At 41.4% G+C, this 72,089-nt stretch overlaps 1 protein-coding gene across 1 annotated transcript; it reads left to right on the top strand.

The window, feature by feature from the left end:
- The first annotated feature begins 293 nt into the window (after positions 1–293).
- Positions 294–42,676, top strand: UMODL1 (uromodulin like 1). The gene is made up of 20 exons (XM_088144452.1): positions 294–525; positions 7,720–7,835; positions 8,291–8,483; positions 10,270–10,377; positions 12,511–12,765; positions 12,998–13,110; positions 13,808–14,027; positions 16,294–16,431; positions 23,506–24,138; positions 24,669–24,926; positions 25,807–25,919; positions 27,450–27,663; positions 28,477–28,614; positions 30,782–31,236; positions 35,661–35,803; positions 36,527–36,763; positions 37,846–38,005; positions 38,813–38,897; positions 40,538–40,742; positions 41,371–42,676. The coding sequence occupies exons 1-19, from the start codon at positions 411–413 to the stop codon at positions 40,720–40,722; spliced, it is 3,879 nt and encodes a 1,292-aa protein (XP_088000578.1). The 5' UTR covers positions 294–410; the 3' UTR covers positions 40,723–40,742; positions 41,371–42,676.
- The last annotated feature ends 29,413 nt before the right edge of the window (positions 42,677–72,089 follow it).

Consider the following 72,089-nt stretch of genomic DNA (forward strand, 5'->3'; position numbering starts at 1 on the left):
CATGATGATCTGTACCTAATGTGGCCCTTCAGGTCTTCCAACGGTGTACCCTTTGCCACCGCAACTGCATCCAGCCACCGTGTTGCTGGTCGTTCTCTTCTCCTTCCTTTCACCTTTCAACATTATGAAGGTTAAAATGAATTTACAAGGTTAACAACAAAGCCTCATGTTAACAGTAGTGAACTTGAACAATGTGCAGTTGTTTCCAAGTAGTTTGGTGGATAGGTACCTTCTGCGCCATTAGTTCCTCTCTAATAGATCACCCTGCTTTCTTTATTTTAGAGAAAGGTCTCTCTTTGCTGGGTTACCATTTATGCAATTATTCTGTGATAAAAAATGTGAGCAAAACAGTTGCATATCAAAAATCATATGAGAAACAGATACCATGTGGAGGATGGATTCCATGGAGAATGTGCACCAAAACCTATTACAAAGAAGAGTACCATCCTATTATGATCCGAGAGGCTGTGAATGTGACAGATTGTTGTGATGGGTATGAACAAGTGGGTCTATATTGCTCCTTACGTAAGTATGAAATAAACAATGAAAAAACTATGGGCTATGAGTTGCAAAACCACAATTTTATAGTATATGCAATTATAGTGTCAGCAAGTTAGGTCTATGAGATCTCAGCTGCAAATATCTGGATGACCACTAGATAGCAGCAAATAAACTGACTTTTCTGTATTTATTATGATCTAGTGCTTTTCCTTCCTTCCTTCCTTCCTTCCTTCCTTCCTTCCTTCCTTCCTTCCTTCCTTCCTTCCTTCCTTCCTTCCTTCCTTCCTTCCTTCCTTCCTTCCTTCCTTCCTTCCTTCCTTCCTCTTCATTTTTTTTTTTTTTGCAGAACAGATTTGCAGTTGTATAGTCCATATACAACCATAGCTGTACAGGTGTTTTGAGGGTACCAAGATATAGAAATGTGCTTTTGGCATATGCATTTTCCCCCTTCACTCATGCACCTTTAATACAAATGGTTGTCTATGCATTGAAGGAAATTCCTGATGTTCCTTATAGTTGATGTAGCTTGTGGGGAAACATACTGAGACCCAGGTTGCTCTTATATGGATAATCCTTTCAGGGAATAACAGCATGATTAGGCTGTGTGTGAACTGTTTCAGTGAACCTTCCCCATGGCTTTTATCTCATATTCATAAGCGTATGTTGTTCAAAGGTCAAATGAATTGCAATATTTACCAGAAGGAACTATGGGTGTAAAGTGACCTCCTTCCAATATAAAACAAGAATCTTGACTGTCACAATTATCATATGCTCAGCAATTCTAAGACCCCTCCCCCTCATTTTGAAGATAAATTATTTTGGAAAAGATAGTATATTCCAGGGTAAATCAATCAATAAATAGTGCCTTCAAATCAGTGTTGACTCCTGGAGTCTGCCTGGACTAGTCCCTGCAGTTTTCTTGGCAAGGTTTTTGGAAATGGCTTACCATTGCCTTCTTCCTAGGACTGAGAGAGAGTGACTGGCTTCATGCCTAAGGCTCCTGGTTTCAAGCCTGGTGCCTTAACTACTACACCAAACTGGCTCTCTAAATATAATATTACAGTACATAGTCGTTATTACTTAAATTCCTATATCATCTTGAATGTATCTTATACATTCAATATAAGAGTAGCTATTCCCTGAGGTGCAGTGGGCCTACATAAACCTAAATGCCATTTCTTCAATTTCATGATAAAAATGATAAAATAAAATAAAATAAAATAAAATAAAATAAAGCTGTTTTGAGATCAGGCAGTGACCACTTTGCTATTATTTGCTAGTACTCATTAATTTAAAAACCATTAATCATAGACTAAATATATGTTTCCACAGGTAAATCACAATATATATAATCACAATACACACACACACATACACACACACACACATACATACATACATAAAAGAATGTTCATTTTATATATAACTAAGTCACAGAACAACATTTCTATTAGCCTGGCTATAGACATGCTGTCTGTCCTTTCCTTATCCTTTCAAAAACATTTATTAATAAAAGAAGTGAGTCCTCCAGTGTGAAATGTGCTTGGATGAGTCTTGAAAGATCCATACAACTTAAAAAGTTACTTGCCCCCTCCCCCCTTTTGGTGGGAAATATAAATTCTGTCTTGATTTGTATTTTCACCTATTTCAGATATTTTACTACTGGGAATTTTTACCGCCAAATGTAATATATTATTAGAATAATCTTAGTTGAAGAGGTTCTATCGTATTACATGGAGTCATTTATGATTGGTTAGTTAAAATACAATGGATCAAAAGTACTATCATCAAATTCTACTATTGCACATCCTGCTTTGGTATTTATATTCTGTGATATCTCTTTCTTTCCTTCAGTTTTGGCATTTATTAGTAGGAAATATTATGCTTCCTCTTTTTGTCTCTCTGATTATGGCCCATCTTTGGGCCATAATCTCCCACCGAGTCAGGGAAGACGGTAGAAATTTCTCTCATGGAATTATACTGACAGTAGAGAGTTCTCTCATGGAATTATACTGATCAGTCTTTCCATTATGTTGCTAGGGAGCCAGTCCAAAAGCAGAGAGTAAACACATATAATCAATGCATAATCATGCAAGATTATGAATTTAGTGTGTGGCCCTTTCTCTTCATTTCATACTTGGTGGATCCATAATATTTCAGATTTGAAAAGTTTAATATGTGATTTAGAATTACATTCATATGTTTCAATTATATTGTTAATCAACATGTGCCCATAACAATTTTCTTTAAACACTATAAATATATGTAGATTTGGAACTGGCCAGAAAACATTTCAGTGCTAACAGTAACTCAAGCATTTCAGATGATGCTAATGGTACTGGATCAAACTGTGAAATCAAAATTTGCTTGATTAGGTAACCTATTCACCTCGTTCAGAAGTATTCACCAGAGAGAGAGAGAGTAAGGATTTGCTTGACTTCAAAAAATTCTACCCTATGACAGTGGAGAATTCTGAATAAATGGTTCATGTAGTTTCATAGCAATTAAAGAAAGTTTCAGAGATAAAATGATTATGGCGGCTTTGGTAGAAGTGGTCTCCTGAATGTCTATAATAAATATGCAAAATCATCTCCTTCTGGAGAAAAACCCTTAGGGAAAATGATACTTGACTTATATTACAGCATGTCAAGCTTGCCAAAGATAGGTTTAACAAGGTAAACTGATCTAATACTGGATACAGGGATAGGTTGCCTCAGTCAGATTAGACGCCTTTCCTGTTCAAGAAACTTTCCAAATTATTCCATATGTGCGGATATGCAGATCTGTCTTCTTTACTTCCCCAGTAAAAGTGTATCATGGCCTTCTTTAGATCATTTTCCAGACCTCAAAGTCTTAGTGCTAATATTTATGAATGTCTAGATGTAGTCTTTAATAAACAATGAAAAGAGGAGGTTGATAATCAGTGGACAAAATTAAAAGCATGTTAGTGAATGACTCTTAATGTTTCCCTTGATATTAAAGTACTTATCTCTGAATTCTAAATATCTGGCAGTGAGAGGTTTTCAAGGCACTTCAGATTTTCCCTTGATACTGTCCCTTCAGGGTCTCTTCTTTGGATGCTATAATCTACTTCTGTCTAGATAGCATACCCAAGGGCCAATTTAAATAGCAGATAACTTTGGCCACTCTGTGCCTCTCTATAGTCTATCATAACTGAAATGTATGTGGTTTGTTTTGTTTAAAATAGGAGCATATTAAATACATTATGAATTATTATTAATTTAGATTAGATTAAATTAAATTAAATGGAATTTGGGTTTTGTCCTGGCCTTGCCCCACTTTTAGAAATGCAGCCTCTGTCTTATCATATATAGCAAGCAATGCTTTTTTTTTACTTTTATGGGGTGTTTCTCTTTCTTGGGTTCTTATAGCTACTACTAATCTTTATTAATTAACATATGGAAAAATAATGGATATTCCCTGGCAAACTGATTGGCTATGGTTTCCTGAGATATAACCATTGAACAGGCTTTATGTTTACTGCAAACGGTTTTCTAGCAAGCAACAATGAATCAGCCATATAAAATGTGCACCAGCCCTTTACTGGCTTTCTGCACAGCTGTCATGGGAATATGAATCATACTGAATTGTCTTTGTCTCATCCCAACTTATCAAGCTACTTGAGAATATTTCTCTTCCTTCTGATAGTCAACAGTAGCCATACTCTCTTAGTCTCAAAACTTTTCAGAACATATGACAGACCTAGCAGAGTTTGAAAAATAAATAATAAATAAATACAATAAACACAATAAATAAAACCTTTGAAAAAAGCAGCAGCACCCTAACAACTTTTTGTGTTTCCATTATCATTACATGGTTTTGAGGGGGCTTTTCACTGAAAGAAGTAATTGATTAGTTTACATTTTTCCAGGGATCTCTGAGAATTGGCTTTATTCTGGGAATGACTCAGAGTAAATTAATGAGAACTTGACAGTCTTTTCAGGGGTATGCTGGAAGTATGTGCTATAAGCACAAGACCAGGATTACAAAATTAATTGGGCATTAATATCATTTTCTTATCAAAAACTGATATTAAATGCATTGATTCCCATTTATTTTGTATGATTCATTTATCTTGAAGCCTATTTGTTTTGAATTAATTGAAGTTTCATTGGATTATTTGCATATGGTTGCTTTGTGCTTTCTATCTTTCTCAGTCCTGTTATGTCTTGTTTATTTCTAGCAGTCAAGAGTGGGGAACCTTTGGCTTTCTGGATGTTACTGTACTATAATTCCCAGGAGTCCAATTCAGTATAGCCAGAGGTGAGGGATGCTGGGAGTTGTTGTTCAGGAACAACTGGAGGGTCACATGTTCCCCTTCCCTGTGTGCAATTACCTTTGGTGAGAAAAGCATCACTTTTGGGTGCGGTAGAGCTGATTAAACGTAATGGCCGTAACTATGCTAAGTCTTCTAGCAGAAGCATTAGAACAAAATAGTATCTCTTGGCATTGGTATACTCTAAGGCCAAAGCAATCACTCCTGAAATGGGAAAAAAAGTACTGGCTGTTTATTTACCACAAACCTAAAGGGAGTGGCTGACATTCATATCTCTCTGATTAGAATGCTGTTAGGTCTTGTTATCAGAGACATACAGATGTGAGAGGCTGGATTTCATTTTCATTTCCTTAGCTGGCATATAAAGATTGCTTGAACTGTAGGTGGATTCAGATGTTTTGCATAGCTGGAGATCTTAGTCATCTAATTTTTGCACCATAGCTTTTACAACAAAATATTGTTGGCCTGCAAAGTTTCTGATCAAGCCAGATATTTTTTACAGTTGAAATCTACTTGCCATTATTTATTGCTCCTTTAATTACTGTAACTATGCTGATAAACAGATGTCTGCATTGAGCCAGGGGAACAGCATTAAAACAGTGAGACTGATGTTTGATATAAGCTCTATTTTTCCACCATGCTAGTAGGCACCAGTATAATCCGGGTCCTCCAGTGACACAAGATTGTGTCATCATGCCCTATTTTTTTGTGGGAGTGAAATCATGTGAATCAGCTTTCCGGGTGATAAGGTACTTGTAATTTCACCATAGATGCTTTGCAGAAGCTACTGCAATGGCTATTCCCATAGGCATCCTGGGGGGAGGGCAAGGGAGGCACATAACAAAATGTGCCATGATACTGATGGCAAGTATATAAGAGGTGGAGCATGCACTGCGATATTACAGCTCATGCTGGTCTATTTCATGCCATCGCAGTTTGTAGCAGATGCCACTGTGTACACCTTCAGTGGGCTATTTCAGGGCTATCCCTGATTCTATGAATTGGGTAAAATTATGATAGTTATCATTATGAAAGTATTAATAATACTTTCAACACTATTGAAAACCAACTATACTAATTATTAATCACCAGTAACCGCAATTTTATGTATGCAATCATGTAAATACAATACAATAAAATTTATAAAAATCCAAAATAATTCAATATAATATAAAAAATCAACTGCATAAAATACAGCTTTGAAAAAGCTAGAGCTAAAAGAACCAAACAATAGATACAAGCACTAAAACTAGTAAACTATCAAAAGGATTAAAATAACAATGATCTTAAAACCCACTAGTGGAGCCAATATATAAATAAATTCACTGTCAGAACGAAAACATGTTTGGAGTTTGGCAAGCTTCCCTGGAAAAGACATTCCATTGCCACTGAAAAGGCCTTCCTCAGACAGCCACTCTTCCGACTTCAAAATGAGTTTTGTTAAGAGTTTAGAACAGTGTTGTCCAAACTTGGCCACTTTAAGATGAGTGGACTTCAACTCCCAGAATTCCCTAGCCAGCATGGCTGGCTGGGGAATTCTGGGAGTTGAAGTCCACTCATCTTAAAGTGGTCAAGTTTGGACAACACTGGTTTAGAATGAGTCATAAAGGGTGAAGAACTAGAAAGGTACTGAGTAGGTACTAAGTTTCCAAATAGTGCACAGCTCTGAACCTCTGCAGGTGAAAACCAGTGTTTTGAATTTTGTTCTGAAATCAGCTGGAATCTAGTGTGGAAAAGGGCCAGCATAACTTATGTAAACCGTGCAGTGCCAGTTCAAAACTCTCTTGGCCATCTTGTTCAGCAGCGGAAGATTTGGTGTCATTGTAAAAGGCAGCCTAGTATCTAAATCAGGAGGGCCTGCAGGCATATGATCCACCTTTGGGTACAGTATATTAGCCTAAGCCAGGGAAAAAAGGGTTTACATCATAGAGGCCAAGAAACTGTAGTATAGTTAAGGATCTAAGTCCACCTCTAAGTTACTCAGAGAGGAATATAAATACATTCAGGACAGAAGTATGGAAGCATGGACTTTACTCTTGCTCTTCTTTAAAATATGTAAGGATAGATGTAATTTTTCCCTCATGTTTTCCCTTTATATTAGTCACGGCCCACACAAAGGTAATAATAATAGAGAGGAGAGGGAACGCTGGCAGATGTCTCAAGTGGCTGAAAATTGCCTGTGGGATTAGAATCTGTTGGGTCAAGGATAATTTCTTCTCTGCTTCTTCAAAACTCTATCGAAAGGAACTTTTGAATCTGATGTTCATAGGCATTAGCATGGTTTGGTTCAAAATAAACTTAAAGGAAAATTCCATTGGGGATGCTCAGGCCCTTGGATGTACCTAAAGAAGCTTGTAGAATTTTGGCCAGTAGGTGCACTTTTTCTTGTAATTTTTTTTGTTTTATAGCCATAAACAGATCCAGCGATTTTGCTTCAAGACTTGGTGCCTGTCCCATGAAGATAAAGGAAGCATTAAATAGTTCATGTGTGTCTGACATGGATTGTCCAGAATATAAAAAATGCTGTAAGACATCTACAGGAACCCATTGTTCAGATCCTGTTCCAGAAGGTATAGTAATACAGTAGTGCCATACTGCCCATTTTTTTCTTCTTCAAAGAGGAGTTGAGGCAAAGGGTCTGATTTGTGGGTCTCTCCTTCTTGGTCAGCCCTGACTTAATATTTTGGGTGTGTTCCAAAATTCTGCCAGGATTTTAACACAAAAGAAAAGAGATCAATTATGATGCAGAATATATGAACTTCATAGATAATTCTGACTGATTGATTAAATTGCCACACCTTGTGAGTCTCAGCACTTAATCAAGACCACTGAAAACGAGAAGACCACCATGTTAACTGAGCACCTACGTACTGACATAATGTTCGGGCTACAACTGGATTGTTTTCTCTTTCCAATTCTAGAACAAACAATGACAAAACACTGGTACAATGTGTCAGTCCTTGTGAAAATGGATTTCAGTGAGTTAAGCAAAGTGGATCCAAGGCTTTTGAATCATTCACGTCTTTTGCACTCTATGGTATGAATCAACGGAATAGTAACATATATGCTGTACTGTATATTTCTGCTGATGTTATTTAGTTCCTAGGAGAGCCCTATACAGTATACTCTACAGTACTGTATGTTATGTGACTGCCACCTACTGGACAAGGAAGTTATAGAAAACGCACCTATATAGTTACTCTTACATTTCTGATGAACTCTATCCCTTTTCTCCAGTGTGTTTACTGGCAATACATTGCTTAATGATGAAAATGTTCTTAAGTGGACACCAAAATAAATGTCAGAATGCTTCTTTAATAGGGGTATTCTGTGTCAAGTTAATATTTAAACATGGGGTTTCATAGTGTTGGAAAGAGTCTGATTTTGATTAAGTCATTCTTTTTCATTCTATAAATAGCATTTAAAGAAAAAGCATTTACTTGTCTATAGTGGTTTTCTATGACACTTAAGAAGAGTTTCTCTCTTTTCCAGATTACTGGAGCATTATGGCCCATGAACATCTCAGTGTATCATATCCAGACAACCAAGTCAGAAACTTATGCAGAGACATTAGCTTCCCAAATCCTAATTGGACTGCAACAACTGGTTCCATTGGTCAATATTTCTTCTTTGTTGAAGGACATTGTGATGAGAGTATATGAAGTTATTGACATAGCTGTACAAGGTTATTATTTCAGATATATTTGACTGAAGAGCAGCTCTATGAAAGAGAGAGGGTTTTTTTTTTACTCTTTTCTCATTTGATTTTATGTTCAGGTTTTCGGAATACAGTTATAGAAAACAGGATCTCTAGCCTGACAAGGCATTTGCTAGGGCATTGTGGGGAGGGGGCCTCAGAAAAGAATAAACATTATGTGACTCTCAAGTATAGTTTGCTGTGTGTGATAAACTGAAAGCTGATTCTGGCAATACAAGTCACTGAGAGGCTATCTTTTGTCACAGCCTTTAACTGCATGGAGTAAAGTTAACATTCACATCAAGACCTTATATAATGACTGCTTTCACTTCAGTGCAATCACAGAGTTAATCAGCATCTACACTGTATTTTAGGACCTAACTTTACTTGTTCTTTAATTTGGGAGAAAAATGTAAAAAAAACCCAAAGCTTGTACTCATCTAAAATTTATTTCAGCAAATGCAGTTATTAATCTGTAGACGTGCAATCTGGTATTTATCTAGGCCAAGTGTCTCCTGTCTGTAGGGGACAATGCGAAACCTTGTAATTTTATTATATGTCATGAGTCAAAAAGGCTGGCACTGAGGGTATGACTAGTCACAACACCCCCATTTACTGGAATGCAAGCTAGTGAAGCTGCTTCCTGCCAACCTCTTTAGCCCCTACTCTCAAGATGCTGTCTACCACTTTACTTTCATCTCCTTTTTTTTTCCTGAATAACTGGACACACTACCAAATAAAGCACTGATCCTCATATTTACTTTCTAAGTATGCCTCTGAGGTCTATGTTTTGTAGATATCAGAGGCCACAGCATTTTTTTTTTTTTTGCATGCTACCTTCCCATTTATTTTTCTTAATCAAAATAATTTTTAAAAAAATTGGGGGGCAGGGAACCTGGCAGGTGTAAGTGGTGGTGTCCATGGCATACTAACACCCGTGGATGCCACCCTGGAAATCCAACAGTAAGAGAGTCCTCATAAGTATATACGTTGGAATATAGAATTGGATGCATATATTAACAAAATACAAAGTGCTAGGAAATTCTGGTTTTTTTATTTTTCAATTTTCTGCAAAGTGTCACAATAACATCTCTTTAAAATACGTGCAAAGAAATTTGAAAGAGCAATCCAACCCCCCCCAAAAAAATTAAATAGTAGACCATCTTATTGGACCTCCTCCCTCCCTGCCAACCCCTTCATGTTTATTAATGAGGAAAATCTTTGATAATGTCTCTAAAAATTGTGAAAGAAGAAACTGATCCAGAGAGAGGACAGGTGTTACTGGGACTGGTGGGATCCCATTGGTGGCTTGCTGCCATAAGCAGCATAAAGCTGAAGGGAAGCTTTGTGGAAGATTATTAGAGTTGCTTCCTTTTTGTTAGAAAATATAATAAGCTTTATTTACTAATCACACACACACACCCAAACACACAAAAAATCTCTCCTCTTTTTATTCCTCTTCCTTGCTTTCAAGGATCAGGGCATTCAACTTGAACATCCTCTAGGTTTCTGAGCCTAGGTTTCTCTAGGTTCAAAGGGAGATATTGTCTCAAGTCAAACCACACTTTTGTCATTATTCATTAACAGACCATTGGCAGGATGGTAAGTAAATGTTAAACTAAAGCAGATTTAAATACACTATATGGCACAGCATTGAGATGGGTGGCATGTAGATTTAATAAATAAAGAAAATAAAGAAAAATATTCCACAGCTAGTTAAATAGGTTAGGAATACTTACTGCGATCAAGTTTCATTATTTTTTCTTTGATTCAGATTGTGATTGTGATATACCCCACATTCTGCTTAAAAATTCTTCTAATTTGATGAGAAATTCAACAACTACATCATCAGAAACCCATGTATCAGTAGATTCTGAATGCAGTAAGTTACTTTATCTTTTAAAATTCATTTATTTTTAAAATTTGCTTTCTCTAGGGCCTGACATACTTTATTTAAGAATAGTTGCTCTTTTAATTATATCTATACTATCCTTCCTACAGACATTTCTCTGTATATAAAGGAGCCAATGAATACATATAAATGAAATGAATTAATGGACCTATTGATACATTTCATTTGTAAGTATATCTTATCATTTCAAAACAATGGATTAGCATTCAGCATAGTTTAGCAGAAAGCCTTTTGCTTTGAAGACTTTCTTACAATCTAAATATCATTTGAAAAAGTTAGGTCTCTAGAATGAAGGGCTGAAGCTGAGGTCCTTTATACATTATTGGTTGGCTTAAAGAACATTAATGATTGCTCAATTGCTCATTCTGCTTTATATTTTGATTTAATCGAGGCCTATCCTTTAAATTTGACTCCTATCAAGATATGGCATATGAGATTTACAATTTTGCATACCACAGAATTATTTATGCAATTATAATCCAGTACATTTGTTTATTCATTCAATCGCAAACAATATTTCAGTAGTAAGTCTCAGAATACCTTTCGGGGATAAATAAAAAGTGCTTTTTTTCACTCAGTACAGTTTTTAAACTTTTATATTTCTGACTTTTTAAGGAAATGTAGGCATTTGGTCTTGTGAGAATTAGTATTAGCTCAAGATGCTTTGCTGCCTGAAGTGGGCCTCAGTTTATGTTCCCTCCCTAGACTTCTGGCCAATACTCTAAAACAGCTTTTCCTTATGACCAGGGAAAACAGGAATTTCAGTCTAATACATTTAGAAGGAATCAGGTTAGAAAAAACAGCTTTAAAAAACTTTCTTGCACATTCAGATATATGGTACCACTCTCCAAATAGTTTAAGTCTCAAGGCAAAGACATAATTACTGAAGCCCCTTATTTCCTTTTTCTTCACTGTGCCCCTAACAATCTGAAGGGTCAGCTCTCAACCTGACCATTCAACCCTTGGGGCCAACAGTAAAGAGTCCACAAGTCCCACATATTCAGTAGAAAGAATCCTGAATCACAAGGGACACATGTGATACTTTCATTTTAACAAGGCTCTTTGGTAGCTTTGATGTGAAGGCAAATGTACATTTTTCTGTTGAATGTAGTGGAACATTTCTTATATGCCCCAACTGCACAAAGAAACGCACTGGAAACTCTGAAATGGGGGCAAATAAGCATTTGAACATAGCATTTATAATGGAAGATATGAGTTTCTTGGAAAATCATAGCCCAGGAATTACTGTATTCTAGTTTAATCCTGAAGTATATACAATTTGAATGTAGTGTGCATTTGCTAGACTTGAATAAAATAGGATGAGTTGATTATAACAGACTGGGTAAATTGACACATGTGGGCACCTTTGAGTGATCTTACCTTGGTTCCAAGAGCAAAACTAACTAAAAATTGATCTTTACTTTCCAGAGGATGGGATGTTTGGCTACTCAAGCCTATCAATAACTAGTATTTGATAGATTGGACTCCCAATCATGTCTAATGACTAGTACATTCTCCACCTTCCTCAGCCAGATGGCAGCAAGAAGTAGAGCAGGCCTGAGTGTTTATTAAGATTGTCCATGGTATCTATACTACTTGCCAAGAAGCAAATGAACATAGTGGTCCAGCCAAAATAAGAGTGAAGTCCTTCATTTCTAGATAAGCAAGTGAATCCTAAATAACCTAGTATTTAATTTCACTCTACTGGCAAATATGTACACTCTACAAATTTTCATGCTGAAAAGGAAGAGACCACACAAAAGACAGATTTTTTTTTTTTTTTTTGCATAGCATCCCAATCCGGAATGCCAAGATAGAGCACCTTATAGCTCCACCCTAAAGGTTAAGGAAAGAACCTCTGCCCCTCAACCATGAACCAAATATTGACTTTGTCTATTGCCAAAAGAAAACATTAAACCAAGTATTTTATGCAATTAATGTGTATGTCTATCACTCCTTAGTCAAAGACTCCAATCCTACAAGTTACAAATCTAGAATAAAACAGGATTTATTCTTAAAGTAAGCACACAGTATACAAAATATGATTGCCGAAGGTTTTTATTTCCCTCAACTGTGATAAGTCTCACATGATTGTTGTTGCAGATTCTCCTCCTATTAGAAACCACAAGATCTTCAGTGTAACTAGTAGCAGTTTTGAAGCATCTTGGAGTGTAAATTCCTTGCAGAACCATTCATTCCGAGCAGAAGTGTACAAAGGCAAGGAACTTGTTCAAAGAATGGAAACCACAGATATGAAGCTAAATACATCAAATCTAGAAGCAGGTGTAATGTATACACTGAAAGTCAGCTATGAAGCTTGTGGCAAAAATATTACCTCCTACAGAAATGTGAAGACAGGTATGCAATTACAGTATATCTACTATTTTACTCAATTGAAAATCTTTTTGAATTGGTTAATGTGTAAATCTTTCTCTTAAAAAAGCTTCCTAATTGATACTTTTCATACTATAAATCTGAAGTGCCTTAAATATCTAATTAAGATTTGGGAGCCATTTGGGTTTTATTAACTTGTCTGTTCTCAGATGCCCTACCCCTCACTGTATCACTGTCTTAATACTGTGTCTTTTAGATGCCTTGATATTTGGTTTAACTCTAAGGATCTTGAACTATAACTTCACTGACCAGTTCCTCAATATGAGCAGCAGAGAATATCAGACATTTTCTCGTACGTTGATGGCTGAGGTAATGCTAAAACCCATATACATTTGAAATCTCAGAATAAATTTTATATAAGGCAACTATATCAACTTCAATTATTTTCTTATTTATTAGTGTTGCATAAAATTAAGCAACAGGCATAGAAAATATTTTGGCCTGCTGGAGTAAAACCAATTTTAGGCCCTTGCAGATGAAACAGAATCTGAGGGGAAGAGACACTTTAGAATGGAAGACAAGATAGTGGATCCCAAAAGAGAAGAATATTTTCTGTATTCCAGAGAGGTGATGGCCTCTATTTCATTAGATGTTCTCAAGCATATATTAGAAAACCATTCATCTGGGATGCTTCAATTTGGATCCCTGCACTGCAAAATAGATTGGGCTTAATGGCTTAAATGGCCCCTTCCAGTTCTATGATTCTGTGAAAGGCTTTCATTTAATTGTCATTGCAGTTGATGGAAATTCAGCCTGTGAAATGACAGGGCAGCAGACATTCAGCTTCTTGCCTACACAGGTGGGTTTTGAGCACAAGGGGCAAGACTTGTGATATAAGCTAATTTTGTTCAAATGTATAGATATGCCATGAGAATAAGCTTGATTTTTCTAGAAACAGTATGCAGAAAATATAAAGAAAAATGACATTAAGGAGAAGAAAAGTCAGTGTGTGTGTGTGTGTGTGCGCGCGCATTAAAACAGCAATAGTTCTCTTATCTGTTTTCAGATTATGAAGTCATTTCCTTCAAATATGTCTTCATTACACCAATTTGGGAAGCTAAAAGTACAAATACATTCCATTAAAGCTGGAAGTATTATTGTGAAGCTTAAAATCATAATAGAAGACCTAGAGTTTCCAAAAGACTTGTCTGCATTTGACTCAATGATTACATCACTTCATGAAAATTGTGTGCTTGGAATTGACCCAAAGAGCTCTGCAGTGGAAGGTATATTACCTAATTCAATGTCTGATTTGTATTTTGTTATTTTATGAAGAAGTATTAACTGTGTGAGGTAGTCAGTCTTATGTACCCTACATCTTTTCTTTTTTGGTTCCTAAAGCTTGTTGTGATCACACCGCTAACATTTGTTATCAGATAGCTAAACAGCGGTGATATAATTTCCTGCAGATTTCTGGCAAGAATTAACATGTACTAAGATTGAGGCTTAGCATTCCTAAATTGCAGAGGAAGCAAACAAAAAGTCTCCTAGGAAAACTCTCCCCTCAAAATGCAGGAAAAAAATCAGACTTAACCTATTTGGCCATGTCCAATCATTTGATCCCCAGCTTTCAAAACTAATGCTGGGGAAAATGTAGTCTCTAATCATAGAAATGATTATCTACATTTTAATGCAGGCTTTGGAGCCATTCACAAAGCTTTGGAGCATATGTGGCCTGGGTCTTATTGTATACTCTTGCTCTAATGGTTCAACTATAGTAGCCACATATCTTCTAAAACATCTGGTACAATTGATGAGCACAAAGCTACCTTATCCTATGGCCGGGGTAGAAGCATCCCCAATATTTGGGGGTAGCCCAGGAATCAGAGTAGTAGGATATTCTGCAAAGTGGTAGAACTATTTTTTTTCCTTTGTCTTGGGGAGAACTTTTCATTTCTAAAACTATTGGAGGATTTGCACTACAATATTAATGAGCTTAAAAATGCTGGGAAATTGGGCCACAAGTGTTCAATGTCAATGGAGACTCTGAGGGCCACAAAAATCCCACAATTGCCTACCCTGGTATTATGGCATTGCAGTGGATACCTCCTAAACACAATGGATTTGGGGAATAAACTACCAATCTCATTTTTTTAAATTGCCTATCAAGTTCCCCAGAGTAGCCAGTGCATTGTGAGATATTCATGAATCCATGGTTATGTATAAATAATTTATATAACCTGTTGTGTGATATTAAATGCTTCAAGATTTTTAACCTGTAAAATGAGGATTTATCTTATTGAAAATTTGAGAGCGAATTTGTATGAGTATTTGTGATAGTAATATCTAAGATCCCTGTTACAATATCCAAAAGCATTTAACTCTCAAGAGTGCACCATAGTGAACCATGCAAAGAAAAGCTAATATTGAATTAATATCTGCATCTAAAACAGGAAATTCTGACTCTCAAGTCATAGAGATACAGAAAGATGGCATCCAAATTTCCATACATGTATGTTGCTCTTTGTAATAGCCGGACTATGTGTCTGTCACTGACTTGGCATCACTTTTAAAAAGTGGATGCAAAGTCTGGACCGTGACATTGATTGTGACAGTTTTGGAGACATTGTGAGTACATTGGTACCTCGGGTTACGAATTTAATCCGTTCCGTGACTCTGGTCACAACCTGATTTGTTCGCAACCCGAAGCAAATTTTCCCATAAGGTTCAATGTAATTACCGTTAATCCGTTCTGGCGTCCGCGGACCACGTGTCAAGGGCGGAAAAACGGCCGCGGACCACGCAGCAGGGCGGAAAAACGGCCTCGGACCGCGCGGCAGGGCGTAAAAATGGCCGCGGACCACATGGCACGGGCGGAAAAATGGCCGCGGACCACGTGGCACGGGCGGAAAATGGCCGCGGACCACGTGGCATGGACGGAAAAATGGCCGCGGACTACGTGTCACGGGCGGAAAATGGCCACGGACCACGTGTCACGGCGGAAAATGGCCGCGGATCTGGTTCATACCCTGAGGCGGAGTTCGCAAACCGAGGTAAATTTTTGCAGCCGGAGCTGGTTGCAACCCGAAAAGTTCGTAAGCAGAGGCGTTCGTAACCCGAGGTACCACTGTAATTCCAATCCCAATATTACAGTGGGAGCACCTGCACATACCTGCTGAGGTACAATGTAGATGTGTGCTCCTGTTCTACAGATTCTCAGAGAAGTTAAGAATGGAAGATTCCTTGTCTTCTTTTAGTCTTGGAAAGAAATGGGGAATCCTGTTGATTTCACCCTAATTTCTGAAAGCAGTAGGTATCTTTGCTGTTTCCTAAGATGAGAGTAAGATTTTGGAGATCCTGCACACTTTTTCAAGGTTGAACAAAAAATTAAAAATGTACGTGAAAAATATTTTTGATGACTTGGCAGCTACAGTTGCAACTGCATATATTTTGGATTTCCTGAGGATTATGAAAATGAGAGATTATGCTTTGCTTATTATCAGCCAATTTAACCTAATCTTTGCTTTTTTAATGTTGGTTTTTGAACTGCAGATTGGGATGAGTGTGCATCTAGAGCAGAAAATGATTGCTGTATGCTTGCAGAATGTATCAATACAGTGGGTTCATATATATGTAGATGCAAGACAACCACAGATGCCAATCCAGTCCAACCGGGGAGAAACTGTGAAGGTAAGAATTAGGTTTATACTTCAGTGGAGGGTTTGTTTCTTCCCATGAATTAAGAAAGTGTCTTCTTTAGTGCATTAAATCCCTGTGAAGTTTCTTTGATTTTATTATTTTTAAATCAATTATTAAATTTATTATCTGGTTGTTTTTCTAACATACAAAGTGGTGTACAACAATTTAATAAATGTAACAAAGTTAATATAATTAAAATCAAAACCTGAATTAAAATAAGTATTTAGAATAATGAAAAGCTTGGTGAAAGAGATGTATTTTATTATCATCTTCTTTAATATTCATAGAATGGGAGCCAAACGAATCTCCTTAGGGAGCATGGTCCACAGACTTGAAGCCACGTAGGAAAAGGCCCATTCCTGCATGCCCAAAAATCAAGTATCTTCAAAAAGTCTCTCCTGATGAACTAAGTAGCTGAGCAGGTTCATAGCAGGAAAAGTAGTCCTGGAAATAATCTGATTTGGGGTGATTAGAAGTTTGATGCACTCAGAGATCCTGATCACATGGAGGATGTGTGAGATTTGCCCCGTTCGACAGAGAAACTCTCGTGACACGTGTGGTTCACAAAGAAGGTTTACTCATGCGTAACGTAGTAGTCACAAGCAAAGCCAGGACTGGCTTGGTACAATTGCATCACTTGTTATATTCCCCCCTTCCCGCGCTTTTTCCCGCCTCGTGATCGCGTTGCGGCTGTGGGCTATTAGGCCCCCCAATGTCCCCCCTGATCGTTCATGATGGCAGGGTCGGTCAGAGTCCATTGTCCTTGATTGCCAGTCCCCCTCCGGCTGGGTTGGCCCCTCCCTGCTACGTGCAGACCGCAGGTTCTGTGCTGCGTTGCGATCTTGTTTCGCTGCCCTGCGGCCCCGTTCCTTGCTTGCTCGCGCCGTTATCAGTTCGTAATTAAAAGCTTCCGCTGCGGTTTTCCTGTTTAGCTGGCCGCAGGTGGCTCGTTAATTAGCGGCGCTTTCGGTTCCTCTTTTCCCCGCTAGCTACCGCCAGTGGATTCCGCGTGGTCTGGTTGCGAGCTTCCTGCAGCCCCGTGCTTCCCTGAAACCTCGTGCTGACCGAACCTGACATGCCGCCCCCCTGACGACAACTCCCCCCCTCGGTCCTATTTCGGCTTCCCGGGGTATTTACTGTAAAAGTCCCGCACTAGGTCCGGCGCCCTTATGTGGGTTTTACTCACCCATTCGCTGTGGGACTTGGGGAAATGTTTCCATTGCACTAGGAGCTGGGTCTGCCCCTTGTGCCTCCGGGCGTCCAGTATCCGGTTGATTTCGAAATGCTGCTCCCCCCCGACCATGATGGGTGGTGGTACTCCCTCCGCCTTGTGCCAGGCGTTCCCTGGCTGGTGCAACTTTAGCAGGCTGCAATGGAACACCGGGTGGATCTTCCCGAGGCTTTTCGGGAGCGTCAGCCTGACGGTCACCGGATTGATGATCTCCGAAATGGGAACGGCCCCACAAACCTCGGGCTGAGTTTTTTCGATGCCTGGTGCGTCTTTAGGTTTTTGGTTGACAGATACACCTGGTCCCCCACTTTCCACTTTTCCTCGGGGAGCCTCTTGCGGTCCGCGTGCTTCTTGTAGTCGGCTTTGGCTCTTTGCAATGCCGCGTGCGCCGCTCGCCGGGTCTCGTCGATTTGGGCGAACCAGGCGTCCAGGGAGTTGATCTGGGATTCCGGCTGAGGCAGCTCCGGCATGGGGACGAATTCTCTCCCGGTGGCTACTTTGAACGGAGAGAACCCGGTGCTCTTGTGGACGGCGTTGTTGTATGCCACCTCCGCGAATGGTAGTAGCTCCGCCCAATCGTCCTGTTGGTGCCCCACGTAGCAGCGCAGGTACTGTTCGAGCCCCCGTTCAGGCGTTCCGTGGCTCCGTCCGTCTGCGGGTGCGCCGCGGAGGATAGGGCTTGTTTCGTCCCCACCCGCTTCAGGAACTCCCGCCAGAACCGCGCGATGAAGTTGCCGCCCCGATCGCTGACGATACGTCGAGGTGCGCCGTGGAGTCTGTAGACATGTTGCACGAACAGTTTCGCCAGCCCCTCGGCCGTGGGGACTCGCCGGCACGCTACAAAGTGCGCTTGTTTGGAGAATAAGTCCGTGACCACCCAAATGGCGGTCTTCCCCTTACTCTCCGGGAGCTCCACTATGAAGTCCATGGCGACCTCTTGCCAAGGGCCGTCGGGTTCCGCTACCGGCTGGAGTAGGCCTCTAGGTTTGCCTTTGGCTCCTTTCGCTGTTGCGCACACCGGGCAACCCCCCGAGTACGCCTCCACGTCCTTCCGGAGCGTGGGCCACCAAAACTGCCGCCGGATTAAGTGGAGTGTCTTTACGAAGCCGTAATGCCCCGCGCTCCGGCTGTCGTGGGCTCTCTCCATGACCTCCCGTCGGCAACCCTCGGGCACGTACAGCTTTCCTTCGTGCCACCACAACCCCTCTTGGCCGGTTAGCGCCTCTTGGTTCTGCTTGAGCCAACCGTCCCGCTCCGCTGCCTCCGCGAACCCTTGCCTTACTTCAGACGCCGCGTCCCGTCGCTCCCCCTTGGTCTGGCTTCGGGTCACCGCCTTTGGAGCCAGCCTGCTGGCGGGGATGACGGAGTCCACGACCTCCTCCCGTAGGCTGGCGTGCTGGGGCATGCGAGACAGTCCATCCGCTAAGAAGTTGCGCTTCCCGGGGATGTGTTTCAGTGTGAACCTGAACCTCCCGAAGTATTGGGACCACCGTGCCTGTTTGGGGGATAGCTTACGCGGGGTCTTCAGGGCCTCGAGGTTCTTATGGTCCGTCCACACCTCGAACGGTTCAGTTGCCCCCTCCAGTAGATGCCTCCACGTGGCCAGCGCCCACTTGACCGCGTACGCCTCTTTCTCCCACACCATCCACCTCCTCTCCGTCTCGGTGAATTTGCGGGAGGCGTAGGCGCACGGGTGGATGGCCCCCTCCGGGCTGGGTTGGAGCAGGACTGCTCCCGTTGCCACGTCTGATGCATCCACTTGGATTATAAACCGCCGGTCTGGGTCGGGATGGCGCAGGATCGGCTCCGCGGTGAACCGCTGTTTTAGTTCCTCAAACACCCCCTGGCATTCTGCAGTCCACGCGAGTGCCATGCTGGGCTTGGGGGGTTTCCCAGTGCCCTTGGTTTTTAGCAGGTCGGTTAGGGGAAGGGCGATTTGGGCGAAGTTCGGGATGAACTGACGATAGAAGTTCGCAAACCCTAGGAAGCTTTGGAGTTGCCTCCGGGTTCGCGGCGCTTCCCAGCCCAGGACATCCCTTACTTTCGCCGGGTCCATCTCAATTCCCCGGCTGGATATTCGGTAGCCGAGGTAGTCTAGTTGCTCTCGGTGGAACTCGCATTTCGAGAGCTTTGCGTACAGCTGTGCCTTCAGCAGTCTCTGGAGCACCGTGCGCACCAGGCTCACGTGCTCCGCCAGGGTCTCGGTGTAGATGAGGATGTCGTCCAGGTAGACCAGGACGCCCCGGTAGAGTAGGTCGTGCAGCACCTCATTAATTAGCTGCATAAATACCCCCGGGGCCCCTTTTAATCCGAACGGCATCACGGAAAACTGGTAGCTTCCGAGCGGGGTGTTGAACGCCGTCTTCCACTCATCTTTTGCGCGGATCCTAACTCTGAAGTAGGCTTCGCGCAAGTCCAGTTTTGTGAACACCCTCCCCTTCGACAGATGCGACATCAAGTCCTTCATCAGTGGGAGGGGGTATTTGTACTCCGTGCTGATTGCGTTCAGCCCCCGGTAGTCTACGCACATACGGAGCGAGCCGTCCTTCTTCTCCCGGAATAACACCGGGGCCGCTAATGGTGACTTCGCGGGTTGGATGAATCCCCGTGCTAGGTTCTTGTCTATGAACTCGCGCAGGGCTCCCATCTCCCTCCTCGACAGGGAGTACATTTTTGGCTTAGGCAGGGTCGCTCCTGGCTCTAGCTCGATGGCGCAATCACTGGGCCGGTGTGGTGGGAGCTGGTCAGACTCCTTCTCCCCGAACGCTGCCGCCAGGTCTCGATACTGCCTCGGGATTCCGCCGCCCGTCGGGGGTTCCCCGGGTCTGGCCCCTCGCTTTGCGGTTGCCTCGCCAGTCGCCGCTGCCTCCCCTCGCCTCGGGATCGTGGCGGGTCTCCGGGGTCCCGGCGCTGCTGCTGCTGCTGTTGCTGTTGCCGCCCGGGTCTTGGGCCCCATCTGCTCTCGCCCCATCTCCCGGTGTCCCGGGCCCTCCGCTTGTCCGCCGGTGGTTGCGGCTGCCTCCGTCTCCACGGCTCGGTCCCCTCTGCTCTCGCCCCTCGCCGGTCTGTCGACCCCGAACCGCACTGCCTCCGCCGTCCAGTCGACTCGTGGGTTCCGCCGCCACAGCCACGCCAAGCCGAGTACCACCGCGTAGTCGGCCACCGGGACCACCACGAACCTCAGTTCTTCCCGGTGACTCCCGATTGTCATCTGGACCGGCTCGGTGTAATACTGAGCTGGCCCCCCCCCTGCCAGCGTGCCATCTAACTGGCTGAATGAAATGGGCTCCCGGAGGCGCCTCAGCTGTAGCCCGAGCCCCGAGACCACCGCTGGGTGCATCAAGCAGTGGGTGCAGCCCGAGTCCAGTAGCGCCCGTAGCTGTGCCTCCCCTCCGGATCTCACCCCCCGGACGTGTATCCTCACCCGGAACGGTGGGCAGTCCTCGTCTCCTATTGGGTCCGCGCGCCTCGACTCCCCTGCTCGCACTGGGACGCCGTTCAGTGCGAGCGCGCCTCGTTTCCCGCCGGCTCCGAGTCCTCTCCGGAGGATGCTGTCTCCGGGGTCGACCACCCCCGCGTCCTTTCTCGGTCACCGCCGCCACTGCCCCCTTCCGCGGTCGGTCACCGGTCCTTTTCCCGTTCGCACGCGGGGTTTTGACTTCGGGCCGTGGTGGGGCGCCTTCCCGCTCCGTCGGGCACTGCGCCGCTCGGTGGCCTCTGCCTCCGCATCGGAAGCACAGATTCGGGGCTCTGGTCGCCTCTCGCCTCCCGGTGGACTGCCGTCGACCGCTCCGTCTCTCCTCGGGGGTCCTCTCCCTCGGCCGGTCCCTCGTCTGGTCCCGTTGTCTTGTGCTCTGTTGGATCTGCCGCCACGCCGATTCCGCCGTTCCGGCCAGCCAGATCCAATCCTTCACTGTGGCCGGGTCGTCCCGCCCCAGTGCCCGTTCCAGGATCTCTGGGTTGAGTCCCCTCTTAAAATACTTCACCTTCAGGGACTCCGGCCAGTCCGCGAGCTTCTCGGCCAACCTCCGGAACTCCAGGGCATATTCCGATACCGATTTGCCCCGCTGCCTGAATTGTAGGATGTCGTCCTCCGCCCGCTTGGCGCTCAATGTGTCCTCGAATCTGTCCCGGAGCGCCTGCATGAAGTCCGGGAAACTCCGTAGTTCCGCCGCGTTGGCAACAGCCCGATCACCCAGCTGGCGGCTTGGCCATCTAGCAGCTCGGCCACGTAGGATACCCTGTCCTCGTCTCTAGCGAATAGGTGACCACCCCTCTGCATGAACCCCCTGACGTGCGTCAGAAAGTGCGGCAGCTGTTCGGGGTCCCCTGAGAACTTCCCAGTGATACCTCGAAGTCTCAGGGCGTCTGCCGCCCGTTGGTCCCCCGACCGGGGCGCCGTGGGTGGTGCCGGCGGGGGTGTCGGACCGCCCCCCCTGTCGCTCGCCTCCTCGTTCACCGCCGGTGGCCCCACTCTCTGTAGTAGGGTCTGGAGCATCGCCTCCACGGCGTCTAGGCGTCGCTCCACTCTCTCCTCTAGTCGGGCGAATTTCTCGCTCCACTCACGGTTCCGGAACCCCGAACCCCGGGTCATCGTAACGCCCGAATCGTCTGGTCCTTGATTCACGCCCATCGACCACCGCTCGGATGGAGTGCGCCCGGCCCTGGCCGCTGCCCCGTCGCTCCCGGGCGGCTCCGACCGCCCTTCCGCGAGCCTGGATCCCTCGCGCTCCAGCTGACCCACGGATTCCTCGTCGCTGGTCATGCCTGTATTGAGAAAGAAAACGCTCCTCGGTGGTACCGGGTAGCGCTGACAGTCAGTCCTGGCTTTATGTGAGATTTGCCCCGTTCGACAGAGAAACTCTCGTGACACATGTGGTTCACAAAGAAGGTTTACTCATGCGTAACGTAGTAGTCACAAGCAAAGCCAGGACTGGCTTGGTACAATTGCATCACTTGTTATATTCCCCCCTTCCCGCGCTTTTTCCCGCCTCGTGATCGCGTTGCGGCTGTGGGCTATTAGGCCCCCCAATGTCCCCCCTGATCGTTCATGATGGCAGGGTCGGTCAGAGTCCATTGTCCTTGATTGCCAGTCCCCCTCCGGCTGGGTTGGCCCCTCCCTGCTACGTGCAGACCGCAGGTTCTGTGCTGCGTTGCGATCTTGTTTCGCTGCCCTGCGGCCCCGTTCCTTGCTTGCTCGCGCCGTTATCAGTTCGTAATTAAAAGCTTCCGCTGCGGTTTTCCTGTTTAGCTGGCCGCAGGTGGCTCGTTAATTAGCGGCGCTTTCGGTTCCTCTTTTCCCCGCTAGCTACCGCCGGTGGATTCCGCGTGTTCTGGTTGCGAGCTTCCCTGCAGCCCCGTGCTTCCCTGAAACCTCGTGCTGACCGAACCTGACAGGATGTTCTGTAATTACATCTGGGTTGGGGGGGTTATTAAAAATTAAGATAGTGGCTGCAACTGTGCACTTGAAGTCCTACATCTTTTTTGACATGTGTTACATACATGTCACATATAATAAAGGGACAAGGCTTTGATTGTGCAGTTATAGCTCCCTCCTCTCCTGAATGTTTCTGTTTAGCTCCCTTTTAAAAATTTTAAATTAGTGAAGGCTGAGGAGCACAGCTGAATAAGGAGGTGCAACAGGATTCTGCCTTATTTAGGACTTGGAGCCCACTTACATGAAATACTGTATGAACAGAGCTAGCTACTGTTTCATTTGTATAATTAATTGATTTCAGGCAACTTAATACTTCTTTCATACTGGCTTAGCAAAGAAATATCACACTGTGTTATTAAATTTATACTTGTGTTATGTACAAAATGTTGCTGTCCAGGTGAAATCGTGGATCCTGTTACTACACAGGGATCAAATGTTACTGAAGGACCAGTGACAATTGCCCCTGCTCTCTCAATGACAGAAATACGGTCAGTGACATTGCTCACTTCTAAGTATACTGAAGCAACAGTGCTGCCCTCAAGTGGCATCCAGGAGTCAAGCACTCTTTCAGCAGACAAGACATTGTCAACGTCTCAGAGAATGAACATTTTAGGATATGTCAGGAATAATAGCACCTTGAGTATCCCAGAAACAGCTACTCTGACAGCAAAATGGTGGGGCAATGTAACAATCTCAAATGGAACTGTAGTTGAAGAAAGATGGACCACACAAGACCAGCACAACTCTTCATTGATCTCATCACCTGGAGTTTCAAACACCATAGCTTATCCTTTTAAGGGAAATGAGTCTGTACTAGAGGCAAGCACACCTGGCTTCTCAGTCGGAGGAAGATCTGAGAATGTCACAGCCCTGAATGTAACACAAAATCCCAAACTTCATGCTCTGAACCATACTCTTGATAGGGACATGGGGAAAAATAACAGCTCTTGGTCTGATGAAAGAAACAGTACGGCATTATCATCTTCCTTCAAGGAGAATATGACGGTCTCCCTTGTTACAGATTTGAGTGGTGAGTGTGCTTTTCTTCAGCATTGTCTTTAAAAGTAATACGTTACTACAATGAGAAAGGCACTGAGGTTTGGAAAATGGAAGAGAGTGACCGCAAGCCAGAGGACTGGTTCCTTTTAAATAAGTAAGATAAAATGTGTACTCAAGTTCTGATATTTTCATGGGATTTAAACACCTACCTAGCTCAATCAGTACTCTTATTTGTAAAGTGTATGTGGACAGAATGCTGAGTGCCATGAAGTATCTAATCACACGAGCAGGGTCATTGTAGAGGAAGAGTTTTCATGAAATCAATTATTCTTCCAAAACTGTATCACTTGTTGTTTAATTTCTTTCTTATGCATGTCCAAAGATTAAAGAGTGAGGTATCATCTAAACCAATTCTCTATTAGGGCCTGAGGAAAAAAAAATCCAAGCAACAGGTTCCTACCATATCAGAGGTACTTTTTAATAAACCATCAAACTGTTCATAAAACAAATGAGATAGATAATTCTAAGAACAGGTTTAATTATTTCCTCTTCTTGTTTCAGAGCCGTTTCCAGCTGAAAGAATTTTTTTTTCCAATGTGACGAGTACTAGCTTTCAGATTACCTGGACTACAAATTTTTCAGTGAATCCTGCTTTCCATTTTCTGCTCTTTGAGGGGGAACAGTTGATACAGAAGGTTAAAACCCAAAGCAGTAACCTGAATATTTCCAGACTAAAAGCAGGAACTTTGTACACTGTTAAAATAAAGGCAGACTTTTATGGAAGTGAAAGTAAACTTGTGCAGCGCAAAGTAAAGACAGGTAAAGCAGTATAAAATATCATAATGTACATGCTCCAGAAGTCCATGACAGAAAGTGTTGCTTTTCCAGTTTAGCATAAATAAATATGAGCAGACATTTAGTAACATCAGTAGTCTAGCATACTGGTATACTATTGTCTTTACAAACGTCCTTCCTATTTAGGCAATCAACTTTAGAGTGATTGCAGTTTGTGAAAATGTTCCACTTGGCTATATTAAGGATGTATGGAATTTATCAAGAAAGTCATCAAAATTATTGATTCTTCATGTGCAGGGGGCGGGATGGTGGTATCCAAAGTAATTATTATATAACACTGGAAAAATAAATGTATATCATAATTGCAGTAATGATTGTTAATATACGCTATTCATCAACATTTACATTTATTTTTTTAATACAGTAGCTACTTTTTAATAGGAGGGCTAAGAAAGAGGACTTTGGTGTTCCATTTGCTTGTTTTGTTTCTATTTTTTGAAAGAAATATATGTGATAAATATTGTTAGCTACTAATTTAGATTATTTGATTTAGTTGGCTAATATTTGTATAACATTAAAAGACGAATGTGATATTTTTATCATTTCATCACTATCTTGTTTTCATGATTATTTTTATTTGTTCAAAAGAGCAAAAAAAGTTCTGCAAATCTTATTACTCATTCGTAGGTACAAAACATTCAGATGGCAAGTATGAGTTGTCTGTCTCTAAATGTAAAATTGCTTCTCTTCAGTTGCTTTTAAGTTATTTTTTCAGTTTTCCATTTGAGATGTAAAAATGAGCTGACACTATTTATTTGATGTCCGGAGCTGGGCCCACAATCTGATTACTCTTGTTTTACCTAATAACACTTCCCTAACTGTGTCCCCTCCCCAAATCTTGCAGCTGCCCAAAAGTTTAATGGGACAGTTAGGATCGTGAATCTGAACTACAGCTCAGAGTTTAGCAACTCAAGCAGTGAAGAGCACCAAAATTTTACAGAGATGTTTCTTAATGAGGTAAGATGATGACGATGATGATAATGGTGGTGATGATGATACTTTTTAAAAAATGAGGCAGCTGTATTTTGGATATAATCATATATTTATTTTATCTGGTGTGATGTTTAATCTAGGATACAGGGTCCATGATGGAATGTGGAGTAATAATCCTATGGCAAATGTAACCTTAAGTTGCAACTTGTAAATTTGAAACAGGGATAAAAATTTCAGTACTATTTTTACTACTGAACCCTGTATTCAGCTTTAGACCCACAAATTCAATGACTGGGTGAAGGGAGATGGTGAACAATACCTATTGCCCTCATTCCCAGATTCAGTGCAATCCCTGGCTTTGCTTTATCTCCTTGCAAACACTTGAAGATGAGAATGAGCTGTCTGCACTCCCAAATTCCCATTGGGCTGCTTGGGAATGCAGTCTGAACACATCTAGAGGGCATCAAGTTGCAAAAGGCTGATACAAACTCCATTATGTGCATAAAACAGAAGTCAGGAAGTAGGACTAGTGGGCATAAGCCTATTCCACATGCATTTAAGGAATTCCTTAATATACAGTAAGAAAGTGGAACAAACTGGTTTTCTCGGGGAACAGAGTAGCCATCTCACATTCTTAAAGATTTCTTGTAATGGGAAGCAGGAATAACCCTGAGGAACAGGAGAAAGAGCCACAACCAACACAATGGTCAGGTAAAAGAAATCTGAGTCCGGGCCAGAGCTATAACCCAAGTAAGCATCTCAGACAAGACCTTCCCTAGTTCTCATGGACATAGTGGGGGGAGGGAGAAGCACTTTCAGACTTGTAAGATTCTGTTACTATATCCTTATAATCAAAGTAGTAATAGCATGCATGACTTTGGTTTCCTTTTCTCCATCCATCTAGGTCAGTGTTTCTTAAACTTTTTTCTCTCAGGAGCCTTTCCCGCTTTTAAAAATTATGGAGGACCCAAAAGAGCTTTTGTTTGTATGAGTTATATTTATCAATATTCACCATATTCAAAATTAAAATGGATGCATTTGCTGCTGCTACTGCTTCTCACAATTGTTTGATGGGATTTTAATATTGTATTGTTTTTCAACATAGGCTGGCAAATAATTTTTATTTCAAAGACCTCTGAGGTGGTCTTGTGGGACTCCGAAGGGTCCTAGGACCACACTTTAAGAAACAGTGATCTAGGTTATTAATAAGCAGCTAAATTACATATTACTTGCAATAACGAAGCGAGTATATGCCTATGGAAATAGTCTACTATCTCTACATGTATGTTATTGGTTTGTTTTGTTTTTAAGAAGACATATGGCTATCCTAATTAGAAAGATAGTTAAACAACACTGGTAGGTTATTGGGAAATCTTGTTTGATGCAAGATAATCCCATCTTCTGAATGTTCTGTACTGTTTTATTCAAAATGAAGTAAGTAAATTTCAGTATTTGATTTTTTAAACATCTGTGGATAATCCTGCAAATAATACAATTAAAATCATTCTCAGTACAAATATATACACAAATTCATGCACTCTGTTTTGGTAACAGGTCCGTACATCTTTGCCCCCTAATATTCTTCAAAAAATGGATGCTGGTATGATTAACATTTCAATAGTAAATATTATCCCAGGAAGCATAGTGGTAAACTTCAGTCTCCTGATGCCTGTAGACATGGATGCAAGGAATGTTTCCAGGTCTCTTCTTGAAGCTTTTCAGAACAGCAGCCTTTTCGTGGTTGATAATAGCAGTCTCTCCATATATGGTAAATAATTGTTTATTTGTTTTGATTTCATAGATTCTGAAAATGAGTAATTAAAACTCAGACCATTATATCACTTATAAAAAGCAAAACAAAATCCAATGAATGGAAAACTATTCTGGATCTTTTATTCTTTTGTTAGAGACCCTATCTACATAATTGGGATTTTCCTTCCTCTCCTCCAATATGTTTCCTCCAAATTCCCTTAAGAATATCCTCCAACTTTCTGGAGCATATTTAGATGATAGGGCTCCATGGGGGAAGCTACAGATGTCCACAAACTATAGTACCATTCCTGCACTGTAGAGATTCTTTTGCTCCTCACCCATTGCAAAGACAGGAATGGTCTTTTTTGTGATTACAGCGAAGACTTTAAAGATAGCACCTTATCATCACCTAGCGCTTGTTTTCTGCACTCTCTTTAACTTCCTCCAGTGGTAGTGGAGCTCGGAAATGACATCAAAATATATTTAGAGAGAATTCTGATTAAGTTTACTTCACCCTAACCCTTTGCATACAGTATTCACTTCTCTCATGGAGTTTATGAGGGTTATTCATAAATCATAGTACTGTGGTATTAGAATGATGTTCATTTCAAAAAGATGGCATAATCCTGCAACAGGCATATAAAATGTGCACAGTGTGTTATGCTTTCATAATTTTGTACTGAAATTTCATAACAAGTACAGAAAAATCTTAGGAACATATCAGATTACTGTATTGGCTATAACAATAAATACTACAATTGCCAGTACAATAAATAATAATCACAAACTCATGCATCACTGTTCTCTTTTATTATATTTTTAAAAACAGATTACAATGAATGTGAGAGAGAAGAAACAGATTGTTCTCCTAACGCATCCTGCTACAATATTTATGGATCTTATGAATGCAACTGCAAAGAAGGATTTATCAGTGTAAATGCTGAGAGACCTGGGAGAAACTGTGAAGGCAAGGTTTCAATATTTATTTTCATTTTCTTCCAACTCTGCTATTCTTATTGTCATGAAATTATTAGTTCACACTCATGGTCACCATGCAAAAGATTACATGCAGTATGTGGAGTTCTTGCCCACGGTGGGCAGGGTCCAGCCACTTGAACCTGCCACTGCAAAATGCCATGCTAACCCCTGTAGAATTTTCAATCTGATTTTGCTGTTAATATTTAGGTAGCCACAAATCTTTTCTAATGAAGTACTGACTTCCAGATACCTGCACTACTGATTATTAAGGGTGCCTTTAAATCCCACATGGCTCTTCTTAGGAAGTAAAGATGTGGATGGCACCTGGGAGCCACTGGATGCGTAAGAGCCATTACTGAGAATCCTAGAAGTTGAAATCTACACATCAGCCAGAGACCAAGCCTTGGAAAGGCTGAGTTAGAAACTGATGTTTTTGTCGGATGTGCTCTTCTTCAGCAGCATCCTCCTTCCCAGGAAAATAAAGGGGATTGTTGCTGACAGATAAAGGAAATATTTTGGGATGGTGGTAAAGATAAAAATTCTATTACTGTACATTGGTAATTTGAGAAAATTGACATAGGAACTGAATGATGTTGAGGGGGCTGCAGGTGAATAACAAATCCATCGTGTGGCCAATCTTTCCTTCAGTGAAACAGACTCCCAGTTTCTTTAGATCAGAAGGAAGAAGAGGAGGATGGGGAGGGTTAGGCTTTGTGTGAGTTTCAATGGGCTGGCCTGCTGAGCAGGATTAGGCCTGGAGGCTGATGCTTTTCATAACAAGAAACAAACTAAAAAACAGTGGTTGTATTGAGTGCCTGTATTTATTCCCAACCGGGAATAAATTTCAGTTCATTCTTTTATCAAGGAAAAGTGTAAGCAAACATAAGCAAACATATAATTAAATGAACTTAAAGTGTCAGCAGTCCTTGGCAAGGATAATCTGCAGCATAACTAACATTATAACAATGTTACCAAAATAATTAAAAAATACATTATAAACATAATAGGTATCCTACTGCTATAATATAAGATGTTGGCCAAACATCTTCCATGAATGAAGCTTAAATAAAATTTCTGAAAACTCTGGTTCTTCATCCCTTTCAAATAACTAGCGTTTTCCCCCCATTTTCCCTCACTTTAGAAACAGATAAAACTCACATCCCAGTAAGTTGATCTGGTATTTCAAGTCATTTATTTTTCTCATTGGATAGAGTGCCTCTATGCCTTCCTCCCCACCTCACTTCACATTTTATTCAGCCCACCTTAGGGAAGACCTCTCATTGATGCAGTTTGACTGGCATGAAGGTTTACAACTCAAAACTTGCTAGAAAAACACACTTCATTTGCAAGGTTGATCTGACACCGCTAAGAAATGAAGATTGTTCTAGACTTGTCAGGAAAGTTCCTATTACTTTGAAAAATAGCTTATCAGATGGACTGATTTGTAGACTAGCATACAGATATAGACACATGGATGTTTCCAAATGCATCAGCTCTGAGTGAGTGGGGGAATGGGGAGAGAAAATCATTTGCCTCTCTTTTTATGAACTGAGAGAGTTCTTTGTTAATTCACAGAAATGGTGAGTTTGAAGCTGGGAGAGTGAGCATTCATTGGCTGGCATTCTCTGTGCTCAGCTATTCACTAGTTGAGGCTGAGCAATAATTGGCTGACTGTGCACTCTGTGAGCTCCAAGCCTGCAAACTTTCTGACAGTGCCATGCTGAAAGCACTTTTGCTCTGCAGATGGGAACGGCAGAGTAGAGGAGTCAGGGGTCAGTTTTAGAGTGCTCATGAATGATTTCCAAATGGGAAGACTTGTAGTAAGGCAGATCTCAAGGTTGTATTTACTGTAATTCTTTGTGAAAAAATGAGTTGTATACAGGTAGTCCCCAGGTTAAGAACGCCTGGGTTACAGATGACCCATAGTTAAGAATGGAGCCTATTGTAGCAAAATTCAGGTTAAATACACAATGATTCAAGTTAAATACACAATGGTTCGAGTTCATTGCACAAAACTACTTATAAAGTATTATACAATAATATTGTTCTGGCTTACATACAAATTCAACTTAAGAACAGACCTTGGGAACGGAACTTATTCTTAAACTGGGGGCTACCTGTAATCCAGTTTTCAATAACTTTTCTCTACTCTGTAGAACTTTCTTCCAACCTCAGTCCTGAGGATGCACAGTTAAAGGAATGGAGCAGCACAGCTTTACCACTGACGTATCCATATACTTCAGACCACATGCCTTCATCTGCTAGAGAGCATTTTTCTACTACTAGTGTCAGAAGCTTGGAAAATGCAACTGCCAGCACGATAATTAATAAAAAAATTATAAATGGAATACCAAAAATCCACAGTTTACCTCAGATCTCACCCTTCCCAATCATTAAGGGTTCTACTGCTGGTTCAATTAAGGAGGCAGTTCAAGTACTGTGTGAGTTCGAAAAAATTGTCACCTCCATTAAGAAGGCCTTTCTATACCAAGAATCTATCCCAGAATCCTCCCTGTACCTAGGGAAACCTCACTGCAATGTAAGCACCAGTAATTCTAGTCACGTGATACTTCGGACAGGCTGGAATGAATGTGGAACTGAAGTACAAAGTGTAAGTCTCTTACTAGAGAGTAAATTAAATAAGATCTAATCAAACATTAAGAATAGGTAAGTTGAAATAATTAAGGAAAAAGCATTATTGGAATGATTAATGTTCAGTGAGGCTGCTCCTTAGAGAAAGATGAATAAAGTAAATAATGAAAAATTATGCATGCGCTATTCCTAAAGACAACATGCTGGGGCAAATAAGATTTGGGGCTTTGATGCTTAGTCTACAGTTTAAATAGAAACTGTTGCTGAAATGTATTTCTCGTTCATTTCTGTTAATGTAATACTTCCCCCCCCAGGACATTTACATATTAGATTCTTCAGTTGAAATAAACTAGTACAGTGGTACCTCAGGTTACGAACGCCTCTGCTTACGAACTTTTCGGGTTGCGACCAGCTCTGGCCGCAAAAATTTACCTCGGTTTGCGAACTCCGCCTCGGGGTACGAACCAGATCCGCGGCCATTTTCCGCCGTGACACGTTGTCCACGGCCATTTTCCACCCTGCCACGCGGTCCGCAGCTGTTTTTCCGCCCTGCCGCGTGGTCCGCGGCCATTTTTCCGCCCGTGCCACGTGGTCCGCAGCCGTTTTTCCACCCTGCCGTGCAATCCGCAACCGTTTTTCCGCCCTACCGCGTGGTCCGCAGCCATTTTTCCGCCCTTGATGCGTGGTCTGCAGACGCCGGAACGGATTAATGGTAATTACATTAACCTTATGGGAAAATTTGCTTCGGGTTGCGAACAAATCGTGTTGTGACCAGAGTCACGGAACGGATTAAATTCGTAACCTGAGGTACCACTGTAATTGTGATTAGGTTGCCTGAGTGAATAGAATAAATGTCCTTGTATAGTCAGCAGGTCCTGCATGTTCTTACTTTTACTATTTTACTTACTTTGTAGTCAGCCTACTCATATTTACTTTTCCCCAAATTTGCTGTTTGCTGTAACCTTTAGATATCTCAAGGTTGTTTGAAGCTGCTGTATGTGCCTGGCTTCCTAATCAGAGCCATATGCACTGTAACTGCTGACAGATGCAATATAAAGCTTTAAACAAACTAAGAGCTAACCAACATTTTGATTAGGATATTAAGAATTTTGACTTCTGCATATTGGTGGTTGCATTACAACTAGGGGTCCCTAAATAGGAATCATACCACAGGTGAATCAATAATCACTCAATGTTTTTTTTTTTCTTCAAACCACTCCTGATTTTGTACAGTAATTCTTATTTGCTGTTTATTGGCCTTATATCTCACCCTTGAACCAGATTTCTATATTTCACTCTTTTTCATAGCCTTACATATTTTCAGCCCTTCCTGTTATAGAAAAGATTTCATATTTCTTGATTATTTTGATTATTTGAATGAATGATTGAATCTTTATTACAACCAAAGGCCAGAGATAAAGGGTACAACTGAAAAATAGAGTAATACTGGCAATTGTAATTCTTGATATAAAAGTAGATTAAAACTGTGGGAGGCCTGTCAGTAATTGGTGCCTGATTTTCATGGCTGCTCCATGGTATTTTGCTATGGTCTGAGTTATATACGATTTACAATCTGAAAAAAAGGATAGATATAAGTATTGTCAGAACTCCCAGGGTACTGATGTAAAAGAAGCAGAATATAGGCATTACAAATATCCCTTTAGGTGGTACAATCAAGTAACACTTGTTGAACTGTTTGAACATCTCCAATTCCACATGGGCAAACACATTTCTCAAATGGGATTTTAGAAAATCTTCCCTGTAGTAATGCTGAAGGCAAAATATTATGCCTTGCCCAGAAGAAAGGTTTCCTTTGGGGAATATCAGTAAGGAGAGATAATTGGCCATTTTCCAAAAGCCCCTTGTCACCCAAATCCTATGACAAGCTATTTACTTCTGCCTGAAATTTGATGTTAAATCTTTGGAGAAGTGTGTGTTTCGCATGGTCATAGCCTAAGGTTTGTAGAAACTCTGATGATAACCCACAAGTCATTTGTTTTTGTTTTAGGACATTCCAGTTTAAGGGGTAATCATCAGTTATTAATGGGAGTAGTCCCAAGGGGAAGAACTGGACCTTCATCCAGTAGGTTAACATCAACCTCCATGTTCTAACCTCAGTTTTAGGCTTCCCTGAGGAGGGCATTTGTAAACTCCCTGGGTGCTGCAAGTACAGATCTTAAAAATTTAGCTTGGGGCAACTCAGGGGAATTATTCTTAAAGGCCCATTATTTATCTTGCTTTTAGATTTCTTTCTTTGTCATGTGTTAGCTTAAATAGACTTATGTTTCAACCATGAATGCAAAATAAACAGATCTTTTAAGAGCACATACTCACTAACCAATCATATTCATTCTTGAGTTTCTGAATGGCCCAATCACGTTTTCTGTATTCCTGTATCTCCTTCCCACCCATCCATTTATATCATCCAACAGAACCCAGAAGCTTTTTGGAAGAAAAATGAAAATAATTATCTTACAAAAGGCTACAGAATTATGTGCAGTTATGCTGATGGGAAGCATGAAAAAGAATGCTTGGTAGAATAATGAAGTAAAAGAGGCTGAAGATAAGAAAAAGCACATATAAGATAATGATTATTGCAAAGAATAAAGATTAGATAAAAATACTGTATAATGTATATGTAGAAAAAAAGATAATTGCAAAGAATGTAGTCAAAGAGAGCAAGGGACTGTTAAGATTAGAACAGTGAGAAAAAACAGGGCAATTTTGATGGAAATAAAAAATTGTTTTAGGAGTGGGTAAACAAGGAGGCTACAACAACATGAGTGGAATTAAGAATAAAAGTGATAAAATAAATTGTGAAGAAACTATATTGGAATAATAGTGATATTGAATTGAAACTGATGTGGTAACATCAGTGTCCAAAAAAAAAAGAAAGAAAAAAAGATGAGAAGGAAGTGATAAATGCTGTGAGAATGTTGCAAAATTGTAAAACTGAACGGTAAGGTATAGGTAGTATCATCTGACAAATGTTAAAATACTATATATATATATATGTGCTTTGCTTATAGAAATTGCTGTGGGACTTGTTTCTGCGGAGACTGAATCTATGCCTGGTGACTAGAATAAATGCCATTATTATTTCCTTATATGAAGGAAATGATAGCTAGAGTGAAAGCAAAACTTCAAGGGAGCAAGCTGGTTAAGTATGCCTGGGAGGGTGGCAGAATTCTGATTGGAAGGATATGAAGAATATTTGGGAAGAGTGTTGGAGCTTTACCTCAGGAAAGGGAGCTACAGATCAGATTTTTGCTTTTCAGCAGGTATCAGACTCACTGACCAGCCACTCCTCGACACTTGGCTTTGTTAGGCTTGATTTCAGCTTAAGGCTTTCAAATATGACGTAGGCATGGTTAGATAAGAATTTTTACTACAGGTATAATCCATATTAAACAGTGAGTTGTCGTATGTCTATGTGAGTGCAATTCCCTGTTATATTCATGGCAGTTTAAAACGAGCTGTTTTTTCCTGTGCCTTCTCATCTTCCGGTGGACACTTTGCTTAACATTTCATGGCCCTGAAGCTGAACAGTTGTTGACTTATCTCTAGCCTGAAAATTATTGTCTCTTGATGTAATTTCCACAGTAGGTCATTGAGAAATGTGTGAAAGTGAGAAAGAGATTTGTTGACTTAGAGGAAGCATATGTTAAAAATGTAAATAACATTAAGTTAAAGAATGTTTTTTCACAAACTGGAGTTGAAGATTGGTTGCAATATACAGGTATGATAGAAGTAAAGCATATGAAAGAACAAATGGAATGGTTAGCAAATGGTCAACAATGACCAGGGAGTAAGACAAGAAGATGTAATATCCCTTTGGTCCTCTAATTTATTTATAGATAAATATATAAAATCTGTATACAAATGATACCTTGTTGTTGCCTAAGAATCTGAATGAGTTCCAGTGAATGGTAGATCAATTCTACAATGCAACAAGGAATATTGCTCCAAACACTAATGTAACTAAGACAGTTGTGTTCAGCAAAGAGAATGGTGTTAATGTTTACAAATTATACATAAATGGAGAAGAATTAAAGCAATTGGGTAAATATGTGTACTTCAATATAAGGTTTGCTGAAGATGGGAGAATGAATAGAGAAATTTTAATGTGTGCAAATGCTGGTAGAAAGGTATGGTTAGTATGTGGTCTAGTGCAAGGAATGAATTGGAAATTATGAAGAATAATTTGCAAGGACAAAAAGTCATGGAGAGATATAGTGTATGATATTGGTGTAAACAAGATTTCGTTTTCCTTTTATTTCATACCTTTTTCTTTTGCTAACTACTTTTTGCTTCTTTTTCCTCTGCTTTGTTGTGATGGACATATATGAAGTTGCATCCAAAATTGTATGAGTCTTCTATGCTATCTTTTAAACTAAGAAAAGGTAAATTAATATAACTTTCTCTGTTGTGTTTCTTTTTCAGAATACCACACACACTATTGTAAAAACTGTTCTTCGGAATGATCGGTCTTCTCATGGGATTATCCGCTACTTAAAAATTTCAAGTCAAATTCACTGTGTCTTTCAGAATGATCTCTTAACTTCATCTGGATATACTCCAGAAGGGTAAATAACTTCTTAGGAAATAAGAATCAGTTACATTATTTTAGTTAGACATTGGAGAATTGTTGCAGAAGTTCAAAATATACAGTTCAAAGGATATTTTCAACAAAAAGAGAGGAGAATATTCAGAACTGACTTTCCTTTTAGATATTGTATCAGAATACAGGTAACCCAACTACAAAATTTAATATCTTTTCAAGCACTACTTACATTCAGTGTCTGGAAGTAGCAATTGGGAGAAATTGCAGGGTTAGGGTTATGTTTCCAACTACTGTACTTATAAGGCCAGAATAAACTTACTTTATATATATGAAATGTTTATGGTTTTATAAATATCTGTGGCCAAATTATGTCATTCTGAGAAATTTCCCTATAGAAAGGAGTCAAAGATGGAAAACAATCCTAATAGAGTCATGTTAAATAAAATTTTTAAAATCAAAAGAATTTTTAAATTTGTTGATGCAGATAGAGTGAATGAGTTCTAAGGATCTTCTCTCTTTGATTTTAATCATTCACACTGTATTAATATCTATGCACCGTCTTCAATTTTTTCTAGACATTGCACAAGTTAAGAGTGGTATCCTTCCCATTCCCTTGGCTGAAAACAGAACAAGGAACTACTTAATTCTTCCATAGTGTCTAAAAATAATGCTGTTACTATGCATACACAGGACATAATTAATAAAACTAGTCTACCAATGTTAACAATGGCTCATTGTCTTTTAGGGTTTATACCATTTTTGAGGATTTACATGGATCTGGACACTTCTTAACAGAAATGCGATTGTTCATTGGAAATTCTCCAATTCCCCAAAATTTCAGCATCTCTGCTAGTGATGATGTAATGATTGAAGTGGGAATTCATACAAGAGACAGGAAACTCAAGGTGGTTGTTGGTGAATGTTGGGCAACTCCAACTAATAACTCACTGGATCCCGAGTCATTTCCTTTTATACATGGCAGGTACAGTATATATAATGCATTAAGAGGTTATATACAAACAATGTTAATAATAAATACAAATATACATTATATATAAAGGTATCAGTTTTTGTAATTCTTAAATTTGAAACACCAACAATGTAATTCTACTCCTTTGTTTGTAATGGTGACATTTCAACTTAGATGATCCAAGCCATTATCTCTTGGTCTCAGCCTATTACATGCTGAGTGTGTTTGTATTAATTATATTTACCTACTTGGTTATGAAAACTATTGAGATAATATATATAAAATGGTGGAACACTCCAAAATAAAGTACATTCTGAATATTTGGTTTCTGGTTTTAGTGCTTTGAGCTGTTCCATTATTCCATATAGTTAATTTTAGCAATCAGATTGAAGATATAAAGAACTAGGGCCAAGGCAGGTATTAACTGAACAGGGATGAGCAAAACTGTTCCTCTTTCTGAAATATATGTGACTGCAGACTCTCAGTGAATCAAATGCAGGTGTATGTTATACCAGTGGCTAGCTTCTCTTTTACAAGCCTCACTGTTGTGGGGAGTTGGCAGAGGGAGCAGCGAGGGAGTTTTCTGTATGTGTTGGAGGAGGAGAGTACCTTGAAGAAACAGATGAAATGTGGCCAATGGCTGAGTCCCTGAGCTGAAGCACCTCAACTTGGGAAGCTGGTTGTTGGATACTTCCTCCTGTGGTTGGAAGGAGAGGACAGATAATGGCTTCAGTCTCCAGTGGGCAATCATATACATTATGGAGAGTGCTCAAAGCATGTTATGGCACTATTATTTATTTATTTATTTATTTATTAACATTTATATAACCCACTTGTTGGTGCATATCTGTCCTAGATTGTATTAGAAGATCCCTCTATCAAACCTCTATAAAACAGAAGAGATTTACAGATTAGTGGAATATTTTATTATCACTATTAGAATTATTAGCCATTTAATAGCTGCAAATGCATTACTCTTTGTTCTCTCATTTTGGAAAATTACCATATTTTTTTCTGATTATAAATAGAAATACAGGTTCATATAGATCAAATTCTATGCCTCTCCAAGTATCTAATTGGCCTTTCTTTTTCAGCTGTCCGGTTCCAAACACGCACACAACCATGATTTCAAATGGGATATCCAACCGAGCCCGGTTTCAACTGAAAATCTTTTCATTTGTCAATAATTCAGTGGTTTTCTTACATTGCAAAATCCATGTTTGTGTTGAAGTTCCTAGAAGCACTTGCAGAATGGTAAGGAGCCTTGCTCAACTGGAAAACACACTGATTATAAAAATACGAGAACTATCTGTGGTATCTGTTTCCAGAATATGCTGCTGCTTAAAACAAAACGAGTACAGAGGAAATAGATAGAATTAATCTGTAACTTTCTTCAGCAAAAACTGGCAATGCAGTAGATAGCAAAAAGGACATTAACTGTTGTACAGTATATGCTGTTTGCTTTTATTTCTGTTTTGATGCTTATCTATATCAACATCTTTAAATGATCTTATTGTGTATCATACTTTCATCTCTGAACACAGAACATAGAACTCCTGCTCAGCAACAAACCCTCTTATGTATAAAAGCTTAAAATGCTAAAAAATATTATAAAGACTTTGAATTCTGAGTCCAAAGCAAATAGAGGGCTCTACTAGTTTCTAGTACTTGCTGACTTCTATGGAAATATATAGTAGCTATAGAAAAATTATCATTTTTTTGGTAGTATCCCAAGTCTTTGTGTCTCCAAAGAGATCTGTGGTTGGAAAACAATCAAGAACATTATTCCTTCTGATGTTAGCAACCATAGGATTGGACACGTGAGCCATCTCAAAGCTGGAGTTAATGCATCTTATGCAGCACCAGTTCCCCAAATTCTGTTTAACTGGAACTTCTCAGTTATGCCTGCCCTTTAATAACATGGCTTATATATGTGATCTGACTATATGGCAACCATGTTTTGTTTTTTAAAATTCTAAGAGGTTTATTATTCAGATAGAGTGGTGATAATGCATAGTGCATATAATCTGAAAATAAATATTTCATGCTTCATTCTTGCAGAGTTGCCAGGGTTTCCGTTATCAGAGATCGGGTGAAACTATTGCAACGCCCAGGACATCTTGGGGCCCTCTTCGCAAATTCTCTGGTGAGTAATCAGTCAGAATGTTTGAAAGTAGACACCCTGTGAGTGGGACCACACCTGGAACCAACCAAGAGAAGTCAGGACCTTTCTGCTTCAAAGCTCAGCATAGGAATGACCAAATCATTCAAGTTTAGTTCTTAATACTTCATTTTTGTGAATACATTAAGTTTGGGGTTTAGGTGGTTTGGTTTGTTTTCATTTCCATAAATGTGTTGTATTTGGTTTGTTGAACATAGTCATTATTCTCATTATTATTAATTAAATAAATATTCTAATTATTCTAATTATTATTATCCATTAAAATGGTTAAATATCTTGCACATTTCTCAGAAGCATGCATTTTCTTTTTGATTTGCTTATATGCAGCTTTCCCAAATGATTTCCCCATATTGATTTTTTTAAACATAATTTTTTATGTATGAAATCTTTTAGTCCAGATTTCTCCCTAATATTTATGGCTGTTCTTACTGATGAACTGCACTGCAAAATTTAAACTACAAATTTCAAATGCTTACTATTTCATTTCATGTGTTGGCTAAAAATCTGAAACTACAGTAAATGTTCGTTCAGATGTGAACTAAATGAATTTCTTCCCCAATCCCAAGTGGACTCACACCATAGCAAGTGGGGTGTGATACCAATAAAGCAGTGACATTGCTTTCTCCTTGCCCAAGCTCTCTGCATGAGAGCCCCCTAATAACATTCATAGCTAGAATGCTGTTAAGTTGCCCAGTGTGCTACACTGTCATTTCATGAATGCTCTCCCGTTTTTCTGCCACCTGAAACTGAGGCAGAACTGAGTACAGCCTCAACAATAACCATATGTGGAAATACAGCAAAATGTGGTGTCTTCAACATCATACAGGGAGGTAATCGTATCCAAGGAATATTTTACTTCCAGTCATCCACCACTAATCCAGGCTCTCCTGATGCTACCTGTCATCCATTAAGGGGTCACTGCAGTTCTGGATACTTGGAAAAATCACTTCCTTCAACTTCAGGACAAGTGTTTCCTGTCCCTTTTATTTCTGTTGGGAGGCTCTGTCCATTTTAGCTCTCTTTGCAGCAGTAGCAGCAGCTGTTTTAAACTACAGGATGCATAAAGAAGAAAAACTGGAATCACTCTAGCAATGAAGATGAGGTTCCTGCAGATCATCACATGGGCAATTTCTGATGTCTTGGGTGTTTGAATAAAACAAATAATAAATAAATAAATCTCATTTTACCTAAGGTCTAGGGGGATTCTTGTCAATCAGAATAAACTATCCTGGGTTATTTATAGCTAGTCTAACTTGATATAAAACATAATATATCTTGTAATTGTTTGGGTTTTTTACAGCTTGGGAAATACAGCACCACCAACCATAACAAGAAGAAAAATAGATTATTTCTACAAAATGAGATAGTTTATTAAGGCTGCAATTCCTTCTGTGTTATTTATCAGTATAAATTACCAGTAACTACAGTTACCTAAACAGTGTACACATTACAGTAAATCCTTTGAATTTAATGGTTTTATTTTCATGCATATAATTGCACTCCTAAGTGAGATAGTATTAGAGTGATCTGATCAAGTTTTATATAATAGCATTCAATTAATACCAGGTTTCAAATGGTAATTTTCTCAATTTCTTTTGCTTCAGCTGATTTAAAGGAAGAGAGTAAATCTGGTTTGGGAGTGGGCTATACCGTCCTCATTGTCGTTGGTGTACTTGTTCTCGTACTGGGAGTAGCAGGACTTTTGGTCTGCCGATATCAACGCAAGGCTGGGATTTATAACTTCAAAATCAAGTCTGACTTTTTAAACTACCGAGCATTCTATGACTGAACATTTCAATTTGACCACATGTAAGTTTTGTTATTCAGTGAATTATTTTTTCAAGGGCTGGCTTCCCTGGCCACCACAAAATCCTTTTAAGTGAGTATTTAGAGGTTTATAGCTAAACAGTATAGACTAGAAAATAATTATTTTAATTTTTTCAACCTATACTTAGTTATGGATTGTTCCTCCGTTCTTCAGTGAGTATGTGCACACACACGTCTTTGTTGGTGTGCATCTTCACTGAAAAACTGGCCCCTCCTTCCTACCTTCTCCTGGTATGTCAAGTAGTCCAAAGGAGTGTTTAGTACATATACAGACAGGTGGGTTCATTCATTGTACTAAGTCATACAGTTTGCTTGGTTTGAGCTTAAAATGCTGTGTAAACCCACCCATTGTGGCTTATCCTGTTAAGCAGGTTAAACAAACCATGAGTTAGTACAGTGTGAAGGTCCAGCCACTATTAAATGGCTGTGGGAAGACCAAAAGTCTGGTCCTTATTTAGCTGTGCAATTGACTGAATGACCATGGGCCTGGCTTTATTCTCAGCCTAATCTAATAGTGGTGGTACAAGAGGACTGAAGGATGACAAGTGGGTTGCAAATGTGATGTCATGTCATTCATCAAATGCACTCTTATTTTCTCTTGGGATTCTAGCTAGAAGCTTCTACAAATATACCGATCCATGAAGTGTTGGAGGTGAAACATGTAACCAAACATAACTACAAGCAGCTGATACTCAGATTATCAAGCCTCTGAGAACTTCTTATCAGATTTCTGTTGCTATTTCAAACCATTTGCATCATTTCAAGAGGACAGAAAATTCACTAGTGATTTTATAGTTGGATTTACTTTTTCCCCTACCTCCCAGTTCCACAACTGATATCACTTGCTTTTAAAAAGGTAGAACACTTTCATCAGTGTAAGAGAATAATTCAGGCAATTGTATACATTCATTATATAAATATGTATTTTCATTCTGGGACTGCGGAATCATCATTTTGATGCAGAGGCCTAGTTTTGTAGAGAATAAGAGTGCAATATGAGTGCTGGTTGTTTGTGAAAAGAAGGATTCTGAGTTGTTTATGTGTTTCTGAATAAGCTCTGGAAAACCTGATTAAAAGTGGTGAAGAGATTCTGCACTGTTTTTGCCATTTCAGGGGAAAAGGTGAACGTGTTCCTTGATAAGAATCTTCCTCATATTTAGTGTAATATTTTACACTGAATGGATCACACAATGCGAAGTATCCTTATCTGGTGTCTCCATGAAATTGCTTCTGCAGATCTCTAATACTTAAAATAGCTTTCCACCCAAAATTCAGCTTTCACACATCTACCTGGGAGAAAATCTTATTCATTCATCTTCTGTTTGGATAGTCAGCACAGAAACCTTGAAGGTAGGCTTTGAAATGAAGGAGAGAAAGAAAAAAGGGAGAGGGAAAGAAGAGAAGGGAGAGGGGGAACCCCCCCCCCCAGAAAACAGTAGCATAAACCTATTGTAATACAATAATACCCGGATCTTCAATTATTTTGGATGTTCTCTGAGCCTACAAAATTTACTAGAATTTTGCTAAAGGAACAATTTTTTTTTAAATTTTTCACAGCTTAATATTGTAGTAATTGCAGCAAGTAAAATTGCTGCTGTAAAACAGATTGATTTGGGACAGACTAAGAGCTAAAAGAAAATGCAGAACCTTTGATGACGTGCTTTTAGAAACTGCTGTATTTGGGGTACATTTATTATAAATCTTCATTCTAAAGAAGGCTATTTGTCTTGTAAACACATAGGAAAGAGGAACTATTTTTATAGTTACTGTTTCTGAATTTCTATACCATATCACAGTTAAGTGAATTGCACTGCTATTATAAGTGATTTGTGAAGTGGATTATTAGAACATCTGAAAGTGAAACTGAACAACTTGCTTTCAACGTACACCGAATAAAACCTCAGTCTTCAATTAGATACAGGAAGCTTATATACTTACCTTTATGTCTGCTTCTTTAATAAATGCATTTTGTAAATTTATTTGCAATCTTTTATTTTAAATTTTACTCAGTTATTCAAACCTGAGAGGTTATTTTATACCAATGAGATTTTAGGACTTGCAAATTCAAAATTTGTACCTTAAGGTTGCACTCCTCTGCATGAATGCTTGTAACTTATTTTAATCTTTGTACACCACCCAGAGTCACTGTTGTGAAATGGGCACCTGTATAAATTATATAAATAAATAAATGTGCCCCACAGACTTCTATAGGAATAATTTTGAAAGCAAAATTAGGTTGTGAGAAGTCCATTATTTAAGAGCAAACAGGACACCCAGTAGAGGAAAACAAAACTTCCCATTTGTCACTTCTGGCAGCCCTCTACTTGTATCTTTTAGCAAGTAGAGTTGGTGCAGGCTTGCTTCATATCAGAAGAAAACAAAAGGGTAAGACCTTTTTCTGAATTCTTCTGTGCATGGAGGTAGTTGAGTTATTGTATGTTAGATTTATATCCTTCCTTTTTTATGGGAGCACAAGGCAGCATACATAGTGTTCCCTCCAATTTTTCACTAGAACAACAATCCTGTGAGGTAGATTGGGCTGAAAGAGTATGATACAACTCACATTATGTTCTCCAGCACTGTCAGAAATATTCTTGATCTACCTTTATTTTTTACTGATGAAGGCCAGGTAAAGGATGACTATGAAAAGAGTTAGGGTTACGGTATGTAAGATATTTACTTATTCCATTTCTTTTCCAATTTTCCATTTTTAGGAAATGCTTAAAGCAACTAGCAACCAAGAGTTGTCTGTAATCAAAGGAATATTTTTCTTGTGCTACAGCTCAAGCTCCCCCTATTAATGCTCCTTTTTGCCATACTTAATGGCTTTTGGGGTAATTGGGAGGGAGGTGTTTTTGCTTCCTAAATATGTTCTTTATTATAAGTTGCCCCAGATGTATTTTCTAATCTTCTTTAGATCTTGTGCACCCTAAAAGCTCATTTGTATGGATTCTGACTTTTATGTTTGATGTTAAAGCATAAAGGCTTAATCTGACAGATACAATTTGGAATTCTGCTGTCATGAAATCTTTGGCTTCCATCCTATGAATACAGGTAGCCCTTGTTTAGCAACCACAATGGGGACCAGCAACTCAGTTGTTAAGCAAAGCGATCACTAAGTGAAACCACAACTGTCCCTATGATCTGACTTCAGCTTTCCTTTTCTTTACAGACCTGCAAAGGTCGTAAATGTGAGGATTGTTGCAAAGTTACTTTTGCATCACCGTCATAACTGCAAAAGGTTGCTAAACAAGGCAGTCACTAAACAAGGACTACCTGTATCAAGATCACATGTCCTGTTACTCTGGGGGACGGTAAAGTAGGCTCAGGTTAGAGGCGTCTGACTTTAGTATATAGAAAGTTTGTTTCACAAGAGAGGAATGCGCAGTTAAACAGAACCCTATTTGCCTCACAATATGTGAAAGCTTTTTATTTATTATAATATTTTCCATGTCCAAAATATTTTGCTTACTTAAAAAAGAAGTTTGCAATGGCTTGGGCCAAAAATGTGTTTTCTGTAAAGCACCGACTGAAAGTAAGAGCAACTAATCTAACACAATGTCACCAGCACATATTGCCAGTGTTGCAGAAATACAGTGGTAGAAAGGTTTCAGTTTTACTGGAATGGGTACGTCAAACAATTCTTCTGATAAATTCTTCTATATTTATTCACACATTTTACTAGCCAGATAAAGCCACTGGAACACTAGCTTATTTAACTAAAAACTTAGTCACTGGCACATGGCACATGTACTATTTACAATTTAATTTGAAAAAAAATGTTCCCTGTAAAGTTAAAACCCAATGAACCGATTAACACTTGCTTTCTCATATAAATGAGTAGCTTTTGAAAAAATATTACAGTGCCTCTATTGTGAATAACAATATGTCTAATATTATTAGTAAAGGTCATGGAGTAAACCCAAGGTGGTTCAATGGCTATTAAGAAGTGTTCTAGAGCATGAAAAAACTGGCAATTTTCAGCCAAACAATAGGCAGGTGTGAAAGAATATGTTGGCACCTGCAGGAAACCTCAGCAGCCAATCCAAGTACTAAATCACTTGATTTTAATTTATATTATATAGTTGGCCGTGAATGCCTGACTCTGTAGCTATAATTTGGAGGATTTGCCATCAGTAGCTCTTAAGATCAGTTGCTTTGCAATCAAGATCACAGTGGCTTGCCCCTATGCATTTGTGAAGCCCTGTTGGTGACTTTGGATGGTCCTCGCACCACTCCTTAGCTTAGTATCTCAGAGGTCCACATGCTAAAGCAGAACATATTTGCTCCATCTTTACATTGGCCTTTAATTCACCTTAAGGTCCACAAAAGGATCAACAGGATATAGAAAAAAGACAGCGGAGCAGTGACAGAGAGAGCATATCACATGCAGAAAGTCGCAGATGCCATCCTCGACAGGACTCAGATAGAATCTGGCTATAAATTCAGAGAATACGTGCCAGTGAGTGCTGAAAATACTGGAGTTGATGGATCAGTGGCCTGACTCAGAATAAGGCAGCTTCTTAATGTATTTTGTGGGTTAGATATCTGAGTTTTTTAAAGGATTTTTGTTTATTGGACCAGAGGAGAGATCAATCTGCAGAACTGAATGAGTTGTATTGGTTTCCACCCAGTTCTTGTCATAACAAAATTACCTGGATCAGATAAGTCATTGTGCAAACACAATAAATACAGAAGTGCTTGTTAAAGGCAATGTGGCCATGGGGATACATCCTTATCTCAGCCTTCTATAGATTATTGATAGAAAACATTGAGTGAGAAATTTTTAAAAACAAAAAAACCCTCTGTACCTTCATAGTAGAAGACTCAGCAAGAAATCTTGAAAATGTAAATTTTACTAACTCCAGATGGCATACTATTAACATAGTAATTGGCCATGAATCTGATGTAGCTATGGCTCTTTGGTACGGAATGTGAAAGTGAAGGCAAGTCTGTGGTTGACACACCTAATGCATTTTCAGTAAACGTGTCTTTTATAAATGAAGTCCAGCTAGTCTATTCAGATACAATGGTAGTAGAATTTTAGAATACAGCATGTTGTATTTCTATCCCTAATGACAATTCCTGATCATAAGGCGCTTCCACTTTGCACAGTTTCTACTCAACTGTCCCTCCTCTATTTCCATGTTGAAGCTGACTGTGCAGTTGCCTTCAGTCCTGGTCAACCTGGAGTGCTGAGGGAACACAAGCCAGTTAGGGTTCCTCAAGCTGACCAAAAAGAGACTAAAAACCATCTAGTCAAAGCTTTGTACCTTGAGCTAGTGAGGATTCTGGGATAGCAAAACTCTCCCCAGTTTCAGTTCATACCAAAAAGCAATTTTAAAAAATGCTAACATGTTCTGCCCTCATACATTACGCTGGGATGGGAAATTATGTGATGTTAAATGAAGCACTGTGCTTTTCACAATTCCTTAGCTGCTCTAAAAAGCCCCTGAGGGTAAAACAACAACTTTACAGCAGTTTTACAAATGGGTACTTTCCCCAGTAGTTCTAACCATGGTTGTGGGCAGTTGAACTTGGGAAGGAGATCAGTGCAAACTTCAGGAATGGGATGCTGAGCTTCTGTGACAAAGAAAGAGTTAAGAGCCACAAGCCCAGGAGCTGGGTTGCAGAGAGAAGTTTCAGCCTATGAGAACACAAACAGCTCACAAGCTCATTTCAGGTTCAGCTTTGCAGAAAACCTCTCCTTTGATGTGAAATAAGCTGGCCCAGGGCTAGCAACGCCACATTAGCATTCTAAACAAGCCAATGTTGTATGATGAGGCAGGCAAGCTGGACATGGCTTCCAGATCTCTCTAAACCATCAGTAGAAGTCCCCACAGAAGTTCCTGCATCTAGAAGCTTTAAAAAAGCCTTAAAAGTACTGAACTTGGCAGGTTATGTACCTAAAGCCTGATCATATGCATCCTTAAAGGTTAATTTCCAAAACGAATTAGAGAAAGCATGCAGAGCATGGCTTCTAGCATTCTTCCCAACTCTTAAAAATAGCTGTGGTATGGGCATATGAACAGGAAAAGGAAGGGGTGGGGCATAAGATGGAGGAGTCTGAGCAGCTGCCCTATTTTCTCACCCATAGGAATGCTTTGGGAGATGTGGGGGGGGGGGAGGAGTTCTTCCTAGGAAACAACTGGATTGATCCCATTTTTAGCTCAATCTTTCTTTTTCTAGCTTCTTGCCCCCTGTCAAAATTGGTCTCACTTGTTTCAGTTTTAGGAGACTTATTGTGGTGATAGACAGAGTCCTAACACCCATTACATAAATTTTTCCATTGAATGGGAAAGAGTAAAAATGAAGTTTCTGCATTCTAATCTAACACACACAGACACGTCACCTCCGTGACTGGATGAGGGAAATTATCAACACTTCTTTCAGTGAAGGAATAATGCTGTCTGTTTTAAGGGTGGGTGGGAGTGCGTGTGACCTATCTTAAAGACCCCTTCCCTAGATCCAGCTGGTTTTGAAAATATCCATTTGATCTCCAACCTTTCTTTGTGACTGTTGAGAAAGTGGTGGCAACTCAGTTTCAGAAAATCCTAGAAGAAACAGATGATCCTGACTCCCAACAGCCAGAATTCAGAATGGGACAGAAATCCCATGTTTTGGTGCCTACCTCTTTTCTCTCTTCTCTTCTTTATATATATTGTGTTTGTAAATGTGAAGCTCTATTTTTTAACAGATTTATTCCATTACATGATATTATAGTTAAGATACAAGTAGATACATTATGGTTGTATTGTTTAGAGGGGTGGCTAAAAGAATAAGGTTAAGAAATTGGAAAAGTCATATTATTCCAGATGTTAAGGAATGGCTTTTGGAAATGTGTAACTCATCTGGCTTAGAAAAGGCAATATTTTCCACTAATCACAGGATGAAGCAATATGTTCTACTTTGGCAGAGATTTTATGATATCTTACAATAATATTTTGTACCTGATTATACTACAGTATTATATGGTACCTATCAGTAAACCAGTAATTATCTATAAGTTTAATAAATAAGGTACGGTTTTTAGTTTGTTTGCTTTTTATCTATGTTTTTTCTTCTTCTTTTCTCCTCTTAAGAATTGTTTCATACAATTTTGCTATTTTAGTGTATCTTGGTATTTTGCTTATATTTTGTTTCCTTCTAAAATAAAAAATGAATTTTTAAAAATATAATACAAGTACAGCACTGGCAAAAAGTAAAGAAATGCTACCTCAAATAAGAACTTTTCACCTTTTCCCAACTACATCTTGGGTTACCAATTTATAGTTGCTTATGTCATCCCAAGATATCTCAAGTTTCCTGAGGAACTGGTTTTTAAAAATTTAAATAAAGGCTAAGGCAGTTTTGGGCAAGAATAAAAAAATAATGTCTCTGTTACTTTGAGGAATATGATTTCACCTATAAAATCATCAAAGTTTTCTTTCAACAGACATTTTGTTGAAATAGGCTAATACTTTGCTTACTGTCCCGATGCAGACCAGATTGAGAGTGATCTCCACAACCATGCATTTGAAATACAGATCTAAGCAAGACAGAAGCCAACATTTAGTATATTGTGCTAAAAACATATATTCCATTTTTGCTGTTCTCTTGGAAAATACATCAACTGACCTTTAGCTATTGTGAGAAAAGCTTTTTTAAAATGCATTTATTTATTTAATAAAACAGAACCAAGAGGGAAAAATAATGAAAGAAAAAAATAAGTAGTATAACAACTATATGTCTATCTCTTTATCTATCTATCTATCTATCTATCTATCTATCTATCTATCTATCTATCTATCTATCTATCATCATCATCATCATCATCATCATCATCATCATCATCTTTCTAATAGCAAAAACTTAATCCTAGCCACGTGCCTAGCTTTATATCTCCTACTGTAACCTCAAAGCATGAAAGGATTGTGAGTTTCTACAATACTGGGAGAAGTTTAGCAATATAAAGTAATAATAGCATAATTTCCACATTTACCAATTTGATGAGTGTTATTAATATGATAGCAGAACTTCATCCAAGAAAGCAAACAAAACAATAAATCACAAAGTAGGTAGGAAGACAAATTTGGTTCCTGCAAATACCTTCTTTTCACTTAGCTCTCATAGGCCACAAATTATGACTTTTTAGTATTAAGACAAAGCCAGTTCTTGTTAGCTATTTCTTGGGACTCAATTATTTCTTGCAACATTGATTTTGTAAAGACTAATTAAGCTTCATTAAGTGCACTTAATTAAGTGCACTTGCACTCAGAGGATGAACTAGTTAATCCACCTTTTCGTTAGTTCATTTTTCTGTTAGACTCTGGTATCTTTTGTTAGGGTGCCAAAATAAATGATTTGTTTTCATCTTGACATTACCAGATGTCACTTCAATCTACATGAGAAGTAAAATGAGTCTTCCACTGATCTTCACTACTCGTATAATGGAATTACTGAACACATTTCATAGTACTCAGTCCACGTTTCCTCTTGTTGTTTGCACAAAACCTCACAATCAGGGCAGGAGGCAGCCAGAAGCTGGCATAATGGGAGTTGCCTCCCTACTGGCCTTAGTGCAGTGGCAGCCTGGACAGGGCACACTGACAAAGCTTGAGTTCTGGACTAGACTCAGAAGAATGAAAACTGATTTGTTATTCTGGGGTTGTAGAGATTTGTTACCTCTGCTATGCAGGTGTTTTTTGGGGGGGGGGTCCCAGGAGAGTTGGTATAGCCACTTGGTAAGCTTAGTCCATACTGGGAAGGAACTTCCTCAATATGCTCTACATGGGGCTACCCTTGAAGAGTATCCAGAAGCTTCAGCTGGTCCAGAATGCGGCCGCGCGAGCAATTTTTGGGGCCCGAAGAAGGACCCATATAACACCTTTGCTCCATGAGCTGCATTGGGTACCGGTTTGCTTCTGGGTCCAATTCAAGGTGTTGGTTATCACCTTTAAAGCCCTACATGGCATGGGGCCAGGTTACCTGAAGGACCGCCTCGCTCCCATGATTTCAACCCGTCCCACCCGATCTCACAGAGAGGGCATGCTCCAGACCCCCACGGTAAAAGAACTTCGATTAGCGGGGTTCAGAAGGCGGGCCTTCTCTGCTGTAGCCCCTGCCCTTTGGAACATCTTGCCCCCGGAGGTGAGACAGGCCCCCTCACTCCAGGCCTTTCGGAGGGATTTGAAGACTGGCTCTGCCATCTGGCCTGGGGCGGGAAGAGAGGATGTCAGAAATGGGGTTGGCTGGCCCCTTACCGGCCTGGTGTGGCCTCTATCGGCCTCTTGGATTTTTTAGCCTTTTTATCTTTGTAGGTGTGGTTTTTTATAACTTTTAATCATGTACTTCTGATTTTAATTTGTTGTAAGCTGCCCAGAGTCCTCCATTGTGGGGAGATGGGCAGGGGACAAGTCTATTAAATAAATAAATAAATAAATAAATAAATAAATAAATAAATAAATAATCCAGCTTTGTGAACATTGCTGGAGAATGTCCTGCAGCAGGATAAGCCTCTCACCTCTTTCAACACTCCTTACTCCAAATTTTGGCAAGCACTTCTGAGAACACCCCTCTCCTCCTTCTCCAGCATGTCCTTATTAAATCCAAAAGGGGCTGTGCAGAAACCTTTTCCAGCTTTGGCAAGTGACATACAGAGAGAGGTTTCAAGACAATATGAAGAGTTTCACTGAACCAAACTGCATTGCTTCTTTGCCTTGATGAACAGAATCATGTAATTCCTGCCAGGCAAATCTCTTCAACAAGGCAAGTCAGGTCAAAGCAAGAGAGCCTGCTCAAACCGAACCTACCAGCTTTTAATATAATGTCAACAGAAGGATTGTTTAAAATAAGTAGAACCAAAAGGTCTGGGAGAATTCTTCAGTTTATCAATGCTTTGATTACATCTATCTCAGCATAACCCTAAACAGACACAGCAGAAATTTCAGTGTAAATTTGGGATGATACTATATTTACTTCTCTAAATATCAACATTTGGCAGAGGTGGTAGATAATCAGTTGGATCTTGAAATGTTTACTGAAAAAAAGATTAATGGATTTATTAAAGTTCTATTTTCCCCTATTTCTGTTAGTTTGGCATACCTAGTAATGGCATTTAGGCTAGCATACCAAGTATGAGTGATATCTGAGTATTATAGATAATGAGATAATAATGGGTTACATGGTTCTGTGTACACAAAAAAGACAAAAATAGCATGAGTGAGGTGAATAGTCTAAATTGTTCGCTTCTGGCATGTTTGAACAAATGTAGCCTTCAGGGCAAAAAGATGGAACTCATGTTGGTTCTGAAATACTAAGTATGCATACTCCCCCTTCAGAAATTATGGGTTTTACAGTGAAGATAGAAAAAGTAAGCTGTTTTAAAATGAATCAGTTCCATCTGCAGCAGAACAATAATGTCTCTTTTCAGTGTCAACAATTCTTCCAGCTATTAGGCAGAGGTCAACTATCTAAGATTATAGGAACAGCCTCTTAATGGCTAAGTAGCTGTTTATTTGTCCTGAATTATATACACCAGCACTTGTTCTCTGAACCTGGATCTTCTATATGGAAGGTATTTAATCATTCTTCTGTTTTAAATTATTATCACCACTCAAAGAAAATGAACACCAGAGAAATAAGACCTGGTTGATCTAAAGAATGATAGTTATATGCAATTCCAGGAAATTGCCATAATGAACGTTTAACATTGCACAACATACGGTTCATCTGGAAACAGACAATATTATCCAAAGGAATGTGCAAAAGAAAAAAAACACAAAACATACATTTACATTTTACATCATTCAGAGTAAACAGAAACTGATGGCGCATGATGGTTTCATAAGCCCAGAACATTAAGTTTCTATTGTTGCTAGGCTGGCTAACCATAATAGTCATTCACATATTTAGATATTACAGAAATAAATCATCCATGTCATTAAAATTAAAATAAATGTAAGCACAGATTCCAAACAACAATAGTGACTTAACAAAGTGTGAAAGCAGCATGAAGAGGCTTTAATTAATTTAACTCACAATTTTCTAAGCAGTCATAAGTGAAGCTATTCTACAATAAACAAGAAAATGATTGTTACCCATTCTTTAACCTCCCTCAATCTTAAATTTTGATATTTATGGATAGGGATGCCTTACTTATCACATGTTATATATAATTCACATTTAAATTGTTATTTGGTGTATGCATATAAAAATCTTATGCTTATATTGTTAAGAGGAAATGATCTAATAATCTCTCTCTGTATCTTGAAGCTTTGGTAGGGTATGGATTGATTAGGGACTCTGTTAATGCATGGGGAGGAGGGTGACTTTTCTATTAAATGTCTCTTTACCAACTTGCAGCCTCCCTGGATCCATGTTTCTTGCTCTGAGAAAGCTCCAAGGAAGCCCTTGCCTCACACATTTCTCCCTCTTTGGTTTAACTGAGGAGCTGCGAGCTGTAGGAGAGAGATTTGTACAGTGAAAGAATGAACGCAAATGTATCCCTCAGATACCTTGTAACTAAGACAAGTTCAAGAAATCAGTATCTTACCCATAAAAGTTTAAGTGGAATAAAAAGAGAGAACTGAAATCCTCTTTTCTTTAAAAAAAAATACAATCCATTTATTTTCCATCAAGTTTAAGAATATCAAAAAATGACAGAATACTGTTTGGCACAGTACTAAAATGAAATCTGTGATGTCCAGAAGATATGCTATTCGGGTTTTCACAGGTAAATGTTAACGTTTTCTCTGTCCATAAGGCACAACACCTAAACGTGCACACGCTGTCTCAGAAGAAAGCTTGCTGAGTTCAATGGAGCATACCCTGAAGTAAGCATATGAAGAATTGCTGTGTTTCTCTTGCTCTATTTTTTCTTTTTTTTATTCTGCTAAAATAACAAAACAGCAGTAGAAATACACGCAATGGTATTCATGAGTAGTATCAGTGAAACTGATCATCATTCATCATCGTTATTAATAGGTGGGAAAATGAAAAAGGGAGCAGAAAGTAAATTGTTATTGGAATAACTCTATACACTTTGACCGTATTGCTGAAAAGTTACCCAATAACTCCAGATATAAAGCATGACATTATGCAGAAGTGTGATCAAGCAATTTTTGAGAAAATTATATATTCAGAAAACATCACATTATCTCTACTTCTGAAAAAAATTATTGGACAGACTTGTGAATGTCGAAAGTTTAGTTTCTCTTTTGAAAGACTTATAAAATCAGGTGAACTTGGAATATATTTGTAATTGCATAGCTTGTCTTCTTTGTTTTTATTTATTGTGTTATATTTTATTTTCCTTTTTTCTTCATGTGTGGTAAACTGAGTCCAAAGATAAATTGAATGTTGAAGTTCTACATTCTACCCCAGAACTGAAGCTAGAATAACTGGCCAATGAAAGTGTGTCTTTTTTCATTCAAGCTGAATCCTCATCTTGCTACCATGGATGAAGAAATTTCTCCACTGGCTGAAAATTATATTAATGTATTTTACATAACAATTCTGCATTAATTTCCAAAGCAGGGTGTTGGTATAATCAGGCACTGCCTTTAAAAACAAAAGCAAATAAGAACATTTCTAAATGAATTCACTTGCACGCACACATTCTCAACAATATGTACTTTTTCAACTTCTGGGGAAGAAATGGCGAACTGAAGATAGCTCTGCTAAGCCTGGAGCTGATGACTGTGACAGAATGAAGAGCCAGTGAATGTGCCAACTCTTTGTGATTCCTCTCTGGCTAACTCTCTGGGATTGCCTACAAGTGCTCCAGAGAGTTAGCCCTTGCAAGGAGACCACAGAAGAGTGGTCTTCAGCAGGTTTAGAACTCTGGAAGTCAAGGGAACACCATCGTAGCCTAAGCCACAGTTCAGTGCCTTTAAAAGGACACTGGGTTTGCATACTTCCTTTCTTAATCACTTTTGGAAATTGCTTGTTAACTGCTTTTAAGATATTAGGAACCTTCATAACAGCATGAGTTTCCTTCAATCCTTAGTGAAATAAGTTTAATACAAATTTAAGATTTAAAAAACTTTTTTTTTAATTAAGAGCTAAAGGGTGATTAGAACTTTGATTTTGGAAAGTTACAAATGGACTAAGGGTCAAGATTGTTAAAAGTAAAGGGAAGGAATATAAAATTGGTTGATTTGATCAAGGTTAAATCAGATAAGTTGTTACCTAAGGTAAACCTTAACGGACTTTTGCTGACCAGGACTGAACAATGAGGTTTTAAAGATTTGTTTATGGATAAGAGATGAGATATAGGAAAAAAAGAACTTTGTTGTATATTAAGAGAAAGTGTTAAGTTACTAAAATTGTTTATACTTGTTATGAAGGGGGAAGTCATTTTATATCTTTCTTTCTTTCTTTCTTTCTTTCTTTCTTTCTTTCTTTCTTTCTTTCTTTCTTTCTTTCTTTCTTTCTCTTTTTTCTTTCTTTTTTGCACTTTCTATTTTTTCTTATTATTTTATTTTTTTAGCATTACTTCTTATCTTTTTTATTGTAATGTTCAATAAAATTATTATAAAAAACCCAATATGTACCTTTTCATCTAGGAGAAGGAACTGAATAGGGAAAAAATGTAAGTCATGTAGCACATAGACATTTTATGTCCATTGATGTTGGTGTTCATGAATGAGTACTAATAGCAGGAGAGAATGCATTGGATAATGGAAAGTGGAGGATTGTCCTGATAAATTGTTGTCATATAGGACTCAATTCTAAAATAATCTGGCATCAAGCTTACAAACCTTGCAAATACTCAAGATACAGTACTTGTCAAATGCAAATCAAATTATTATTCATTACTAAATATTCCATACATCATTCATGCATAAATATTGCCTCTTTTGTCCTCAGAGAAATAAAACCTTTCTAGCATACTGATTCCCTCTCAGAAGCTGTTTGGTTGATACCGTTTCCTTAAGACACAAGGAAAGCTGTGAACCCCTAATTCCCCACTGTGAAAGTAAGACCAAGCTGGGTTCACACACTGCTGCTTAGCGTCAACAGACAATGACTGTTGACTGATTCTTTGATCAAAGAATTCACCAATGTGTTTGCTGAAGTGCGTTGCTCAGAGATAGAAAACAGCACATGGATACTGGATGCAAACTTGGTAAATAAGGAATGCGTACTGGTCCCTTTCAAAAACCTCAGCATTGTCTTTTCTCTAAGGAAATATTCACAAAGCTTTCATCAGTAGACTGAAAACTACTCAGCTTGTCTCAACTGACTATGAAGGACAGGAGTTGAGACAACTGTAATAGCAGAAAATGTGAAGGAATTTGATTATATTTTCAGCCAACATCAATGGCAGGCTATCCAGAAAGGTTAACCTGACAAAGAGATTTCACTTTAATCCAATTTAGAAACTAGGGAAACTGGGCAATTTATAAAATACATTGCAAATAGTTATCTGTTGAGATTCCAAGCCTCATATGACAATGTTCTCACATAAGAATCAATGTCTAAAAATATTTTCTAGAATACAGGAAGCTGAATAGTCAACAGTGAGTTGTCAAGCAACAGGTTAGGACAAACTGATTCTAAAGCTTAAGCAAACATGCTTGAATAAATTACGCCCATAATCACAGAGCTTCTATTTTAAACAAACTGTACTTATCCCTGGAACTTCTGTGACTTATTTTGTCATAAAGACTTGAAAACAGAGTCACATATTAGATGAGGAGCTATAAACTAGATTTGGCAACTTAAAGAAAATGTATGTGGTTGTTGGAGAACCATTCCTCCTCCCCTATTTTAAATGCTATTAATCTAGAATTAAATTCAAAAGACTGGACTAATTCATAAGAAAACTAAAAGTAAAAAGGATAATGGGAATAACTGTACTTTGAAAGTGAACTAAAACTCCTCTCTCAGACACCTTAGCAGTTTGTGTGTGTAGGGATTTTTTAAAATGAAAAAATCCCCATCTGTGGTCTTTGCAGAGCTATTTCACAAGGTTGGGGGTGAAGGGGGGAACGTATTTGGGTTGGCTGTTTTTACAGTTATCTTCTAGATTATTTTTGTTGTTCAACTAAAAGGTTAGTTTCCATAGATTCAAAAGTTTGTACTGTATGAAAGAGCTATAAGTACCCCCTCCCCTTCCAAAAACCCCACAATTCTTTTCTCATTAGTTTGCCTCCATCTAATAATAAATAAACATGAAATCTCTGGTTGAATGGGCAGCAGCAGAGCTTGGATGCCAATGTCTGCCAAAATGAAGGACACAGTAAAAATGTACTTTATAACTATTAGCAATGCTTGAATCTTTTCCCAAGGTCCATTATTTGCACTGCCAATTTAACCTTAGTTGATGGTATGAGTCATTGGAAAACAAATAATCTTGAATGGTGCTCATTCAAAAGAAGGTGGGGATTTTAAAAAATGGATTCATGTGTTAAAATACCATGTATTTCCAGAGTGTTGTTTTTCACACATTCAAGCGTTTGCCAAAGGCCAAGCCAGCAGACATTTGCCTTTGCCTGTGAAAATCAGAGACTGTTATCCTAACTCAGCTGCTCTTCCAAGTTTAATCCTGTGCCCTGTGCCAAGTAGTGTCAAAAGCAGTTCACTGTGAAGTGTTATGAATGCTTCTACAAAATGCATATTCAGATTACCACTAAACACACATAGCTAGCTAGCCATAGAGTTATCTGAATAATGGCCTCTATCTGGAGTCTTCAGCATCAACTGAGGAATGTATTCATTATTGATTCTACACGTAGAATGCTTTCCTATGTTTATTTATAGCACAGGTTTTTAGAACTTGATTCCTTTTTATTTAAGGCCCAATTGTCTGTGGTGCAAACTTCCTCTAAAACATGTAAACCGGTATGTATAAAAAGCAAACTGAACAAAACAGGTTTGACATTTATGGATGAGATGTGCTATGGCTGGGATGCTCGGCAGATTGTTTAAAAGTCAACATCACATAAGGTTTTAAAAGATCCCACATGACTCTTTATTAGTAGGTTTGGTGTGTTTATCTTACAGGAAGGGAATATTGTATTCCATGCTGATTTCCTCTGATGTGAAATGTCACCTTCTAGGTTGATTTTATTTTGCTTTGATGTGTACAGCTGGAATACTGAATTATAAGACTGATATCACTATCAAGCATATTGCAGACATATTGGACTACAACTTCCATCAGCTGCAGCCAGCAGGATAATGGGGGTTAGTTTACTTTAGAGGTCACCAGATCGGAGAAGGCTGTTGGACAATCCCAAAACAATCTCAGACATAAGTAGTTACCCAATATATGTACTAAGTTCAGGCCTAAAGCTACATTGAAGGAGAGTCTGTATTCTGAAAAGTTTTGAACTGAAAGTTCTCCACCAAGATTACTTTAGTTGCATTGGACTGACGTGTGGGCAAGGTGAATGCCTTTTTAAAGAGTTGTGTTTGAATGAGAGGGTGTTGGCCAACTGTTCTGGCTCCTGCTGGCATACAACACCTTCCCCCTTCTGTTGCCAGCACTGCTCTTAAAGATTCAAAAGTCCTTTCTGCTTTTGGTTTGGGCTGCAATTCTGTTTTTCAGGATAGAAACATTTTTAAAGTTGAATAGTTGTGATATCAATTTAAGCTGTTGGTGTAACTTTATTCAAATAGGGTCACACACTTAAGCATGAATTCTCACTCAGTAGCAATAGACCTCTGGGCCTCACTCAAGTAAATTTTATAGCCACAAGACTAATGGAATCATTCTTGTCTCATCTTGTATCAGAACAAAGCATGTAGCTCTGCAGTATCCTTCTTCAACTTGATGCTGTCCAGGTTGAACTACAAATTCACAAAGGCCATGGCGTTTGAGAATTTCTATTTATTGTGGAACTTATACCCTGCTTTTCTATTTATTTTAACGCTCAAGGCATCTTACAACACTACAAAGGATGAAACATAACAGAAGTAATATAATTAATGGTCAAGAAGAGTATTCTGAAGATGGCCAGAAGCCTCTACAGCTGCTTTTATAGTCAATCCCAATACTGTAGTCCCAATACTAAAATGGCATCATGATCGGCCGCCCATTACATCCCATTAAAAATGACAAAATACATTGTTTATGCCGGGTCTGATTTGGTACATAAAAATGAGTGGCGGGGGGGGGGGGGGAGGCCACCTTATAGCTTGATCCTTTGCAAGTTTACATACATACATACATACATACATACATACATACATACATACATAAGCTTAAAATATTACTACATTTTGTATCAATATTTCACTTCATGACTTTTACTAATTACTTTCCTATCCAAGCATAACATTAATGGTTCTGAGTGGCAGGAGCTAGAGGCCTGCTACTTTCTTCTTTATGCATTCAAGTGTTTTTGGTCTTTTTTGCTCTGTTGTAGGAAGATTATGCTTCACAAAATGGTAAGAAATGTTTCCATTTTCCCATATTTTCTAGTATCTAGGTGTGATCTATATAATGCACCAGAACACAGCAGAACAACTTCTTTAAAGAACAAACTTGCTGTATTTTAGCAGAAACTTTTATATATCTAAACATGAGGTCTGACTGAGATTTTTGCCATCTCATTTTGTGGAATGTATAGCTATATACAGATATATACATGTATTCTTGATCTTCTGGATCACAAGCACAGGACAATTATTTGACAGGTTCCTGCAGAGAAGCTATATTTTGATGTAACCCTGGAGAAATGTGATTTTGGATTATGTTTTCAACATTGCCTGAAAAAAAAAACTTCACTAAAAAAAATCATACACTATTGTGATTTTTTTGTGACTTGCCCAGTGTATTGACAAAGTCTCTTAGCCATTATTATGCTTCTGACTCTGACACCCAATAAAACAGGAAATTAATAAAGCAGATGAAATTACCATTTCTGTATGGGTGCTGCTTCCAGGCAAAGGGGCAGTCTACCTTTTTATAGTAAGGGCATGGGAGCAACAGTGGGAGAGGAGATTTGCCTTGATCTCCTATTTGTGAGCTTCCTACATGTACCTGGTAGGCCACCATATGAAATGGAATGCTGGCTAGATGGTGCTATAAGTGATCTAGCAGGACTATTCTCTTGTTCTCATGTTTATTAACCTTGTATTAAACTCTGATGAATAGATGCCAATGTAGATAGTTATGATTCTTTCAAAACGCTTGTGTTTATCAATTTGGTTAGGGCAAATTAGAAGTATTCTGTTGTACCAAAGAGTTTAAAAGGAGAATTCTTGTTAGATGGAAACGTAACACAGAGATGTATTTTTTACCATTCAAAATGCCAGATAACATTAGATTCACCAGAAATTAATGTCAATCATACAGGTACAGATGCCTTCAACAGCATCACAAGGCAAAGACACACAGTATGCAAGTTAAGAGGTCATACCTGCTCACTGATACATTGATTATAGCAATGGTTGTTCTACCTGTGTTTTGATACTGTTTGCAATGTCTGTATATCAGAACGCTGCTGGGGCTCAGAACTAATTCCATCTAACCTTAAAGACCAACCTAGCAGCAATGAATGCCCAAGATTTTTTTTTTTTTTGCTTCTGATTTCCAATAATTAAACGAGAATCCGTGATGTGACCCTTTAAAATATATAGCTATTCAGTGTGTGTGTGTGTGTGTGTGTGTGCGTGTGTGTATTTTGCTGGAACATTAAAGCATCTTTGTTCCTGATAGCATGAGGAATTACTTTGGGTGGAAACATGACAATGCAGCCTCACCCTGTTTATAAGTGTCAGGGGCCAGGCAAAATGTCACTCTCACAAATGGAACAGGTACTGAAAAGAATCCCAACAGAATCATGGAACCATGGAGATACATTTGGAAACTTGTCCTTTACATTTTTCTGGGTAAGTCAAGACTTTCTTGAGTAAACTTTAAAAAAGAACATTAAAAAGTTTAATATGTAATTTGAAGCAGACAATTTAATAGATTTAGAAGCTGTTTTAGTCTTCTGTTGGGTACCCACCAGTTCTTTCTGCTTCTAATGTTGTATCTAGTATTTCTCATTGTAAGAACTGTGGGGTTGGCAGCTTATTCGTATTTTTTTCATTATGAAAATTATACATAGATGTAGCAAGTCTTTCATGGTACCAGCAAAATATCTCAAGCATAGTTATAAAATAAACGTATCAGCATTTTTGTTTGGGTTTTGCCTTTTCTAGTCTTAAATCTTTTTCTTTCAGCATTCTGGAAGAATAGGAATAGGTAACAAGTATACTCAGCTCATATTTTTCTTGGTAAAAGCTTCCTTTTCAAATACTTCTGTGTTATACAACCTTTTAAATGAGTGCTGATGACATTTTTTTTAATAATATCAAGAACCTCACTGCTTACCTTGGCAGAGAAAAGATTTCTTATGATGGCATTAAAAAAAGAGGACGCAGCACTATACTCTTGAGCTGGATCTCAGCTTACTGTGTCTGTAGTTTTATTAGGGCTGCACAACCATTTAAAGGGAAGCTTTGTGAAGTGAGCAAAGTTACCCTCCAAATGGTTTGCGCAGCCCTAAAAATTTGAGATAATTATCCCACCTACAGTGAAATAAATATGTTAAATAAGCTTGAGGAATGTACTTTTGTATCTATAGCCTTTTTCTTAAAGTCTCGCCTGTTCAGAAACCAACTTGTAGTGCTCCTGAAAAGCAACCTCTTATAGCATTTTAACATAAGCCTTGATGCTTGCAGCAGAGAGACCTGGGGAGGGGTGGTAAAAGCTTTTTTGTTCCACCAGTCATGGTCTAGATTGTGTTTCACCGCTGCAACTAGCTGTTAAGTCAGAGTGCAGGCTTTACCTCCGTCGTGAATTGCTCTGAAGGCACCTGCCCATACAGCTGTCAACCCACAACAAAGAGGCCCTCAGAGATACGGAGTTTGCCCAGCCTGAAATAACAGATTCAGAAAAATGTGGTCAAGTGTTTGATTTTGCTCTGGCAGGCTCAGTTCAGACAAGCTTGTGTGGGTGTCTAGGGTAAGCTTATATGAAAAGTTGGTCTGACTACTTACTTGACACAAAACCTTTCCCTTAAACTTATTGACTGGATTGCCACAACATACTGAACTACAAACTACCAAACACATTTTAGCCTGGTGTGAATCCAGACCATGGGGCTAGTTCAGCGTGTTGTATGAACCCAATACATTGGTTAATTGAGTAAATTGTAGTTACATTAACCACAGGTAAGCATGTCATGCAAACATTGCCATAGTTGCCTTCAGTAATTACAGTTGGAATGGTGGTAGCAGAAAGAATCATCTTTCTGTACATTAGCAGAACACTGTCTTCTCCCAGCCTAAAATACTTGGGATATTCATCTGATGTCCCTATATCAGATTCATCTGAAGTATGCCCATATAACTAGCACTTGCATGCTACTTGACGGCATGCATTTTATTAACTGCAAATATTTTAGAGGGTTTTAAGGAAGTAGAGGGGCTAGTTCCACACTTGTCCTAAAGAAAACACTTGGGATCACTTTTCCATTAAAATGTAGGGCTGTAACTGATCATTAAGATTTGCACACCCTGAGTCTGGTTACTTCTTGAAATGTGGAAAGACCTTTAAGATTATTGATAATACAGCAAACCAAAGCTAGGAATAACAGTGAAATAAAGAGGGCTTCTTTGAGTTGAACTACCTTACAGACTTGAGAAGAATCTTGCTTTTGCCCCCAACCTGGCACAGTGTGACTTGATTTAAACCATGAATGGTGTGGTAGGATCTGTATTTACCTAACGATTCCAACACAGTTAGAAAACATTTGTGGCTGGAGAGCAAACTGGTTCTGTGCTAAAGTCTGCCTTTTCTCACACAAGGCCCAAATTAGAAGATGTGGTGGCTTGAAAGAGTAATGGAGGGGCCATCTTTATCTCTGTATCAAAGGGCCAAATACGGTAGCATGTAAATCTGTTGAACCTTAGTAAGAGATTACTCTAATGTTCAAATAGGCGATCTAAGGAATTCTCCTATGGTGCTCCAGTGTTCATAATGTCAGGGAAGGCAATGAGAATAAAAGCAGAATCAGCTAGTTTTTCTATCTTTGACCACCCTTTCCACATCCGTCTCAGCAGGCACCACTCACTACTCTCACTCATTAACACACAGAGTCAATTTACACTCTTACATACAAACATTTACAATATTTGGAAGAACTGTGGAGGCTGTTTGAAAGCCCGACCGAAGCACTGGGTGTGATTTTTTAAAAGACAGTTTCAGAGCTGGGGCAGAAAATGAAGCTTTATCTATTTTCCCAACAGCAGAAAGAAGCCCCTTATGCTGCAATAAGACTTTGAAATAACCTATACTGCAGCCAGTGCAACCTGTTCTGAAACATCATTGCAACAATGGGGAATGGGAGATTTCAAGATTACAGGATTACAGAGATTAGTCCTTCCTTTCCTGGCATCTCTTAAATACACACTTTATGTTGCAATTAATCTTTAAACAACCTCTACTGACTATAATGAAGATCATTTTAAAACACTCAAACAGTTTCCTTCCTCCCTCCCCCCTTCCCTCCCCTGTTCACTTACCTTATTCAGTCTTTTTCTATCTTGTCTCTTTCCTTGTCTTCCCAAGCAGCTGTTTCTCTTATTCTATCACTAGCCTGGTTTCCCCCCTTCTTTTCTGCTGGAAGAATGGAAGAAAGTATGTGCATGTATGAATTTCTGTGTTTCTGTGTATGCATGAGGGAACATGGTGTATTGGTGTCTCAGAACAATTAATTTCATAAACAGAGAATCTTATTTAAGACAATGCATTTTAATTTTTAATTATTATTACCTTAGTCCTAGCTTTTTCTGGAGTGCAGCTTCTGGCAGATACAGTGGTACCTCTACTTACGAACGCCCCTACTTACGAATTTTTCGAGATACGACCAGCTCCGGCCCCAAAAAATTACCTCTACTTACGAACTCGCCTCGACTTACGAACCGGATCTGCGGCCATTTTCCGCCCGTTCCACGTGGTCCGCGCCCATTTTTCCGCCCCTGACACGTGGTCTGTGGCCATTTTTCCGCTCTGCCGCGTGGTCAGTGGCCGTTTTTCCGCCCCTGACGCATGGTCCGCGGACGCCGGAACGGATTAACGGTAATTACATTGAACCTTATGGGAAAATTTACTTCGACTTGCGACCAACTCAACTTGCAATCAGAGTCACGGAACGGATTAAGTTCGTAAGTAGAGGTACCACTGTATATGCATACATATATGCATATATACACCCATGGATATAGACACAAGGGGAAGTTGGATTCAGTTAGAGCTGACCAACTACAAGTTAACAAGCTGGGGAGCTGGCCACTGTATTGGATTTTTATCTGATATTTATTTTTCTGTCAATTCATTTTTGAGGGTGCTGAGGAAGAATCATAATAAATTCAGATGGGCAAATAAAATAAAACAATATAATGTATATTTTAGCTAAATAAAGTAGCATAATATACTATGTATAATTTTTATATATTGATTGTGGTGTACTAAAGCCTTTCAGGGCTTTTCATAAAAAACAAATTCAAAATGGAGACATTAAAAACAGTGAAACAGTGAAAACAAATGAGACAGGTAGAATCAAAATTGGAAATTAAAACCAACTGTTTAAAAAAGAGGAAAAGGGCATTTTAAAAAGTTGATAAATATTTTAGGCCCCCTAACGATTCAGCAGAGGACATTTGCATTCTCATGAGCTGAGGTGGTAACAAAGAAGGCTAGATCTCAAATTGCCATCAGACAAGGAAGGCCAGGCAAATCTGCTCAAACGATTTCAATAAGGCTGGAGGTTCATATAAAAACAGGTGTTCACTCAGATAGGCTCAATTAAGTCATGCAGAGCTTTAAAGGTAATTGACAGGCTGTACAGTCCTGTCAACTGAAGTTTCTGCAAAAGCAGCCCCTTGTGGAGCATATTATTACAGGTAGTCCTCGAGTTAACAACGGCAATTGGGATGGAATTTCCATTGCTAAGCGATGCGGTCATAAAGCGTGATGTCATGTGACTGCATTGCTTAGCAACAGCAATCCCAGCATTCCTCATTGCCATAATTAACCAAATTCCACCAGTCATTAGCTGAGGACCCACCCCAGTCCAAGCCATTCCTGGCTTGGTCCCTCCGAGCCTTGAGCCTCAGTTCAGGTAAGGGACTGCCTCCCCTTCGACTTCCCCAAACTGCCTATTCCACCCCCCACCCCGCCATCTCTGCCCTTTTGGCAGCCTTGGACCTTGCCTTGCAAGGCAGCAAGCAGCCCCCAAACAATGCAGCTCTGGGGCTGCTTGCCGCACTGCAGCTCAGGGGCTTCTTGGCGTGCCGTGGCTCTGGGGCTGCAAGAAGCCCCTGAGCCACAGTGCAGTGCAAAGCTGCAGCCACCCCAGCCTGGCCCAGCCCTGCAGCACAAAGCTGCAGCTGCCCCAGCCCAGCCCATGTCAGCCTTACCAGGTAGACCAGATAGGAAACACGACCAGATAAGCTAATTCTACTTTATTGTAAAGCTACATTAACATAATCTTGCAAGTCTGAAAGTACAATTCTCCCACCTTCACCATTAGCCACCTTCTTGGGCTAATTTAGGGAGGGTCCCTTCTGAGCCACTTGCTCTGCCCACTATGCAGCTGTGGGCTATGCTGTCTCTTACTGACCATTCCCAGGCGGCATCGCTTCTCCCCATCTCCCAAGGACTTTCCCACATACCATTACAGCCCAGCACTGCAGCATGAATCTGCAGCTAGCCCAGGAAGCTGCAGCCAGTGGAGCCCAGCCCAGCCCAGCCCAGTAGTACAGATGCAGCACAAACCCCCAGCCACAGCTGCTTTCACTGCCCTGCACTCCATGGCCTCTGCCGCCCTGTGCTCTGCCATCCCAGCTGACCTTTGCCATCTTCTTGCTCCCGCTGCTCCCAGCCCACTCCACCTGGCCCTTCGCGAGGCAGCTGCTGGCAACAAGAGGCCCTCTTCTAGAGGTCTTGTGAGGTAACCGCTGTGCGCAACCTCAGGAAGAAGGCCTCATGCAGCCAGCAGCTGCCTTGTGAAGGGCCAGGTTGGGCGTGCTTGATCAGCAGCAGGAGCAAGAAGATGGCAAAGGTCCATTGGGGCAGCAGACTGCAGGGTGGCAGGGGCCGTGGAGTACAGGGGGCCAGAAGAGCACAGATGGGAGGGAGATAGACAGGTGGGGGAGTTGCAGCACCCCTGTCGTTGTAAGTGTGGGCAGGCTGCCAAGCATCCAAAATTTTGATCATGTGACTGTGGGGGACACTGGAACAGCTGTAAGTACCATTCTTTCAGCACCACCGTAACTTTGAATGGTCACTGAACGAATGGTTGTAACTTGAGGACTACCTGTATAAGCAAGACTGGAGGATATCAGCATGTACTACACAGGTTTCAGGGGACTATCTTCCAGAAAAACAATGGATATTGTTTATCATCAAAGCTGATAAAAGGTGCTCCTAGCTGGAGTGCTAGAGAGAGAATTGGGTTTAGGACTAACCCCAAACTGCAAACCTTCTCTTTTGCGGGAAGCACAGTCCCATTCAGAACATGCCAACTTACCATCCGTCTGGAATTATGGCCCCCCACAATGGGGACCTTGTCTTCATCCTTTATCTAGCCCATTACTGATTGCAGGCAGGCATTCAGGGAAACCACACCATTTCATCAAGATTTCACAGAGAAAGAGATCTGGTATCATCAGCATACCAATATCAACTAGTTCCAAACCTCCTGATGATCCCTCCGAGCTATTCCATGTAGATACTGAAAAGTACTCGAGATAGAATGGAGCCCTGAGGGGCACAATATAATGACTCCCTCTGTGAGGAACAACAGTCTCCAGGCAACACTGTCTGAAGCTATTTCTTCTGTTCCCAAATCTCTCAGACAAACAGAACAGTACACTTGATGATACTGAGTACTGCTGGTAACTCAGGGAGAGCCAACAGAATTACAGCCTCTCCATTGATGGCCAAACAAAATTGTCTTCTGGCCCTCCCTCAGAAAGGGATTTATGATGTTCAGTAAGGCATCTCTAATAACCCCCCTGGTTACCAGTCAAGTTGGGCAAGAATCCAGAAAATAAGTGGCGGAATGCACTGGTTCCAGCAGCCTGTCCATGTCCTCAGGTGTCACAAATTGAAATCGATCAATTCTAACTATACAGAAGGAATTATTATAATTGGCTGCATATCAAAGGTGGCAACCAAACTTGTCCAAATATGAGATTTTGTCCATTAATATCTCTGGGAGGAGGAGGCAGAGTAAAAGTTAACCTCCTCACAAACTGAAATAAGTCACCAGGCTATAAGCTTGCAGTTAAATATGTGCAAGAAAAAACTAACTTCTTGGCTGCACATATTGCTACAGCACAGGTTTTCCAGTGGGCTTTATGCTTATCCCATTTGAGTCAGGTCTTCCTTCACCTGTGCTGTAGAGCCATCTACTTCAGTTCCCGCAGTCTAAACAGCAGAGCAGTAGAGAATGGATGGAGGGTTGCAGAAAAAAAAATCTCTCCCCCGTTCCTCTGGGGCTTTTTGCAGCAGTTACAACTTTTGGCTTCATCTCCTGCAAATATTCCTAATGAGAGAAGAAGAAAAAAGATTATATTAATTGTTAGATTAGGGGGCCAGAAGGAATAATTATAAACAGATAGAGTATTTGGAAAATACAGTGGTATCTCGGGTCACGAGCGCTTCTGTTCACGACCAATTCGGGTCACGAACAGCATCATTCGCAAAATTTTGCTTCTGTTCGCGAACGCCGCATCGGGTGACGAACAGGATCCGCGGCCATTTTCCCTGCTGACACACGTGGTCGTGGCTTCCTGTAGGGAGGGGGACTCTCCCTCCAAACCATAACCACCTCCCCACCCGCCTTCCTGTCCTCCACGCTTCAAGCAAGGTTAGTGTTCTCTCTCTTCATACTGTACTGTACTGTACTTTGTGTCATATTTTTGTGGTTTTTAAAAAAAATACATATGGTTCAGAACGGATTAACCGTATTTACATTGAACCTGATGGGAAAATTTGATTCAGGTCGCAACCAAAATTGGTTGGCAACCAAATTCGTAGGGGTCAGAATGGATTAACCATATTCACATTGAACCTTATGGGAAAATTTGATTCGGGTCGCAACCAATTCGGGTCACGACCAGGGTCGCGGAATGAATTAAGTTCATGACCCGAGGTACCACTGTACCATTAATGTTTAACTAGTTTAAACTTGGCTTAGTTTAGTTGTATCTTCATGCAAAACCAGGCTCTTGCTCTTGCTTCAGTACTTCCTGAAAATCCAGAAAAATAGTCTAAATGAGTAAATTGGAAAGCCTGCCATGCCAAGACAATCCTTGTGTACTTTACAATGCTTAAGGTCAAAAGCAAAATCATTTCCAAAAAAAGATGGTTCTCTTTCAGAAAGTATGTTCAGACAGAACAGTTCTTTATCGTAATTTCCCAGAATAATCAGACAATATCATCAACATCCTTTGGTCTTAGGCTGTGTTTCACCTCCCTTTTAGGGAGTTTCTTCTTCTCTCCCTCAGCGGGGATATTCAATTTATGCAAAAAGACCTGATTAGAAATGCACAAGTCTGAAGATCTGGTGGTTCCCTGGTGCTCCTATAGCCTATCGGTGACAGGCTGATTCAATATTAGCAATGATTATCATTGCCCTCCTCCTTCATGACTTCTAGACAAAATACCTGAGCTATGAACATCTGTGCAAGTATTTTATCTACCAGCATGCAGACTAGTTTGGTTATGCTTTAGGTGAGAATTCCACAATATTAAAAAGTGAAACTTCATTTTAACAAACTGGGACGGAGGGAGTATTCTTTGTTCCTGATTCTTCATTCACTACAAAAGTACTACATCATCATGCCAATTTATATCATTTATGTCATTGCTTTTCAAACTTGACAACTTTAATTGGTGTGGACTTCAACTCCCAGAATTCCCCAGCCAGCATTCTGGGAGTTGAAGTCCACACATCTGAAAGTTGCCAAGTTTCGAAAACATTGATTTACAACATGATATGATGACAGTTGGTTGTTGGAAAAGCTATGTATGTACGTATGTATGTATTAGATATAAAAGGCTGCGGAACACCATAAAATGTCCATGCAATTGAGACTTTGCTGACAAGAAGGACATTTCTTACTTGCAGCAACCTTTTACTCTTTCATGTTCAGAGTAGAAGGCTGCTTTGAATATAAACTCTGGGTATCTACAGAAGATGGCAAGTGGGTATTTATTCAAAGAAAATTCATTTATGTTCTTAGGTCTGAATCAGTAGAAAATCATGTCAAACCCTTGCTCCAAAGGTAAATTAGGAAGTCGGTAATGAAGGAATTCATTGGAAAAGGGTAGATAGTATTATTATGCCAATATTATAACAGAAACTGTTCCTCGATCTAGAGACCCAATTTCATGTACAAAACACAAAAAGAACAGAAGCACCCATAGATGTGAAAAATGCATAAAAAATTAAAATTACAGATCTCTTTACTGGGAGTAAGTGGAAGTGGAAGCAGGTAGAGATCTTGGCAGTTTGGCTTTTTGGGTGTACTTTCTGCTATAATTATTTCTTGCCCCACACCACTAGCAGCAACCACCCATGAAATAATGAGCAACCAGGGCAGAAGCAGCATCACTGGCATCTCTACAGGACCCACACTGACCGTGTCGGGGGCGTCAACCGGCACTCCTGCCTCCACCAACACCGAAGCACCGGCGAGCACCCCGGGCGGCAGCAGCAGCAGCCACCTTGTCACCCCGAGCCCTGCGCACGCCACGGGCACCCTGTCCCAGGCCCCCTCCACAGCTACGACGCCTCTGCAGCCCGGGCCCTCCGGCCCCTCTGCGCCGAGTACAAGCGCGCCAGGGACACAAAGGGCAGCCGGCCCCACCACTTCTGCCGGGACAAGGGCCGGGACAGCACAGACCGGAGCAGGCCATCCAGAGGGGCTTCCCTCCTCTCCAGCTGCAGCTAGCTCCCTGCCGCCCACCAACAGGGGCCCCACCAGCGCCGAGCTGCTCAGCCCCCAAGGGACCACGGGCCACGTGTCTCCCGCCACCTCTGCAGGAGGCGTAGGGACCGCGGCGGGGACGACAACCGGCACTCCTGCCACCGCCAGCACCGAAGCACTGGCAGACGCCCCGGGCCCGTCTGCTTCTTCTCCCTCGGGTCCAGGGGCCGGCACCACTCCGGAAGCCAGGACCGGGCCGCCAAGCAGGCGGACCTCACCCACCGCTCACAGGGAGCCGCCGTCTGGGGTGAGCACCCCTGCGGTTGACCTGGCCGGCACCTCTGAAACGCCCACAGCACAGCCCCACTCTCTGACTCCCGGGAGTGGCTCTCCCACTGCAGCCAGTCCCAGCCAAGACACTGCCTCCTCCCAGGTGACCAGCGGCCCAGCCGGCAGGATCAGCGCAACAGGCAGCCCGAGCGTGGCCGAGGCCAGCGGCACCCCTCCTGGGGCCGCATCCAGAGCTCCAAGCCCAGCGGCCACCCAGGGCTCTGCCCCCTCTCTCCACAGCAGCAGCGCCCCCGCAAGACCAAGCTCAGCTGGCTCCAGCCCTGCTGGCACCTCCGTGGCCGGTGAAGGCCCCGGTACTCCAGGCCGGATATCGCAAGCCTCCTCCTCCACCCCGCTTTTTTCCCCTTCGCCCTCCGAGAGCGGGACAGCCCCTGAAACTGGACACTCGACTCCCCACGCCACTCGGGAGCCCATGCCTTCGGGATCACCTGCGGGCATCTCCGCCATCAGCAGCTCGTTGGCGAGTCGGCCAGCCGCGGCTCCGGGCACGCCTGGCCCTGGCCCCCAATCCCCAGCAGGCTCTGTGTCAGCTACGGCCTCACAACCACTTCCCAGCCAGACTGGGTGGCCCTCGTCTCCCTCTGGGGCTAGTCCCAGGCCAACGGCAGGAAGCGCCCCCGGAGATGCGAGGACCCCGGGCGGCAGCAGCGGCACCCACCTTGTTACCCAGAGCCCTGCGCAGGCCACAGGTACCATGTCCCAGGCCCCCTCCGCAGCTAAGACACCTCTGCAGCCCGGGCCCTCCGGCCCCTCTGCGCCGAGTACAAGCGCGCCAGGGACACAAAGGGCAGCCGGCCCCACCACTTCTGCCGGGACAGGGGACGGGCCAGCCCAGACCGGAGCAGGCCATCCAGAGGGGCTTCCCTCCTCTCCAGCTGCAGCTAGCTCCCTGCCGCCCGGCAGCAGGGGCCCCACCAGAGCCGAGCTGCTCGGCCCCCAAGGCACCGCGGGCCACGTGTCTACCGCCACCTCTGCAGGAGGCGTAAAGACCACGGGGGGGGCGGCAACCAGCACTCCTGCCTCCACCAGCACCGAAGCACCGACAGGCGCCCCGGGCCCGTCTGCCTCTTCTCCCTCGGGCCCACGGGCCGGCACCTCTCCAGAAGCCAGGACCGGGCCGCCAAGCGGGCGGACCTCACCCACCACTCACAGGGAGCCGCCGTCTGGGGTGAGCACCACTGCGGCTGACCTGGCCGGCACCTCTGAAGCGCCCACAGCACAGCCCCACTCCCTGAATCCCGGGAGCGCCTCTCCCACTGCAGCCAGTCCCAGCCGAGACACCGCCTCCTCCCAGGTGACCAGCGGTCCAGCCGGCAGGATCAGCGCAACAGGCAGCCCGAGCGTGGCCAAGCCCAGCGGCGCCCCTCCTGGGGCCGCATCCAGAGCTCTGAGCCCAGCGGCCACCCAGGGCTCGGCCCCGTCTCTCCACAGCAGCAGCGCCCCGGCAAGACCAAGCTCAGCTGGCTCCAGCCCTGCTGCCAACTCCGTGGCTGGGGAAGGCCCTCGTACTCCAGGCCGGATATCGCAAGCCTCCTCCTCCGCCCCGCTTTTTTCCCCTTCGCCCTCCGAGAGTGGGACAGCCCCTCAAACCGGACGCTCGACTCCCCACCCCACTCGGGAGCCCACGTCTTCGGGATCACCTGCGGGCATCTCCGCCTCCAGCAGCTCGCTGGCGAATCGGCCAGCCGCGGCTCCGGGCACGCCTGGCCCTGGCCCCCAATCCCCAGCAGGCTCTGTGTCAGCTACAGCCTCACAACCACTTCCCAGCCAGACAGGGTGGCCCTCGTCTCCCTCTGGGGCTAGCCCCAGGACAGTAGCAGAAAGTGCCGCTGGAGCTGCGAGCATCCCGGGTGGCAGCAGCGGCACCCACCTTGTCACCCCGAGCCCTGCGCAGGCCACGGGCACCCTGTCCCAGGTCCCCTCCACAGCTACGACACCGCTGCAGCCCGGTCCCTCCGGACCCTCTGCGCCGAGTACAAGCACGCCAGGGACACAAAGGGCAGCCGGCCCCACCACTTCTGCCGGGACAAGGGCCGGGCCAGCCCAGACCAGAGCAGGCCATCCAGAGGGGCTTCCCTCCTCTCCAGCTGCAGCCAGTTCCCTGCCGCCCACCAACAGGGGCCCCACCAGCGCCGAGCTGCTCAGCCCCCAAGGCACCATGGGCCACGTGTCTCCTGCCATCTCTGCAGGAGGAGTAGCAACCGCGGCGGGGGAGGGAACCGGCACTCCTGCCTCCGCCAGCACCGAAGCACCAGCAGACGCCCCGGGCCCGTCTGCTTCTTCTCCCTCGGGCCCAGGGGCCGGCACCTCTCCGGAAGCCAGGACCGGGCCGCCAAGCAGGCGGACCTCACCCATCGCTCACAGGGAGCCGCCGTCTGGGGTGAGGACCCCTGCGGCTGACCTGGCCGGCACCTCTGAAGCGCCCACAGCACAGCCCCACTCCCTGACTCCCGGGAGCGGCTCTCCCACTGCAGCCAGTCCCAGCCGAGACACCGCCTCCTCCCAGGTGACCAGCGGCCCAGCCGGCAGGATCAGTGCAACAGGCAGCCCGAGCGTGGCCGAGGCTAGCGGCGCCCCTCCTGGGGCCGCATCCAGAGCTCCGAGCCTAGCGGCCACCCAGGGCTCTGCCCCGTCTCTCCACAGCAGCAGCGCCCCCGCAAGACCAAGCTCAGCTGGCTCCAGCCCTCGTGGCACCTCAGTGGCCGGGGAAGGCCCCGGTACTCCAGGCCGGATATCGCAAGCTTCCTCCTCCACCCCGCTTTTTTCCCCTTCGCCCTCCGAGAGCGGGACAGCCCCTCAAACCGGACACTCGACTCCCCACGCCACTCGGGAGCCCACGTCTTCGGGATCACCTGCGGGCATCTCTGCCTCCAGCAGCTCGTTGGCGAGTCGGCCAGCCACGGCTCCGGGCACGCCTGGCCCTGGCCCCCAATCCCCAGCAGGATCCGTGTCAGCTACGGCCTCACAACCACTTCCCAGCCAGAACGGGTGGCCCTCGTCTCCCTCTGGGGCTAGTCCCAGGCCAACGGCAGGAAGCGCCCCCGGAGTTGCGAG

The sequence above is a fragment of the Python bivittatus genome, unplaced genomic scaffold, assembly GCF_059951505.1.
Source record: "Python bivittatus isolate LINGU-HERP-01145 unplaced genomic scaffold, Pbiv_v1 ctg000350_np1212, whole genome shotgun sequence".
Taxonomy (NCBI): domain Eukaryota; kingdom Metazoa; phylum Chordata; class Lepidosauria; order Squamata; family Pythonidae; genus Python; species Python bivittatus.

Bases quoted from the DNA above. Each gene is read 5' to 3' on its own strand.
- UMODL1 (XM_088144452.1), top strand. From the start codon at position 411: ATGTGCACCAAAACCTATTACAAAGAAGAGTACCATCCTATTATGATC. The intron at 12,766-12,997 runs GTATGCAATTAC...TGTGTCTTTTAG, and splicing joins CTACAGAAATGTGAAGACAG to ATGCCTTGATATTTGGTTTA. The intron at 16,432-23,505 runs GTAAGAATTAGG...GTTGCTGTCCAG, and splicing joins ACCGGGGAGAAACTGTGAAG to GTGAAATCGTGGATCCTGTT.